At 45.5% G+C, this 72089-nt stretch overlaps 1 protein-coding gene across 1 annotated transcript; it reads right to left on the reverse strand.

Moving 5' to 3' along the window:
• Positions 1-2977: 2977 nt before the first annotated feature.
• Positions 2978-31693, reverse strand: NALF2 (NALCN channel auxiliary factor 2). The gene is made up of 3 exons (XM_060087741.1): positions 29864-31693; positions 6284-6455; positions 2978-5879 (listed from the first exon to the last, which is right to left on the reverse strand). The coding sequence occupies exons 1-3, from the start codon at positions 30719-30721 to the stop codon at positions 5494-5496; spliced, it is 1416 nt and encodes a 471-aa protein (XP_059943724.1). The 5' UTR covers positions 30722-31693; the 3' UTR covers positions 2978-5493.
• Positions 31694-72089: the final 40396 nt, after the last annotated feature.

Below are 72089 nucleotides of genomic sequence, written 5' to 3' on the forward strand. Positions count from 1 at the left end.
ACCCATTATGCTAAGGTCTTTTTCAGCCTCTTGTTAATTGCTAGTATTACACAAAGCAAATATATTTCAGAGTGAAACTGAAGGTCTTGAGAAAGATATAGGGTTTCATGAAGTCAATGAAAGTGACATAGAAGACCATTTCTAACGTCATGTGGAGTCATTCATAAATGGAATTTGTCAGAGAGAGACCAGTTACCACCAGCAGAAGAGAAAATTGACTTGGGTAATGACAGGATCAAGGCTTCAAAGAGAATGATTCAACTCTCAAAGGATTACACGAGGTCCTTGGGATAATTGAAGAAGCTCTCTAATTTTGGAAAAATAAAACAAAACTCTATTTATGATTGCGTGGCAAAAATCAATATTGTGTTGTCATGCACGTCAGTCAGGAAAATTGTTACCCCCCAATGCTTGATTCATTCTTTGTTCGTTCTAAGAATTAGTGCATATTTGCAATTATTTACACATTTTAAATTTAAACAAAAAGTTTTTCTCCTTTCCAATTTTATTTTCCAAGATAAAGTCCCGGTCAAACCCTTTCCTCCTTTCCCTCTATTGTGAAATGTTGGTCCCCACTTCAAATGGACTCATTGTAAGTGGCCTTTTTCTAGTACCACTTATCTGAGAATAACAAGGACTTCACATAGCCCCAGCCATCTCTTCATCCCATGATTGGCAAGCCTGGCTGCACATTAGAATCTCCTGTGGAGTTTGTTAAACAATACTGAAGCTGGGATCCCAACCTGTGCTAATTCAATCCGAATCTCTGCTGGTGGGACTAGAGCGGAAACTCTCCAGGTGATTCTGTTGCACGGCCAGTGGTGTGAGTCACTGCCGCCGCCCCTCCTGCACATGCTGAGGCTGGAAGAGACTGAGGCTGCCTGCAGTTGGACTGCCCTGAAGGGAGAGCACCAGGGCCTAGGCCCAGTGCGTGAAGGGGTCGCTCAAAGGAGCAGCTGCAGGGCAAAATCCAGGAGTCAAAGGGCAACGTGTGGCTGGTAGGGTCACTTCCTTGGCACAGCCATTGTGCCCTTTACTCCGTTAGCACTGTGGGTATATAGCCTCCTCCAGTCCCTTGCCTCTCTTTCCTATGCTCAAGGCCAAGAGAGCCTGGCTCCCTCATGGACATGTGGTGAGACAAAAACTTGAACGTTACAGTAAGCATATGATGGTTGCTGAACACATGACATCATGTTATCGTGTGGATCTATAACGTGTCTGTATTTTACTGCTATTCCCAGCACCCAGCATAGTACTTGACTTATAGTAATTGCTCGATGGGTATGTTTTGAATGAGTGAATAAGCCGAATACAGGCAGGATGTGATAAGTACCATGATTAAGGTACAAAGTGTTACAGAAGTACTGAAGAGGACAAGAGGGTGTTCAGCTTGGGAGAGGGGGAATGTGCAAATCTTCACAGCAGAGGTGGCATTTGAGCTGGACTTTGAAAGGCAGTGATGGACAGAGATGGAGAGAGGACATCCCGGGGAAAAGAAACCATGTGAGCCAAGGGCAGGAGGTGAGAAGGTGCTGAGCTCATTCAGTGAAAGGTGGGATGGGAGTGTGTGACAGCCTCAGACTGGTAGGATGGGATCGGAATCCAAAGAGCCTTGAAAGTCATGCTGAGAAGTTTACACTTGATTCTACAGGCAATGTGGAACCATCTGATGTTTTTGCTCACGGGTGTAATATGTTCCCTTTGGGAAGATTAGATGTGTGCTTTACGGCAGCAGTTCTTTCACAAAATATTTATGGCGTGCCTCCTAAGTGCCGAAGTGTGCAGTGCTGGGGAAGATGGATCGAAATTGGAGTAACTGAACAAGAGATTAGTTGGGAGGTATTGTAGTGGTCCAGGCAAAAGCTGCTGAGGGCCTGAAGCGGCTGAGAGGGAGCGGGTGGAAAGGAGGGGAAGGATTTGACGCATGTTACACAGGGAGAATTGACGGAACTTGGTGACTGTTTTAGGTGGAGGTCAAGGAAAGAGAAGAAAGACCGGGTGACCGATGACAATAATAATGATCACTAGTTGAGCGGCTCCTTCATGCCGGCTGTTGTGCGAAGCGCTTTATGTCCATCATGTAAGTCTCACAATAACCCTTTTGCTAGATGAGGACACTAAGGCTCAAGAAAGTCAAGGAACTCACGCCAAGTCGTGAACTCATACACCCGGGCTCCAGAGACCACGCCCTAAACTCCATGCTCTGCTGCTTTCTGGGGAGTTGAGGGACTTGGGTTTTCTCAGTGAAGGAATTCAGCAGCTCAGTGAGGACACCAGATTCCCTCCCAACTCATGCTCTCCCCTCTCCTGGGTATGTGAGAAGGTGGCAGTGGTAGAGGGCTCTGTCTGTCACCTCTCCTGTGCTCCCCAAGCGCCTTCTGCCTGGGATAGGAAGATGGGCCTGGTGAGGCAGTGTGAGAGATGAGGCTGGGAAACTAGAAGCAAAGGCTGTGACGAAGGTGAAAAACTGCTAATCCCCAGGCCATGTGGGGCCTGCAGACATATTTAGCCCACACAGAGGTATGTGGGATTTTTTTAGACTTGAGCCAACATTTTGAAATTAGAAGCTTCACGTAAAAATCTCGAGTCCTGATGTCCCTCGAAGAATGAGAAGACCTGGCAACGCTGGGCCCACATTCCCACAAGTCAACCCTGGGCTTGAGCTGCCCCTGTAGACACCCACACCCTGCACTTGTCACCACTTCCAGCCTTGGCGTCCATACTTCAGCCCAGCCCAGCCCACTTCCTTCACTCACACTTATCTGCCTGATCCCTGCAGGGGGCTGAGTTTGGACTTCCTTCTCTAGAATGGCCTACTACAGAGTTTCCCCTTTTTTTCTGAGACTTGAGCCAACAAGCCGTGGCACAGGTTCAGCATCCTCTGGTCCCGCCTCCTCCCCAAGCCATAGACTTTTTCCTTGGGCAATTTTTGACGCCACAGAACAAAACCATGAAGGGAAGGTTATCATCAAGTCTTACCATTTATTTCTTTATGGGGTTAAACAAGAGCAGAGAGGCTTCTGCCCCACAATGCAACAAAACAGAAAGCGGTACACATACAGAGACTCTCACCGAAACACAGAGGCAGGGGAAGGGCAACAACTGAACCGTAGCCAGGTGAGGGAGGAAGGGACGGGGACTACTAGGAATCCAGCTTGGAGACTCAGTCAAAGGAACTAGTGCAAGAAAGTCCTACTCATGAAGCACAGTGTAGAAAATGGTGTAAGAAAGCTGCCCAGCTCTGCTGCCTGTGACGAACGGCAGGGGCAGCTGGAGGGGTGGTGGAAGATCTGGGCAGTGGGGTGGATGGGGACAGTCAAATGACTTCGAGGTGGAGTGAGGTGCCCCTTTCCCCTGCCACTGGGCAAGGCCCTGGGCTGGTCTGAGCCAGGGGTCTCCTGGGCACTTGGTGAGGGGGAAGAGGGGATGGGAGTCTCCAAGGGTCCACTCCCTGGGGTCCTAAGGTCCCCCTTTACTTCCCAGTCCCTTTTCCCCTCCTGAGGATGCAGGAGTTACAAGGCAGTACATAGTCTCTCTCACATCTACAGAAGCATCTCTGGAAAGTAGCCAGCACCTCTTCCCCTCCCCAGCTGAAAAGAGCACTCTAGGGATGGGGTATGTGGCTAGGCCTGAAATGCTGAAGGCCGAACATGGAGTGTGTGGGCAGGGCACAGGGCTGGGCAGGGGGAGGGGAACACGCTGTGAGAAATGAGAAAACTGGCAGGGAAGGACTCCCTGGTCTCACAAAGCCTATTTGGGGACCCAGCTGAGGCCCTTGAATGATTCCCTCTCTACGAGTGAGGTTTCCCATTTATCCCCCAGCCAGCTGATTCCAGCTGTTCCCTCCCCCTCCCCCTTTTGGTTTCCCCTAAAGCAGCTCCAGGCCCACCCCTCCCCTTAACTCACTGGCACTGCATCCCAGGACACAGGCCCTTCTGGCACTGAAAGCCGCTTGGCCTGTCCCAGGAACACAGTTGTGGCTTCCTTTCTCGTCTGCTCCTATTGGCTTGTAGATGTCCCAGGCCACGTGGCCTCCCACCCCTAGGAGATCAGCACAAGGCTAATGGCCCCCAAGGGGCTCTCCAGGCCTCTTCTCTCATGCAGCTCTCTAGCCTGACTAAACACTTCAAGTCTCTCAACCAAGGGACCACAGCACATCGTCTGTATTTAGCAGGTCCTCTTGCCAGTTTCTGGACTTTCTCCAGCTAGGGGCAGGGGTGGCTGGATTGGGGGACCTGCTACAGGGTGAGGAGCAGTGTGGTGGTTCCACAATTGGGATAGTAACCCATGGGGTCAGGGATGAGAAGGGATGAATACTCTTTGGTAGGCTGGGGACGGGGACAGGCTGGGGATGGGGGCGGCTCATCTCTGGAAAGCTCTGGGGCAATGCCACCAGGGTTTCCTTCATGGAGGCCTGGGCTAGGACGAGATGGGGGAGTCTGGGGACCCAGGCCAGGCCTGACCCTCTTGGGCTTAAGTCCCTCCTCCCCATGGAGATCAGAAATGGAAACGTCTTTGGCCCCAAGGCCAAGATCTCCAGGGCAAGAGTGGCCCTTGGGAGTATGTGCACCTTCTGTAAGATATGGCCCTTCAGACAGCGGCAGTCTGACCATGTGCCCTCAGCCTTCTGTTTTCAAGGCCCAAGAACCCAGTCCCTGTGCTCCTTCTCCAGAGGGCTCCTTACGCAACCCTTTCTGATTTGGGGACGTGTCCTCGAGCCTGCCTCAACACTGATCACCTGGCTCCCCAAAGCCAGGTGGTGACGGCCCGTTCAGCCATCTCTCTGCCCACCTCTCTCCTCTCCTCTCCCTCTTCCCTATCTCCGCTCTCTCCCGCCACGCATTCTGCACCCCCTTCCTATACCTCATCGGCTAGGGTGCTGGGGCACAGCTTAACTGGGCCCCTGACCTAGCCACAACTGCGTACACCTCATGTCCCAGCTGGGCCCTTCCCTGTGGTGGCCCCACAGGGGACAAGGTGCGCCGGAGCGGGAGGAGGGCTGCTGCGTCGTCTGCCGTTGCCTGCAGGGGTGTGGGCAGGAGGGAATTAAGGATCGTGGCAACAAAAGGAATGCGGAGGGGGCAAAGAGCTTCTCCCCTCTGTGCCCCCCAACATTCCCTGAAGGGCCAAGGCTGGGTAAGCAGCCTCCTTCCTTGGGGTCAGGGCTCTCAGTGGCGGTGGGCATTTCCACCCCCCACTCCCCCCCTTTTTTTTTGGCTAAGCCCCATAGATGGGGGCCTGGGAGGGGGGCACCTGCTGCTCCTGCCTTTTTCTCCCGGCTGGGTTTTGCAGCTCCCTGGGGCCCTCTGGCGGTTCTGTTGGAGCTGCTTTTGGAGTGGGGGTTGGTAGGGGGCGATGTGTGATTGCCCCATTTCCCCCACCCCCCACCTGGTCCTACACCTCCCATGGGAGGGACCCCCTCCCCCTCCCCCTGGGTGGGGGCGCTGGAGCTGATGTGGGTGTGTGGTGGAGGTCTGATCTCCCTCCTTGCTGTCACTCTTCCCGAGTCAGGCCCTCGTCTAGGGCAGGCAGTGCCTCCAGGCCCGGTCCCCCACCACCCTGGCCGCTGGAGAAGGACACCATGGTATGGAGGAGCATGAGAACAAGGACGTAGAGCCGGATCCTGCTGGGACTGAGGCAGGAGCCCCCAGAGACCGGCAGCAGGGAGGGATTGTGGCTGAGGCGGCCTGGGGGGTCGTGGCGGGGGTGGTAGTGGGGGTACTGTTGGTGGTAGTGGTGGAAGTAAGAGTGGTGGAATTGCTGGTGGTGGGTTTTAGGGGCTTCAGACTCCTTGAACTTCTTCTTCTCCGACTCACAGGAGACCCACTGCACGTCACAGCACTTGGTTTCCGGCCGCTTTGGCGAAGTATCCAGCAACCCTGCCAATGGATAAGCAAGGCGGGGTGGGGTGCTAAAGGGGCTGCTGGCTATGCCTTTCTGAGAGAGGTGATTGTCAGAGCTGGAGCTGCTCTGGTACTCCTGCCCAAGACTCTTCCCCCTGCCCCTTAGCACCGTCCCTTTCTGGACACATCTTCCAGGGACCCCAGACAGTTTTTCTGGGATAACTCCCAGGCCAGGTATGTTTTGGATACGGATGGCCATTCTGCTCTCTCCCCCTATTCCACTTTGCGCCATCCCAACCTGGGGCCTCACTACCTACTCCTGCAGCCACTAACCTTCTCCTGACCCAACTTCCCTGTTGTCCTCCCTGCTCCCACAGCCCCGACCTGGTGCCTGCTCTGGGCTCTTGGCCTCCTCCCTCCTCCCAGGGCCCTGCCTTTACCTGTACAGATAAAGCCAGGGAGCCCTCCGTACACCATTTCCTCATTGTCAGGGAGGATAAAAGGGCACCGGGTCTGCACCTCCAGGCAGTATTGCTTGCAGGGCACCCAGCGCTGGCATTCCTGCTGGGTCACGCTGAAGTATTCTGAGCACAGCCAGGCCTTGTAGACAGCCTGCAGGGAGAGGAAAAAGCATCAGCCCAGGCACCAGCCCTTTTCCGCCTCAGAGGAGAGGGATGAGGAGGGGTGTACCTGTACTCTATAGGGGGAGGGTACGGTGTGCTCATCAACCCACGCCCAGGGTCCAGGGGGTGGGGAAGAAGGGTTTGGGTCAAGACCACTACCTCCTACCCTAAAATCTCCCATTTCATAGCCAGAACTCCCAAGTCCCCAATCTGCAGTCATCCAAGACTTTGAATTTGTTCATTGGTAAAATCACAAAATGACTCCTATATCAGAGCTGGAAGAGGCCCATCCAACCATACCATTTTATAGCTGGTCCCAAGAGATGTCCTGACTTGTCTGAGGTCACCTATATTGAGGTAAATTTCACTTCCATTCAATTCAGCAAACATTCCTTTGGCGGATGGTGTTAAGTTTCTAAACTCAAGAAAAGAGATGGAGAGGATAATCTTTGCTTTACCTCATTAGGGTGTTGTGTAGATCAAATAATATGACACATATGAAAATGTTTTGTAAATTCTATAGTGCAATACAAATGTGAGGGGTTATTTTTAATAAAAACAGGAATCTGCCTCACCAAGCACCACATGTGCCTTCAAGCTCTACTTAACCCATGCTCTGTCCTGTTGGCGTCCGCCCTGGAGTGGAGCAGACACCACATTTCATTTGGAAACTTTGCTTGGCCGTTTCACTTCACGGGTGTACATCCTGCCCCTCATCGAGCCCATTTCCACCAGGCACTTGGTCCTGGCTAAGAAAGGTTCCCTGCTCTATACTCTTTGGCTATCATCAAGACCAGAGTTCCTCAACGGCAACACTACTGACATTTTGGACTGGATGATTCTTTGTAGTGGGGGGCTGTCCTGTGCATTATAGAATATTGAGAAGCATTTCTTGCCTCTACCCAGTAGTTGCCAGTCGCATCCTCCCCCTCCTCATTGTGACCACCAAGAAATGTCTCTGGCCATTGTCAAATATCTCCTGGGTGGGGGGCAAAATCATCTCCCACTGAGAACCACTGATCTAACTCCTTGCTACTCAAAGTGTGGACCTGGACCAGCAGCATCACCATCACTTGGAGCTTGTGAAAAGTGCATAATCCCAGGCCCTGCCCCAGACTTGACAAGTCACACCTGCATTTTAACAGGATGCCCAGAGCCCTGCCCACATCCATTCTTCATATTTTCAGGGGCACCTTCCCATAGTTGCTCCTTGTAGTGATGGTTCTCCGACTTCAGTGTGCCTCAGAATCCCCTGGGACACTTGTTAAAAAGGCAGATGGCCCCCTCCAATTCAGCTTCAAGAGGACTGAGGTGGGCTCAGGAATCTGCCTTTGGAACAAGGGTCCAGGTCATTCTGCGGCCAGAGGCCTTTCAACCACACTCTGAGCAACGTGGTCAGAGCTTCTTACACGGACTTTAAACATTTGCACTCAAATACAAGTAACTCCACTGTGAACATGGACTTGGGCAATGGAATCCCACACTGGCCTTTTCCAAAGTGGGGGCAGGGGCGTGGTGATGGGTGGTAGTGGTGGGTGGTAGTGGGTTGTGGTGTAGGTTACCCCCCCGAGGAACACAGATTTGATATCTCACTGGCTTCTCAAATTTAACATGCTCTAAATCTTAAAATTCAGTTCTTGTTTTTCTTAACTCCAAATCTGCCCACACCCCTGAGTCTTGACCACTTCGGTTAACTGTCATGACCATCCACCCGGGTATTCAATCCAGAAACTTAGGTGTCAGCCATCACTCCTCTCTTTGCCAGCATCCCCACACGCAGTCCATCAGCAAGGCATGCCAATTCTCCCTCTACTTCCACGACTCTGTGCAGGCACCGTCATTTGTCACCTGGACAACAGTCTCCTATGTGGCCTCCCCACCTCCACTCTTGCTCTTTCCAATGCACTGTTTACACAGGAGTAAGAGCGATCTCAAAATGACATTCGATCATGTTACTCCCTTGCTTCAGACCCTTCAATGCATTTAGAATAAAACCCAAACTTGCGACCACAGACTTCAAACCCCTGCATAACTTGGCCCCTGTCTGTCTCTCCAACCTCATTTTCTACCTCCCCCATACGGCTCATAATGCTCCACACGCTGAGGTTTTCTTTCTTTTCCTTGAACATGCCCTACTTCTTCCCACCTCGGGGCCTTGGCACACACTGTTCTCTTGGCCTGATATGCTCTTCCCCCTGCCCCCCCCACCACTTTTGGCCTGGCTAGGTCCTTCTCAACTTTGAAGCCTCAGTTCAAAAGTCACCTCTTCAGAGAGGGTCTCCCTGACCACTCGAGTTAGAGAATGCCCCCTCATTCTTCTTTTTCTTAAATGTTTCTTCACCACAAGTATGAGTTTGTCTGCATCCTTGTTTTGTTTTTCTCTGTCAACCTCACTAAAATGTAAGACGTATGAAAGCAGACGTGGGTCGGTCTTATTGACCATATTGAGTACTCAGCACAATATATGTAAAAAAACAAGTCTTGTTGACGGAATGAACCAGATGAGTAAATGAGGACATGTCCCTGCTCTCAAAGAAATTTCAGTTTCACGGATAGACAGATCTCACTTGAAACTATGGCACATTTTCTATACTATAAGAGAAGTTAAACCACTGGCCACTGGAGTGAAGCAAATAGAAAAGCCGGGAAAGATTTCAGCGAGGGTATGAGTTGAGCTGGGGGAGTTCCCTGGTGGTCCAATGGTTAGGAATCCACCTTCCAATGCAGGGGGCGTGGGTTCGATTCTTGGTCGGGGAACTAAGATCCCACATGCTGTGGGGCAACTAAGCCTGAGGGCCGCAACTACCGAGCCCACGTGCTCTGGAGCCCACGCACCACAACTAGAGAGAAGCCTGCATGTTGCAACGAAGAGCCCGCACACCACAATGAAAGATCCCGCGTGCCACAACTAAGATCCGAGACAGCCAAAAATAAATAAATAAATATTAAAAAAAAAAAAAAAGAGTTGAGTTGGGACTCAAAGTAGGATTTTAGATGGGATGGGCAGAGATGAGACAAAAGAGCATTCTGGACTGAGGCAACAGCTTAAGCAAAGGTACAGATGTGAGCACATGCATGGTGTGCTAAAAGAATGGAGAACGGTTTCATATGAATGAAGTGCAAAGGATACCAATCTCCCATGGATGGACATTTAAGTTATTTCCAGGTTTCCACTATCACAAACAATGCTTTGGTGAGTAGGTCTGTACACACCTCTCTTGAACACTTCTGTTGCATGTTATTTATATAAACTCTTAAGAGTGAAATTATTGGGATAAAAGGTATGTGCAATGGAGTGAGAAGGGAGTGGAAGGAGGTGGAAAGGAACAAGTAAAGGTAAGAGGCGGGGGAAGAGGGAGCTAGAGGGGTAGGAGAGGGGCTCAGGGGTTGGAAAGACTGGCAGTGGAGTCCGGGGGCACAAGGGAGGAGGGGAGGAAGAAAGAGAGGGTAAGAAAGAGTAGGGAGTTGGAGGGTGAGAAATGGTGGTTATAGCGGGGGTAGGAAAAAACAGCACTGGGGAGGAAGCAGGGGAATAAGAGATGGAGGGTGTAAGGGAGGTAAAGGGGTACAGTGAGGGTGAGAGAAGATGAAGGGTAAGAAAGAGTAGGGGATAACAGGGTTGGGGACAGGAGACGTGGAAGATGGGCTGTGAAGAGGAGGGGTAAGGAAGACGGAGGAAGAAAGAGGAGGGTTCAAGAGCCAGCAGGGGAATAAAGGGGTGTAAAGAAGATGGGAACAGAGGAAGGCCAAGATAAGAAAGAGGGATAAGACAGCAGAAGGAGGTGGGGGAGACAGAAAGAAAAGTAAGACAGGAAACAAAAGGATATCCCTAACGCTAAGGGCCCCAGTACCTTGGAGACCCCCCCCCCACTCCATCTTGTGGGTCCCAGGGCGCCAAGAGGCGGCTCTGTCCACAGCCTCTGCCCCAACCTCTGCAGCCTGGACCCAGAGTCCACCTCCACCCTCACCCTGAATTGTGTGGAACAGCCCAGTCCTCCACTGCTGGGGTTCAGAGGCCCCTGCGGGATTCTCCCTGGCTCTTTCGGTTCAATATTCCTGCTCCCTGGTGAGGCTACAGTGGAGGGCCAGCTCTCCTCCCAGGCAACTGCAATTAGCCTAATAGCAGGTGCTGGTGGCCGGGCACTCCCCGCCTCTGCTCTGGGAGAGAGAGAGGGAGTTGAGGGAGGCGGGGCTGGGAGAGGGGTGGCCTGACAGTGGGAGGGAGGCCTTTCTCCTTAGCTAGACGACCCTCCCTCAAGCCTCACGCCCCAGAGTCACCATGGCGAGCAGGTTGCCTGAGGAGGACACCAGGCCTGTGGGTGGCAAGACAGGTACAGGCAAGGAACTAGTGAGAGGAATGGAGGAAGAAGAATGACACGGGGCTGAGAGGTAATCCAATTCCTTAGCCCCACATATGGCCAGCTGAGGTCATTGCTGGCCCACGTGCTTTAAAAAGGGGCTGGGGTCCTTCTCAGATGAAAAGTCTGGCTCTCAGGGCTACCACCTGGACAGCAAGCCTGCCTTAGTCTCCGTAGCCCTCTTCCCTAGGCAGGCCTAAGTCACTTGCCCCATCTCATCAGTGTTAGGACTGAGCCAGAGGGGACCGGGTTGCTTGGGCAGTTGCAGGGGACCTGGGCACTCATCCACTAGGATGGGGAAGAGCCAGGAGAGCTGCGTTCGGAGAGCTGTGGGGCTGGCTGGAGGCGGGGCATGCAGGGCAAAGGAAGAAATGTCTCAGAACCAGACAACAGTCAGTTGGGAGACCCTCGGAGGTCTTTTGCTCTAGTTCCTCAATTCTGGCTGCATATTAGAATCACTCAGAGAGTCTTTTTTTTTTCCCCCAGGTATCTTGCTATTTTATTTTTAACTAGTTTTTTTTAAACATCTTTATTGAAGTATAATTGCTTTACAATGGTGTGTTAGTTTCTGCTTTATAACAAAGTGAATCAGTTATACATATACATATGTTCCCATATCTCTTCCCTCTTGTGTCTCCCTCCCTCCCACCCTCCATATCCCGCCCTTCTAGGTGGTCACAAAGCACTGAGCTGATCTCCCTGTGCTATGCGGCTGCTTCCCACTAGCTATCAATTTCACATTTGGTAGTGTATATATGTCCATGCCATTCCCTCACTTTGTCACAGCTTACCCTTCCCCCTCCCCATATTCTCAAGTCCATTCTCTAGTAGGTCTGTGTCTTTATTTCCGTCTTACCCCTAGGTTCTTCATGACCTTTTTTTTTCTTTCTTAAATTCCATATATATGTGTTAGCATACGGTATTTATCTTTCTCTTTCTGACTTACTTCACTCCGTATGACAGACTCTAGGTCCATCCACCTCACTACAAATAACTCAATTTCGTTTCTTTTTATGGCTGAGTAATATTCCATTGTATATATGTGCCACATCTTCTTTATCCATTCATCCGATGATGGACACTTAGGTTGCTTCCATCTCCTGGCTATTGTAAATAGAGCTGCAATGAACATTTTGATACATGACTCTTTTTGAATTATGGTTTTCAGAGAGTCTTTTAAAAATGCTTCTGCTTGGCCCACATTGCACTCCAGACCAAGTCAGTCAGAATCCTTGTGGGTGGGGCCCACACATCTAGAGTTTTTCAAAACACCTCAGTTAATTTTAATATGCAGAGAACTCAGCCCTGCTTCATTTTATAGCTGAGGAAACTGAGGCCCAGAAAAGGAGGGGAAGGACTTCTCTACAGTCACATAAAGTAGTGGCAGAGGGAGGAACCTGAAACCCAGTTTCTCGACTCTAACTCCAGGGTTCTTCCTACTGGACCATCCTACCAGTGACTGCATTCCAAACTCAGGGGGAAGGACACAGAAGCGTGGGGAGGGGAGGAGAGCTGAGGAGAACCAGGCCTGCTCTTGGCTTTCAGCCTCTTCAAACTCCAGCCCTGGCAGGAAAGCCTTCTTCATCATGCCCTGTCCTCTGAGCTTAACCATCCTGGACCCTCAAGGTAGCAGCAGATGATGGGTGGGGTGAAAAGCCTTGACCTGACAGTGCCCTCCTTTCCCTACAGAATCCCCTTCCCCGCCTCCAGCAGGCCACCGCTGGGCTCAATCAAGTTCTGGCTGCTACAGCCAAGTTGCTATGGGAACTGGGAGGGGAAGGAAGCAGGGAGTAACTAGAGGGAACACCAATTAACCCAAAAAGGAAGCTGAGAAGGCTATCCCACCCCTCCTCCCCGCTGGGCTGTTAAACCACTCTTTTTTTGTTTTCGTTTTTTTATAATGTCTTTTTAAAAAAATATTTATTGATTGATTTTGGCTGCATCAGGTCTTAGTTGCGGCACGCGAGATCTTTAGTGGCAGTATGTGGGCTTCTTAGTTGCAGCATGCCTGCGGGATCTAGTTCCCTGACCGGGGATCGAACCCAGGCCTCCTGCACTGGGAGCAGGGAGTCTTACCCACTGGACGACTAGGGAAGTCCCTTAAACCACTCTTGAAATGGGAGCAGGTAAGACGAGGGGGATCCCCACCCATCCTGGGCTCTGCGGCTGCTAGTTTAGGGAGGAGTGGGAGGACTCGGAGAGCCTTACCTTCCTGCTCCCTGGCTTGCAGCCCTGGCCAGCGAGGGTTTAGAAAGAGGAGGCCATCCTGGACTCCTTGGTTAGGGGACGAGGAAACCCTCCAGAGAGGAGAGCTTCAGTTCCTTCCTACCAGGAAGTCGGCAGTTTCCTTCTTGGATTCCAACTTGCTTCCCTCCCTAGGGCCTATTTCCCCATCCAAATCCTCCCTACAGACCTCTTTATCGCTGTTTGTTTTCCTAATGCACTCCTGGGACACTTGGCCAGGAGCTGCAGCTGCAGAGACCGTGGAGGCAGAGCGGCCATCTGGGCTGCGCTTGGGAATGAAACCCACTGTCCACAGTACATAAATAATCACCCTGCCCCTGGAATTCACCTAGGTGGAAACTGAGGCTCAGAAAAGGGATTTGGTTCAGCCAAGTCAGAAACATGCAAGAAATCAACTATAAAGCCAGGATTAGAAGGGAAGTACTCTGGTGACTAATCCCATGTCTCTTTGTGCTGCATCCATCAATACACATAGCATTGTGTGAAGGACCTCCTTGGGCAGGTCTGAAAAGAGCCACACGCTCCTATTCCTGATTCTGGGCTTTCAGAAAGTTGGGTCAGAACAGGGTAAGGTCAAGGTCAATCTCTCCAACCCAGGGGAGGGAGATCTTGGACATAACTCTGGGAGTAGTTCCTTGGGATTGGCAGAGTCAGACTGAGATGAGAGGCATTACAGGGCAAATGCAGGTGGATGACATGGCTTTACTTAAGTGGCTGTAAAAATAAGCAACAGCTTTCCTGCTGCTGAGAATGAGCAGTCATGAGTCAGAGTGGCCTGGCCTGGCCTGGAGGAAAGGCGGGGGAGTTGGCTTGAGAGGTGGATAAGAACCTAGAGCCACTGCAGTTCCAGAGGGTCCAGTCACATCCAAGCCTCTTAGGCCACCTGCTCCAAGGCCAGGGGCAGCCTGGTTAGTGGAGAAGTGGTGTCCCTAGTGCAGGAGCAGTTCTCTGAAGGAGCCGAGATGATCCATATCAATCAGGTGAGCAGAGGAGGCAGGTTCATGACCACTCGAGAGTAGGAAGGACTGTGAGAATCACAACTCCACCTCCCTATCTGCTGTTGGAATTTCCACTCCAACGTCACTGCCACAAGCTATCCAGCTACTGACTGCACACCTCTTGTCACAGGGCGCACGCTCTCTCCTAGGGCAGCCCATATCTTCAGACAAGTCTCGCAGTTAAAGAAGGTTTTTCTCTTTCTGAGCTGAGATAATGCCTCCCTGTGGCATTGCTCATGGCTCCTCCTAGCTCTTCTGGGACCATAAACTTCCTGTCCCCATGCCAGCCCTGCAGTAGGTATTTGTAAACTTCCCTGAATCAGGTCAGGTCTTCCCATTCATTTTTTCCTGCAATGATCAATTTCTGAACATGTTCAAGTGCCTGGCACTGTGCTGGGGAACTACATATGATAGAGATAGGGAAGACAAGATTGATATCTTTAAGGAGCAGGAGAGACAAGCATCAATCATTAGAAGTCACTGTGATAAGCAGTATGTACTTGGTGCAATGAGAGCATAAAGGGAGGAAGGATCAATGGTGTTTTGAGGGCTGAAGACAGGAAAATATCTCCATGTGGGAGAGGCTAGAGTTGGGGCTTGGAAAAAATGGGTAGAAGTTCACTGGGTGGAATAGGGCAGGAATAAGTGCACTTAAAGCAAAGGAATAAGTAGGTATAAAGGCCTGGAGGTGTGAAGCAGTGCCGGCTTCAGGCACTGTCGGTAGTTTAGCATAGTTACGGGGTACAAAGCGGGCCATGATGGGAGATGAGGCTACGGAGGAAGGCCATGCCTATATTATGATATGTTCTGCATGCTGAGGAGGAGCCAGGCTTCATCCTATAGGCAATGGACAGCCTTTAGTGGATTTTAAATAACTGCCTTTTAAAAGATTGCTTATCGCTTCTAAGTCAGTGATAAGTTAGTCTTATCACTGACTAACTTTTCAGACTTATGTTCTGAAGGTGTAGATGATGGAGCATAGGCATCAAGACTGGAGGTGGGGAGACCAGTTAGGAGCCTATTGCAACAATCTGAATGAGAGATGATGGGGATACCAGGTTTCTGGCTTGGGTGGCAGGATGAATAGTAGTTTCATTCATTAAAGAAGGGAAACCAGGAGGAGGAGTAGATTTGGGGGTGAAGAAGATGAATTCAGTTTTTGGTCATGCTGACTTTGAAATATAGGTCAGTATATACTAGGTAGAAATGTCAAGGAGGCAGTTGGACACAATGGTCTGAGCTCAGAAGGAGGGTCTGGGCTAGAAATAAAGGTTTGGGAGTCATCAAGGGTTAAGGAGTTAATCATCAGGAACATAGTAGGACTATACTTTCCCACACCCTTTGAACTTAGGCATAGCCGTAAGACTTACTTTGGCCAATGAAATGTGAGTTGAAGTGACATGGATCCCTTCAGGGGAGAAGCTTTAAGAGCTGGAGTACGATTTGCCTCTGCTGCTGACTGTGGAAGCGGTGTTGAAATGGACCTTTTGCTAGCCTGGGTCTCTTGGTGACTATCATGAACAGATGCTCCCTGCTGACCTATTTTGGACATGTATTATGAGCAAGAAATAACTGTTTGTTGTGTTAAGCCTCTGATATTTGGGAATTGTTTGCTACTACAGCGTAACCTGGCTCACTCTGACTGATAAAGCAATAGTGGAAGCCAAGGAAGTAGAGGATATTGCCTAGGGAAAATTAATGCACAGAGAAAAGGACCAACAGTGGATCCCTGGAAAACACTAACATTTAAGGGGCAGGTAGAAGAAGGGAATCTGATGAAGATGCGGGAGTGGTTTAAGAGCTTGGAGAAGAAACAGAAGAGAGTGGCATTCTATAAATTAGGGGAGGAGAGTTTCAAAGAATAAGAGTGGTCAGCAGATGAGGACATGCTGGCAGTCTCATCATGGTGAGATCAGTTTCAGTGGAGCAGTGGGGGCAGAAACCAAATTGAAGCCAATTTAAAAGGGAAGGTAAGGGAAGAAAAATTGAGAGAGCTATGTGTAGACTACTCTTCCAAGAAGCCAAACTAGTTTTTCAACTATTTTTTGGGATGTTGGTTTCCAGTTCTCTGTTCTACCCTGGTTGTTCCTATTCAGACAAGTTCCTATTTTTCTATGTCCCTTGCAACTGAATGCAATCCCCAGAGTTTATCAACACAGAGTCAAGTAGAAGTATCAACCCTCCTATCCTAGAAGCTCTGTTTCTGTTAATGCAGCCTAAGACCACATTTGCTCTCTGGGAGACTGTATTGTATTCTTTTGGTAATTCAGTGGAGATGGAGAGGGGAATTTCTGCCTGGAGTGTGGGATCAAAGACACAGCCTAGATCAAAGTCCTTGGGAGGAGCTCAAGCCTTCTGGCAAGATATCTGAATGAATTAAACATCTTTGAGACGGTAGGCTCCCTGAGGACAGGGACTGTGTCTTATCTGTGTATTTCCCTCAGGACTTCACATGGAATTAGGTATACAGAAGAGATGCCTGCTAAGTGCTTGAAATCCAAGCACTTGTAAACCAAGCCTTCGGCAACTAGCCCAGACTGGAGTAAGGTGTAGATTTCCAAGAAAAGGGTGAAAGTAATGGGTTATGTAATGTGTTGCATGAATTTTACAGCTTTCATGGAGAAATTGGGGATACATTAGCAAAAAAAAAAAAAAAAACCCAAAAAAAAAAACAGAAAAAAAAAATCAGAAAACTAAGCAAATAGAAAAAAGAGAGGCAATTATTAACTCCAGGAAAACAAGTTGGCCAAGGAAGAAAATGTAATCACAGTATTCTACATGACTCAGCTGTGAACAATATTTATAATCCTTATAATGTAAATATGGGATACTGTTAAAACCAGAAATTGTGATATGACAATATTGGATATATGAGGGGAGTGCACATACGGTGCTGCTGGTAGTAAGAGAGCTAAATCCCACTCTAAAAAAATAAAAAGGCAGTATATATTTAAATCAGAAAAAAAAAATCAAGAAATGACAGTATTGGTATATCATTTAGAGATGTGGAGGTAAATATTAGAAGAAACAGCTAAGAGGTTTAGAAGTATTTGACTCTGAAGAGTGAAGCTTAGGGTTGGAGCAGAGGGCTTCTGTTTTAATTATAAGCAATGAGCTCTATACTTATCATTTAAAAGATATTACATTATATATCATTTAAAAGACAGATGCTACAAGAATATATATATATATATGGAATAGATATACATACGTGTATACATGTATATGTACGTATACGTGTGTATCTTTGTGTGCACAAAGGTATTTCAAACAGAAAAGTCAAGAAATAAGCAGTATTGGCACACCATTAAAAATGTGGCAATAAATATCAGAAGAAAAAGCTAAGAGAGCTTCAAGTGTTTAACTCTGAAGAGTGACTATATATATGTAGCTTATGTCTTTTAAAATTATGAACATGTATTACTTTGATAAAATGAAAATAAATATATAAACTGATATGCAGCCATGAACCTCAAAAACAACAAAACAAAATCCCCAAGACTTGACCTGACCGACCTTGCCAGACTCAGCCACAAAACCCCAGGCCCTACTGCCCAGTCATGGATTGTCTACTCCATCACCACTGTCTGGGGCATGGGCTTAGGTCAGGTCAGCTTAACAGGCCAGCAGAATTAATGAGTGGCCCCACAGCCAAAGAGAACTCATATGAGAGGAGGGGAACTTTGAGGGCCTCTGTGCCCAACAGCTGTGCAGGCCACCCACCATAGAAATGGTGCCAGTGTGACATGACAACCATAGCTTCATTTGAGCTGCACACAAATGTGTTTGGCATAAAATCCCGCTGCCCCCTCCCAGGGGGCACACACTGCTAGTCTGGGCCCAGGCCCAGGCAGAAATCTCAGGCTTCCTGCAGGGATCATTGTGAAACCAGCTCCTTGCCCCTACCTTACTTCTGTCCCCAAACACAGTACCTTGCTAACCAGATGAGAGGCTGGGGAGAGACCTAATAAAAGGTAGTTGTTAGTTGTGCTTGGTCTCTGGGGGTGAGGTAAATCAAGGCTTTGGAGTTCTTCCATCTCTGGCTCTTCCCTCCCCTACCTGAATATATCTCTGTGCTCTCATTCACTAGAATCTCTCCAGTTGCCTTCTGGCTCCTAACCTTCCACCTCCACACTAGACACTTCACCTGCTGCTCCCAAATTACCTTTCCCTTCTCCTAAGGGAAAGTGTTGTCAATCTCAATTGAGTATTAAGCAGTCATTTAGATTAAACACAGCTAATTAAGGTGACAATAATTATAGCTACCATTTTTTAAGTGCTTACCATACGCCAGGCTCTGTTCTAAGCAGCTGACCTTTATTAACTCATTGAATCCTCACAACCACCCCCTGAGATGGAGAAACATTTACAGGTGAGGACAGGAAGGACCAGAGTTAAAATAGCTTGTCCAGGACTTCCCTGGTGGCACAGTGGTTAAGAATTCGCCTGCCAATGCAGGGGACATGGGTTCGAGCCCTGGTCTGGGAAGATCCCACATGCCGTGTAGCAACTAAGTCTGTGTGCCACAACTACTGATCCTGCGCTCTAGAGCCTGTGAGCCACAACTACTAAGCCCACGTGCCACAACAACTGAAGCCTGCGCACTTTAGGGCCCGCATGCTGCAACTACTGAGGCTGCATGCTGCAACTACTGAAGCCCATGTGCCTAGAGCCTGTGCTGCACAACAAGAGAAGCCACCGCAATGAGAAGCCCGTGCACTGCAACAAAGAGTAGCCCCCACTTGCCACAACTGGAGAAAGCCCACGCGCAGCAACAAAAACCCAATGCAGCCAAAAATAAATTAAAAAAAAAAAGCTCGTCCAAGGCCACACAGCCAATAATAATATATGGTGGCTACCATTTCCTGAGCACTTTCCATCTCACAGGCACTGTGCTCTTAAGAGATTAGCATGTTATATGTCATTGAAGCCTAATAATGACCCTATTTCTTAGCTTTGAATTCAAAGAAAATGAGGTTCCAAGAGAGATGAAAGGTCTCAACAACTGTTTTACGGAGAAGACAGATTTCAAGCTGGAATGTGAAGTCAAGTTTACCTGGGCTTCAGTTCCCAAGCTTATACACCATATTGCCCCTAGGATGGTCCCTCCATTTCACTATCACCATTGAAGTAATTAGCTTGTTACTTAAACAAATCTTTTTGATGGAATTTCAAGTCAAGTTGGGGAGAGATTTCTAGGACTGGATGGGAGAGTGATTTTCTAAAATCAGTGTATTCAGCTCATTCCCAATATGAGTAAAGTTTTCTTTGTAAGGGAGTGTCGGGGGAAGAATACTTGGGTACTAGGGGCTACAAATGACCATTTCCATTCGCCCATCAAAGCACTCCCTTTCCTCTTTCCTCTAAATGCATGCATGTGCGCATGCATGGGAGCACAAACACACACACACCCTGGGAGTGTTGAAAAGAGGCAACTGTTCCTGCTCTGATCTTTGGCAACTGGTGATGGGAAGGCAGCTCTCTCCTTGTAGAAAGGTCTTCTTGCCTTTGGACATGAGTTCTCCTGTTCTAGGTCTTGTCACGTAGGGGCTCCTGGAACTGCCTTGCTCTGGAAGACTCCAATACTAGAGTCCATTCCTTCAGAAAGGTTTCAGGGCAGCCACAACACTCTACCTAATTGCTCCTTCTCCCCAGCTTGCTCCATAAACGTTCTTCATCGAAAAGCCTTTGCTCCAGTCAGGTGAAGAGTTAGCCAGAGCTGGGTTCAGATTCTGGCTCTGCCACTAACTGGCTGTATGAACTTGGACAAGTCATCCGTAAGGAGGTAGGGACTCAGTCACTAATTTGCTATGTGACTGTAAGCAAAGTACTCTCCCTGAGTCTCAATTTGGATCCAAGAAGATGGTCCCTAGGGAGACAGCATGCATGGAGAGAAGACAGGGTCAAACATCTTTAACCTCAAACATTCCTGTGGTCAAATCCCAGGTTTGCTCTCACCAGTTTTGAAAACTCAAACAAGTTACTTAAATTCCCTGATCTGTACTTTCCTTATCTGCAAAATGGAGATAATAAAAGCACATATCCTTAACCTTTCTGTAAATGATGTCTGTAAAGCAACTAGCACAAAGCTTTACCTATAGTAAAATTACACTGGTACAGATTGGGTACCCTGGATTTGACCTGGATTCAGATCCCAGCTCCAACTCTTATTAGCTGGATGACCTTGAGCCAGTTACTTAACCTCTCTGAGCCTGTTTTCTCCTAAGTAAAATGGGGATAAATATATATACACTTCACAAGACAGATGTAAGAATTAAGTGCGATAAAGTATATAAAAAGTGCCTGGGATAGTTCCTTTCCTTCCCATGACCTCCTTTCAAGCTCTAAGATGCAAATAATAAATGGAAAAAACCACAACTGCTACAAATGTAATCAGAAAAAAAATCATTAATACATATAAAAGAGTACATTCAAATCAATAATAAAAACACAAGACATGGACAGACAATTCATAAAACAGGCAATAAAAATGACATAAACAAGAAAAACAAAATTTGACCTAAGGAATGCAAATTACAAGCCAATGCTATAACACTTTTCAGCTACAAATTAGTAAAGTTAAAAAAAATATGATAATCAATATTAGACAAGGGTGGTAAATTAGTCTCACATTTTTGGCAAGGGTATAAACTAGAAGCAGCCTTCTGGAAAGAAATTTGGTAAGAAAGAAATTTGTATGTCAAAAGCCTTAGAAAGGTTAATACTCTTTGATTCTGCAAGGCTAGTTCCAAATGTTCGTCCTGAAGAATTAATGTATATGCTTCCATTTGTATGCAAAACAAGGGAAAGAAAAAGTCATTTTGTGTGCAAATGTTGATGTAAGCTCAGAGAGGGATGGAAGGATACACACCAAACTGTTAACATCAGTGACCTCAGGGCAGCGGGACTGGGAGGGGAGGGAACAGGAAGATTACTAAGTGGACTACAGAGGTTTCTTTATAAACCTCTGTATTGTTAGACTTGGTACAATGAAGGTGCATTATTTTGCGATTTAAGAAACTCAGCAAAGTAGAGAAATAAGAAAAAAATGATTGAGATACTATTCATTAAAAAAAGGAATCATAGATCTGACAAAGATTTATGGACAAAGATATCCATCACAGCATTATTTACAATAGTAAAAGTTGAAAGTAAATATCCAACAATAGGGTACTAGGTAACTAAATTGCACTAAATTCATGGGATGGGATATTGCATGCTCATCAAGAATGATGTTTGTGGGAATTCCCTGGCGGTCCAGTGGTTAGAACTCCATGCTTTCACTACCAAGGGCCCAGGTTCAATCCCTGCTAGGGGAACTAATTCTGCAAGCCGTGCAGCACAGCCAAAAAAAAAAAAAAAAGAGGTTTGTGAACATCTAATTACATGGAAAGATATTCAGTATAACTTTAGCAATAAGTTAAAAAGATCAGGATGAAAAACCTGGATGATTTCAACTATGTAAAAATATATAGTCACATCTATTAGGGTGGCTATTATCAAAAAAAAAAAGGAAATGTTGATGAGAATGTGGAGAAATTGGAACCCTGTGCATTGCTCATAAGAATATAAAATGGTGCAGTGCTGTAGAGAACACTATGGAGGTTCCTCAGAAAGTTAAATATAGAATTACCACGTGATCCAGCAAGTCCATATCCGGGTATATAACCAAAAGAATTGAAAGCAGGGATTCAAACAGATACCTGTATACCAATGTTCATAACAATATTATTCACAATGGCCAAAATGTGGAAGGAAATGAAAATATAGGTCCACACAAAAACCTGTCTATGAACGTTCATAGCAGCTTTATTCATAATTGTCCAAAGGTGGAACCAACCCAAGTGTCCATAGAGATGAATGAATTTAAAATATGTGGTACATCCAGACAATGGAATATTATTCAACCATAAAAAAGAATGAAGTACTGATACATGCCACAACATGGATGAACCTTGAACACATTATGTTTAATGAAATAAGCCAGACACGAAAGGACAAAAAGTGTATGATTCCACTTATATGAATTACTCAGAATATTCAAATTCATGGAGATGGGAAATAGAATAGAGGTTACCAGGGGCTGGGGGGAGGGAGGAATGGAGAGTTATTGTTTAATGGATAAAGAGTTTCTGTTTAGGAGAATAAAAACATTTTAGGAATGAATAGTGGAGATGGTTGTACAACATTGCAAATATACTTAATGCCACTGAATTGTACACCTAAAAATAGTTAGAATGGTAAATCTGATGTTATGTATATTTTACCACAATAAAAAATTATGCTACAAAAAGACATATTAGGAGGAAATACACTATAACGTTAAGAGCATCTCTGGGACCTTTTTCCTGTTATATTTCTATTTTCCAAAATTTCTCAGAGACCATTTTGTTGGCAATTGGAAAAAAAGGTATTTTTAAAAGATTCTGAGTCTATAATAGCTCTGAAGGATTAACCTGGTTGGAAGTTTTAGTTGAGTTCAACACTAAGCAGATATTCTCACCTTTCACAGCCAGGTAGCCATGCTATCTGCTGGAAACCAAATACAAAGACAGGAAACAATGGTAAAACCCACCACCACCACTCGTCCTTCTCCGGGCACAGCTTGGTGAGTTGGCACTTCCTTCTACCTCCAAGAGAAGCCTCGCCATCCCAGGCCAGGGCTCACCAAAAGCCTGGCATGGGAACTGGGTGTCCAAAGCCCAGGCCGGGCCTCCACAGGCTCTGGGTGATAAGGTCTCACGGTTTCCCCTCCCAGCTCTCCCAGCAGCTGCTGGGCAGGGCTCAGGCCTGCACTAGGTCTGTCTAGGAGACCTACTCCTCTCCTGCCCCGGTTGATCCTTCCAGCAGACTGGGGCTGAGAATCTAACAGATACCCTCCTTCCAGGCAAGAGGAGCCCAGCTCCTCCCATCTCCTTGGTAGAGCCTGTAGAAAAAGGAGGGAGCAAACACCTCCTTTCCTCACGCCCATCCTCTGTCACAATCTCAAGAGGATACTGGTGATTATCACTGGGGCTCAAGGACAAGAGATTGGGGTATTGAACAAGGAGAATGTTGGTGGGTCCCCACTTTGGATCTGAGCCACTCCAGGGGGTCCCTACAAGTTGCCAGTAGGTGCTGGTGGATTTCCCTTGCAGTTCGTCAGCTTCTCACTCCAGCCTCTCAAGAGCCAGCTGGGCATTGCTTCTGATGGCTGGGGGAGTTTATTAAGATTTTCTTTATACATGTGTGCACTGGGGAAAGAACAGACAGACCTGGGTTTGTGTGGCAGTCCTCCCACCTTTTAGCTATGTGGCCTGGTCACTTTCCTTCACTGAACCTCAGTTGTCACATTTGTAAAAAGGGAATAATGGGAGTACCTGCCTGCTAGGATGACTATCAGGATTAAATGAGTTCATGGACACACATAAAGCCCCTGGCATCTCCCAGGCACTTGAAAGCTGGCAGTTTTCTTTTCCCCTTTGCCTTTGTTCTTTGGCACCAGCCTGCCTTCACCTTCTGGCCCAGAGACTTGTGGCTCAGGTTCCAGCTCCTTTTTCCAGAATCCATTCAAACAGGAGCTTTGGTCCTGGCAGCTCCTGTCACTCCTCGGTAACCCCTTCCTTCACCAGGGCCAGCTGCAACTCACCTGGTGCCCTTGCTCTCTTCTCTAAGCACCTGCCTGGCTCGAGGTATCAAAAATTCAGGCTTTTCTGAACACCCTCATATGCCCAGGGAGAAAAGTCTGGTCCAGCATCCCTGCACACATCCTGGTCTGTGCGCCTGTAACCAAAGGAACACAACATACCTATTCCCCAGAGACCTCCCGGCTCAGCATTGGAGAATGGTGCTCCTGGAGTCCCACATTTGTCTAAACCCCCTCAGAAGCTGCCCCTGGTTTTCCAGCAAACACCTGCAGCTGGAATCCACATGTGGCTGAGACGTGAGCTGGGGATGGGGGAGTAGGGGTGGGGGCAGGTCTGATGCCCAGTCTGCAAGGGCACAGGGCAGGTAAAGAGCCTCACAGGGTGGGAACATAAAACAACTGCCCATAAAAGAACTGCCCTGAGGGAGAAGTTTTTCTAGGGCAAACTCCCACCCTCGAGCCTAAGGTGTCGTCCCACATATGCACCCACACACCGAAGGGTGGGTGTGCCCTTTCCCTGAGACACTGATGCCTGGGGAGGAGACCAACGTGCACCCACATGGCTTAGAGGCACCCTCTCATGCTTGTGATGTGTTCGGAGATCCCTGACTCTCCTTTAATCTCAGCCCCACCCACTGTCTTCCCTTTCCTCACCCTTACCTCCACTGTGTTCAGCAGACTCTTCCAGTCAGACCATGAGAGTGGGTGGGAGGCTGCTGGGCTCCCTTCCTCCACTTAACTCCCCTCCGCCCCCACCTTCAGGAGATACCAGTTTATCCTTCATGGAGGTTCCCGTTGCTATGGTGACTATAGTAGTCAGGCACCAGCCTGTGGGAAGTCGCCATGAAGAAGATTGTGTGTATGTCTATGTGTCTAAGCGTGTGTGCATGCACACACACACACGTCCACACTGAGTGGGGAGGAGAGAAGGCAGGAAGGAGAAAAAGAGCAGAGGGAGAAAGGGGACAGGAGAAGAGGGGACCAGAAGATGAAAGGGGGGCAGGAGGAGGGATGGGGATCAGAGAGGCGAAGTGTGAGAGGGGTGTGAGGGATGCGAGGGGTGAGGGGGCATGCAGGAGACAGGGGCAAGAGGTGCAGTGCCGGGACGGGGGTTAGGGATGAGGCCAGAAGATGGTCAGGACGCGGGGTAAGGGTTGGTGGAGTGTGAGTTAAGAGGTGAGAGATGAGGGGAGTGGAGCTGGGTGGGAGATGGGAGAGGGCTGGCCGTTAGAAGGGAGCAGGGAGGGGCGTGGGGGGAAGGGGAGGGGTGGGAGCAGGTGGGGGTAACTGTGGGGAGAAGTGGGCGTTGGAGGAGTGAGGTGAGGGTGCGGTTTGGGAAGGGTCTAGCAGAAGGTTGGGAAGGTTGTGGGGTCATTGGTACGTGGGGGGTGTTGGCTGTGGGCCAAAATTGGGAGGAATATGGGGATTGGTAGTGGGGTGGGCCAGGGTAGGGGTGAGGGGATCCGGAGAGGTGTGGGCAGCATGGGGCCACTTTCCCACTCTCACGTTTAAGCCCCTATACCCTGTCTGAGCTACAAACATTGCCTTTGCCCTGTCCCCGGCCCTTCTCAGAAGCCCGGTGCTCACGTTCATGGCCAGTGAGCTTCGGTGGATCTGGACACCCCTCCTCAGGGGAGCCTTTGACATGGTCCTGGGAGGCTGCTTCTTGGCTGCCTCCCCCTTCCTCCACCCCCAAATGGGGACAAGGATACTCCCTCTGCCCTCACGAACCCTGGGTCAGGGAGGCTGACTGTGGGGCACTGCTCCGTGCCTGAAAGCTTGGGTGACAACAGGGACCACTTGCCAACCTGGGGCTCCTGCCCTTTGCCCAGTGCCCCGAGCTTCCTGCTCTCAGCACCAGCGTTAGCCTGGGAATCCTGCTTGGCAGGAAAACCGTGGCAGGTGGGAGGAGAGAGGAAGGCAGCGAGGCAGAAACAGCTGCCAGCCGGAGTGGAGGAAGAGGTCCCCAACGGGTAAGGGCAGAGGGCGAGGTGCTGGCTCTGGCAGCCCCCTCCCCTGGGTGTGGGTGTTAGGCCTCCTTCCCTGGCCTTGCCCATCCAGTGCTGCTCACTGGCCTGAACTCTGAGCTGACACAGACCTCAGAGGTCAGCTGGTCCAACCTGCCCTAGACTCCGGAGTCAGAGTCATCTCCACAGCATTTCCCCCAGGGCTCTGTCTGAATCAGGCTAGACCTTTCCCCTGAGAGCAGGAACTCACCTCCTCTCAAGGCACTCTGTTCCCTCTTCGGAAGGAAAAAACTGTTAACTGAACAACTCTGATATGCCAGGCCTAGGTACTGTGCAGACTTCTCATTAATAATGAGCTCATAGGGCTGTTCTGATGAATTACCTCCATTTTACAGATGAGAAAAGTGAGGCTGAGAGAGCTGAAGTCCCTAGCTCAAGGTCACACAGGTAATACACTAAAAAAAGCTGGGCTTGAACCCAGGACTTTCTAACCATGAAGTCCCTCTGGGGTTAAGCAGGACATCCCTCTTCTTTTGCACCCTGACAACTCTGCTGAGGTCTGAAGTTGGAGACCACACCTTCCTGAGTCTCCTCTTCTTCAGGTGAAACAGCTCCTTCAACTCTGTCCAGGAGAACTTGAGTTTTAGCCTCCTCCTAAACTGCTCAGTGTGAGACCCAGAACCAAACACACAATATGCCAGGTGGGTGTGGGCCAGTCCCGAAGAGAACAGAACTATCGCATCCTTCCTTGGCACTAACCTTTACGGTTGTGGCCCTATGGCTAGTGAGAACTGAGAACTGGCCTTCTCTTGGGCTTCTATCCCCTCTTGGATCAGAGCTATGAGAGAAGAGGCCAGGGCTTTGTTCCCATCTCACCACTGCCCCCCCACCCCACCCCTCAATCAGACTATCCTCAATTTAGAGTAGGGAAGGGGCAGAGGTGGAGGAAGAGGCAATCAGAACCAGGCGGGGTCTGGCAGGGCTGGGAGACGGAGAGGGCTGGGGAGTGAGGGGGTGGTCCAGTAACCACAGGCAGGGCCAGAAGGGTCAAGCAGAGCAGGAGGCAAGGGCTGAGGGGATGCGTGCACAGGGAGGTAAGGGAGGGGTGGAGCGGGGCCCCAGGGGTTGGGAGAGGCCAGCGTGGGAACGGGCATTGGCCTCCCTAAGTTATCATCGGCCCTGCTGTGTGAGAGGAAGTCAGTCACACATTAAGGAAATGTCACAGCTGGTACTAAATTGGGAGGTGTCACAGGCAGCAGTGAGGACAGGTATGATGTGTGGGGTCCTGTGTGGCCCGAAACAGGGGCAGATGTTGCAAAGGGAGAGAACAGGGTTTCTGGGGCTGCCCGGGAAAGATCTAACTGAAATACTGGGGACAGGCCCCCGGGGATGGGGGTCACCTGGCCTTGGAGCAAAGGCTCCAGGTTTGGTTTCCAGCAGCACAGGAAGCCTCCTCACCCTAGCCTGGGGCGGTGTGCTCTCCACCCTGGAGAAGCTTGGAGGATGTGGCATCGTCTCCAAGGGATCCCATTTGGGGGAGGGGCTGGACAGCAGGGCTTGAAGCTGGGGGGCAGGCTTGGGGATCTGCAGAAAAGGCCTGGGATAGAGGTGGGGCACTGGGGTGAAGACAGAGGGGCTGCAGGAAGGAGGAGAGCAGGGCTGTCTTTTCCTGTAGGGCCTGTAATACAGCTGGAATCTAGAGGCCTGTGGGTGTAGGCCTCAGTGAAGGGAGAGCACGTTGGAGAGGGTGGGAAAGACAGGAAGAAAGCTGTGGAGCTGACACTGCCCTTCTCCCAGCACAGCAGGCAGCAAGAGAGCAGGCGGAGTTCACTTGAGAGGGAGAGGGAGAGAGAGAGTGAGAGTGTGAAAGCGGCAAGGAGACAAAGGAGAGCAGGGAGGGCCCTGGCCATTGCAAACCTGATGAGAGGCCATGGCCAAAGCGTGAGCTTAGCACCAACGCCATGCGGGTTGGAGTCCTGGCACTCCTGCTCCTTAGCCGAGTGGCCTTCGGGCAAACTGCTTGAGCCCCCTGCACCTCAGTTTCCCCATCTGTAAAATGGGGCTCATGATGCTGGTATTACCAGCCTCCCCAGGCAGTTGTGATCTCATAATACACGTGAAAGAGGCTACAAACCTTAAGCAGGACATCACTGCCAGGTGTTCTATTATTTTTACAAAATACTATCAGCTACCTCTTCCCACTTCAATCTCACAAAAGACTCAGGATGTAGGCAGAGCCAGGCTTATTGTCCTTGTTTTACGAATGAGGAAACAAAAGCTTAGAGAAGTGAAGTGACATGCCCAAGGTCACACTACGAACAAGTGGTAGAGATGATCAGGCCTCCTGAATCCGAGAGATCAGCTGTCTTTCTCCTCCAACAAACTGCTTGGTAAAAATAATCAACATGAGGGATTATTATTTAGTGCCGGATCAGACAGAGCCTGAAGCCAACTATGACCCGGAGAAAACCCCACGGGAAAGTTGTAGCACGGTCTCTTTTTCATCCTGGAGATTGTGGGAAAGAAAAAGTCGGGGCCACGGGGTTGGAGGGAAGGTCACAAAAGACAGACATCCTTTATTCCGTCTGCTAGTGGCCCGTGTCCCTCTGCTTGCACTGACATCAAGGGTGTGTGTCTCTATCTCTATATGACAAAATGTGTCCTTTTTCATGTGACAGTACTTCTGCCTGTGAGTCTCTGACATCCTGGGGAGATGTGCATATGTACGACACCTTGTCTGCTTCTGTGGCACCGTTTGTGGGTGTGACGACCTCTCTCTACCTCTGTGTGACTTTGCCCGGGGTGGTGGTGGTGCTGTTTGGCAGTGTGTGTGTCTATCTGTCTGTACACCTTTAAGAAGTGGAATATCTCATTTGGTAGTGTGAGTGAGGCAGTGAGTCAGCTGAGGCTGAGGGAGGCGGGAGGGAGACTGCTAGGTTACGAGAACAGGAAAAAGGAGAATGAGAAAGTGAAGTCAGGCGCAAGGAGCTACCCCTTTCCTTCCCAACCCCCTGCCCAAATCCCTAAGGAGCCCACCAAGAGCGTGGAACCGAGCAGAAGTCCGCAGGGGTCACGTCAGATGGAAAGGGGCACTTTCTGTCCCTCCCCAAAGCCTCGGAGGGAGACAAGCTAGGCTAGGAGGCAACTGTCTCCCTCTCCAGCTCTCGGCCCCCAGCTTAAGGATGGGTGAGACCAGCACCCCCACCTGGTCTCCTCTTCACTTGACCCTTTGACCTTGCTGTTCTCTTTCCTCTCAGAGGCAGGCCACCTGGCCAGGCTGCACAAACAGAGCAGTAGCACCATGTCCCAAATGTTTACAGCCCCCATACACCCACTGTCCAGAACGACCCTGCTCAGGGTCAAGAAGTTTCTCAACACTCAGCTCTGCCCTAGGCAGGCCCATTCTGCGGGGGCCCCGCCTCTCCTCTGGATGCCCGTTCCCAACAGCCAGTAAGCCAGCTTTCCCTCCACTGCCACCCCAGGGCACTGGGAAAACACTGGGACTTCTGTAGTGCACCAGCCTCCAGGGGTCCTCCCACAGGCTGCTGTGCCCTGCTCCCAGCTCCTTCTCTTGTCAGGGGAGAGGAGCTGGCAGGTACCCTCCTTGGGAGAAAACAGGTACCCTGGGGCTCCACCTGCTTAGACTCTGACCAGCCACCTCAGGTCATATAAGGTCAACCGTGTGCTGTGCCCTACAAACAGGTGCCCCTCCTCTCACCCACTGGCAGGGGCCAAAGGGTCAGGGTTAGGTTGCCAAATATTCTTCCCCCACCTTTGGCCTTCCCCCTGCACCAGCCAGTCCCAGGACTTTCCATTCCAGCCAAGGAAAGGAAAGGGGCACCGCTAGGTGAGGACGGGGGCTGGGGGAGCCAGAACCCTCTTTCCATCCCTTTGCCAACCGGGGGGACCCCGGACCCCTCCCTCCTCATGCGGGGGGCGGGGCGCGAGAAAGCCCCAGTCAGATGGTGCCCAAAGCCAGAATCAATAGAAGTTGGCCAGGTGGTTACCTGACTTGAATCCCTGAGGCCCTGCTTCCCGGGAGGGTCCCAAGGTAGCACTACCCGTGCCCCACTGAGAACGGTGGGGGGTGATGGCGGGGAGGTGAGGTGGGTAGAGGGGGAAACCTCCTTTTTTCTCCCGGTCCCACCGCCACGGCTCCCGCCGCCGAAGCGGCAGCCGTTGTGGCCGCGGACGCCAGTCCCTACCTTACAGCCTTTCGTGCAGGACCGGATTGAGTACTCTTCTGCCTGTAAGTATTTATGCAGCACGAGGTCGAACTCGTCATATTTTTCCTGAGCATGTCGGTCGAGCCGCTGGTACGCCTCGATACAGTTGCTACACACCTCCCAGGCCCCGGAGCCCGGGCTAGCCACCACGGCCAGCAGGTCCCCCAGCAGGGTGTCCAGGCTGCAGTCCAGGCTGTCGGGGCGGTCCATGCCCAGCAGCAAGTCCCAGACCGTGTAGGTGTCGCAAAAGGAAAGAGTGAAGTTCCGAAAGTGGCCTTTGAGCAAGTTTTTTTTGGCGGTGGGGAACTCGGCCGGGGCACGGGAAGGGGAGTCGGGGGGCCGTAGAGGGGGCGCTGGGGTGGTCGGTTCGAAAAGTCTCTGCAAAGATTGCCATTTGGTGCAAGCTGCGTCCAGCCCCGTGGGTTCTGGGACGCCGCCGCAGTCCGGCCAGGGACCGGCGGCGGGGGCGGCTTTGGTCAGGTTGCTGTGTCGCGGGCCGCAGGTGCCTGGGGGCGCGCTGGGCTGGTCGGGCGGCTGCGGCGGCGGCGGCAGCACCGCGCGAGGAGGCACCGGCTGCAGCTCCCGGCCGGCCCCCCAGGGCGGCCGCATGGCGCTGCTCAGCTCCCTGGCCCGGGGCCGGGCCCCCGCGCACAGCCACAGATGGTCAGCGAGCAGCACGGTGAAGAAGAGCAGGGACGCCAGGGACAGTCGCCATCGCTGCGCCCGCTCGGAGTCGGCGCAAGGTTTGTCGCTCGGCCTGGGAGCCCAGCAGCAGCAGCAGCAGATAGTCAGCGCGGCGGCGTCTTTCCCGGGCCACATCCAAGCGCCCCTGAACATATTTCAGGGGGGGTCCGGGCTGGAGGGAAAAGGCGGGCGCGAGGCCGGACGGCCGTCTCGGGCTGGCTGGCGGGCGGGCAAGCCGGCTGCGCGCCGCTCCGCGCTCCTCGGCGCCGTCCAGGCTCTACCTCGGGGGCTGCATGGCGAGGCAGGCCGGCCGGCCCGGGGCCCCGCTCAGGCCGGAGTGGCGGGGCGCTCTCGCGCCGTCCCCGCGCCCCTCCCGCGCTCCCTCGCTCGCCGCCCGGGCGCGGCCGCCCGGCCCGCTAGGCGCTGCCCGGCGTCCCAGCGGGGGGCGGTGCGGGGCACTGGGGCGGTGGCGGCTGCGGCGGCGGCGCCGCACTCCTCATAGTGTCGGGCCGCTTAGCTGCCCCGGGCTCAGCGCCACTTCACTCCGCGCCGGCTGCCGCCCGGCTAGCACTCCGCTCCGGCCGTCTCGGCTCGGCGCAGCTCTGCGCCCCTCAGCGCCGCCGTGCGGGCCCGGCCGCCGCGCTCCGCTCCGCTCCGCTCGCTCGCCCCGCGCCGCGCTGCTCAGCTCCCGCCCGCCCGTCCGCCTGCTCGCCGGCCGCCCGCTCTGTGCCGCTCCCAGCCTCGCTCGCGCCCTCCTAGGCCCGCCGGCCGGCCCGCTGCTCGGCCCTTCGGGCTTCGCTCGCGCTCTGGCCGTTGGCCGGGGCCGGTCCCGGGCCAGCTCCGCTCCGGCTCCGCGCCCGCCGCTCCCGGAGTTCCGGCTCGGGCGGGCCACCTGGCTCCCGGCGGCGCCACAGGCGCCGGACGCCGACGCGGGGCTTTACTTAGTGCGCCTCTCGCTTCCGCCTCGCGTTCGCACCGCTGTGGCGGCCGCCGAGCGGCACGGCCCCTTGGCTCCCGCTGGCCATGCCCCCTCAGTCTGTCGCCATCTTCCGCTGTGCAGAGAACACCTTGAGAGCCCGTGTGCGAGTGTGTTTGGGGGGGAGTGGGGGCGGAGAAAGAGCCACGAAGAGGAGGAGGGAGCGGGACTGGGGCCCCGACTGCGCCTGCGCCTCAGGACTCCCCCCCACCCCACCCCCCCAGCCGGCCGCAGCCTGTGCTGTTTGGGGATGTTTCCAGTCCACCCCCAACTCCATTCACTTCAGCGCCTCCGTTCATCCGCCCGCTCCCCGCGTGCACTCGCCGCACGCTGAGTCCCAGGCCCGGCACTCCCCCTCCCCCGCTGACCCGGGCGCTCGCCTCCCTCCCTGAAGCAGCCGGTCGCTCCCCCTGAGGGCTAGGGGACTTCTGAGGGTGATTGTTAGAGGCAGAAGGAGGCACCTCCGTAGCGTCTCGCTGCCACCCTGGGTCGCCGCCCCCGTCCCCGTGACTAGGCGACGCTGGAGCCGGCTGCGGATCGGACCAGTCCCGTGTCCCTAACTCCGCTGTCGCCCTCACTGTCCTGCCCCAGGCTAAGGCGGCCCCTGGTGCTGAAGGACAGCTCCCGGCTTAGCTGCTGCAGAGGACAGAGCTTAGCGAGCGTCCTGGAGGGGGCAAGACAGTGGGCTAAGATGGGTAGTAGCGATGGGGTGTCGTTTCTGCCCTTAGTAAGATTTCCAGCAGCCTCTCCCCCGTCCTAGCTTCCTGGCTCCCCCTACAGGCTGCTGAGAATAGCTGAGCGAGAGTGAGGGAAGCTGCGCTGCCAGGATGGAACCATGTGCTTGGGGCCCTCACAGAGTCACATGGCACTAGGAACTCAGACGTACAAACGTCCTGCCGCACCACTAACCTTGTTTGGATTCCACCAAATCTCAGACTGATCCGATCGCTTGTTTCCTTTTCTCATTCCCTCCCACCCCAATAACTCCCACCTCTAATTTTTGTTAATATTAAGAATACCAATAATAAAGTAGCCTCTGTTGAGCATTTACTAGGTGCTAGATACCGCTCTAGGCACTTTACATTCATTATTTCATTAAATCTTCACAACAGTCTAATTACGTAGGCACTGCTGTTGTCTTCATTTACATATGAGGAAGCTGAGGTTTAGGGTGGTTAGGTTGCCTAAAGTCAGACAGCTAGTAACCAATGAGGCCAAGAGAGAAAAGCAGGCAGTCTGGCTCTAGAGCTTTCCACACTGCAGTCAAGCCCTGGGAAGATGAATGGGTGGAAGATAGTCCTGCCTTCTAGGAAATTGTAGTCTTCATGAGGAATATACAGATGAGGCACATATGTTGGCTACTGGGAGAACACGTGGACTGGAGACTTGGGTTCAGGTAGTAGTTCTACCACTGCACATGCTTTGTGCCCTTGAGAGAGTCCTTTCTCTCTCTGAGTCTTGGTTTTCCCCTGAGTAACACGAGGGGATGCCCAGGGCTGTATGAGATGGGTGGGCATTGTTAGCATTACTCAGAGGTGGGCTGGGGTGGATGCATGAAAGCTCTCTGGAAGAAGGAGAATTTGAGCTGGTTCCTAAAGAAGTAGCAGAATTTGAGTGGGTGGGTGGGTGGGAAGGGCATTTCAGGCAATAGGAACGCAGGTGAAAAGTTTCAGGGATGAGGAGGAGCTTTGTATGGTTGCAAAGCCACGAGTGTGACAGTTTGGCTGTATTGGTGGTGAGAATTTGTGGGGAAGAGTAGAGGGATTTGAGACAAGGGACAAAACTGTCAGGCATTTGGGAGGCTTATTCATTATATTCCAAGCACTATGCTGGGGACTAGGTAGGAGCCTGAGGTGGATCAGACATGGCGCTGCCCTCCAGATGCTCACAGTTGAATTAGGGAGGCAGATATTTTAGAGAAGGAATTGTAACCCAGTATAGTAAGGATGATATGCAAGGGAGGAGAGGTCTCCCTCCGTAGAGAGAGGGACTGATCAACTCTGCCAGCGTCCCTCAGAGATGATTTTGCACATAGCCAACTGAGTTGGGGGCGTTCATTCATTCATTTATTTAGCAAACATCTACTGAGGATCTGTTATGTTCCAGACACTGTACTAGGCATCAGAGATATAGACATGAGTGAAATACATGTCTTGGGCTGCGGGAGTTTAGTCGAAGTCTTAAGGAATGAGTAAGAATTGGCTAGACAGATGGGAGAGAAGGTGGTGTGTGAAGGATGTCCCAGGCAGAGGGAATGTCATGTGTAAAGTCCCAGGAGCAAAGCCAAGAATGGCATGCTCAGAAACCTGCAAAGTAGTTCATTGTGACTACGTGTGAAATGGGAGCACTGCCCAAACTGAGGCTGACGATTTGGCAGGAGCCAAATCATGAAGGGCCCTGGGTGCCATGCTAAGTAGTTTGGACTTTATCCCAAGGGTACTAAGAGCCACGGGAGAGGTTGAAAGGTTTTCAGCAGGAGGTGACACAATCAGATTTGTATTTTTAGAAGATTGATTTGGCTTCCGGGATGGAGATTGTGTTGGGTGGGGCAGGGGGTGGGTCCGGGGGACTCGAGGCAGGGAAACTGGTTAGGAGACTGGTTAGTAGTCCACGTAAGAGTTGTTGAGGGCTGAACAAGGCCAGCAGCAGCAGGGGAGGAGAGAAGAAATGCACATGGGAGGGAAATAACGGGTAGAACTGAAAGAACCTAGGACGGGCCTAGATGTAAAGAATCAAGTAGAGACAGGGCCTGAAGAAGGAGGATGAAACTAAAGGGTTCAAATTAGTGACATGGGCATGACTGCCCCTGTGCACCTAGGAACCGTCTTTCCAGAGCCATTCTTTGTTTAGTCCTTGGAGGGTTCAGTGTTCTGTTTAACAAAGAAGGCTAATCACCTCCAGATACCTAGTTCACAGCTGATTGGCAGGACCACAATGATTGACACCCTTGAGTGCCAATGAAAGAGCAGCCTGCCAGGCCTAGGCTATCAGCTCTGAGCACCTCTGGAGCTTTCTGTGAGAAGTCACTCAGGCAAGACTCCCTCCCTTCTCTCCAGCACAGGCAGGGTGAAAAAGTGTCTCACAAAGGTCCATTTATCACAGGAGCACAATATAACAATAACTTACCCACACAGTACCCGCTGCACACAAAGGAGAAGTGGTAGCACACCAGGGGTCAGAGGAAGTTCTCCTTCTCCCGCTCTAGATGACACAAGAAATTGGGATGGGGGAAGGGAAGGCACTGGCCTCTAATTGGGCCCCTGGAACAGAATAGCCAGGTGGGGAGGGGGCTGCTGCTCCCCAGAGCTGGTGGGCCCTGGCCAGCCTTCTTCCCAGCCCTTTCTCTCTACCTGCTCCCAGGTCAGCAGGGGCTAAAGCCAGAGGGTAAAGGTGGGTCACTTCTGAGGGGACCCAGACTGCCCAAGAAGAGTGAGAGAGTGCTCTCAAACCAGGCAGCGGGGAAGACAAGTTGGAGTAGAGGGAGGGAAAGGGTTTTTCCACAGTGAAATTCCGACAATTAGGCAGAAGTAAAAGTGGGATCCATTTAAAGAGACCAATGTGGTGACACAGGGAGCTTTCTGTTAAGCTCAGATCTTAAAAGGTCATGGGCAAAAGATGGAAATGAGAGCCTGTAATTAAGGGTAAATTTACATACCCGTAAGAAGAGTGTTAGGATGGCTAAAGCACAGCTTGAGCTGAAGCTTGTCATGTCTTGCTTGATCCCACCCTCTGTCCCTTTCCTCCCTCCATAGTTGGAGTAATTTTCCTCCCACCTGCAGGCTATACCTGTCCTAAGGTGGGAAAGGTTGAAGTCACCCCACCCTGCACACTAGAACTCAGGATCAAGTAGTCCCTTTGCCACAGGTCTGAGTCTGATCTCAAGTTTCCACTGAGGCGGTCTCCTTGTTCAGTTCTGATCCCTGGCCTTGTCTCATGTTCTGTGCCTGAGTCCCCCAGTCAGAGACCTGGCCTGACCACCAGTCGCCTGTCAAGGCCTAGGCCCAGTCATGCTCTTTTAGTACACCATCTAGGGAGAGAGTCCTGACCCCAAGCCCCGACCCAGTGGCTGAGGCCTGATGTCTTACTGATGGACTCCTCTGATCCTGCTGCCCACTTGTATTTATAAATGTTTAGATGCCTCTAGTCATGTTTGCCCTCCATTTGGATCCTCAGTTTTCCAATATTATAACCCTATGTCAGTTAGGTGTGCTTTGGGCTGCAAATAATAGACAACTCTACAACCACAGCTTAAATAGATAGATGTTTCTTTGTCTTATGCAACAAAGGGCCAGGGATGGAAGAGCAGTTCAACAATGCCATCAAGACCCTGGCTTATCATCTCCACCATCCTTAGGCTCAGCTTTCATCTATTTGCTTTTTGTGTCATGTTCACAAGACGGCTGCTGCAGCTCTGGGCCTCCTGTCTGTATTATAGACAGAAAGAAGGGGAAACAGCCACAGGGCAAGATGGCTAAGGACAATGGACCTTCTAGAGAGTCTTTGCCTTTTTAGTCAGAATGGAACACTTTCCCCAGTGATATCTACCTGCATCTCTTTGACTAGAACTGGGTCATATGGACACTCCTAGCTACAGAGGAAGCTAGGAAATCCAATACTTTTAGCTGGCACATTGCTGCTCCGAGCAAAGTTGGGATTCTGTAAGTGAGCAAGAAAGAGAAATCCTTACTAAGCAGGCAACTGGAAGCATCTGCCGTGAACCCCAACCACCAGCTGGTTGCCTGGACTACATTTCCTTTATTACTAAACCCTGCAGATACTGGGCTTTGACTGCTGGACTTGACTTCCTCACAGCAACTACAGCTGGTTTGTTCCACTAGCACAGGATAGAAGAGACCTGCCTGGTTTAACAACAGCACGTGTGAAAAAGACCTTGATTTGATTGTAAAGTCAATGAGAGCCAACAGAGTGATGATGCTGCCAAAAGAGGTAATTCGATTTTAGGCTGCATTAATAGAAGTATAGAACCAGAACAAGAGAAAAGATGGTTTTGCCCTTCTCTACACTTGTCACGTCCCACCTGGAGCACTGTGCTCCATCCTGGACATCCCATTTAAATAAGGATACAATGACAAAGTGCAAGGTGTCAAAAGGTGAGTCCCTAGGCTGGTGCATCAGCAGCCACATCATGTGAGGAACACTTGAAAGACCTGGGCTTATTTGGTCTAGAGGTAAACAGGCCCAGAGAAGGAAGGGTCAGAAGTAATTATTCAAGTTAGGGTTCAGAGCCAGGGATATTACAGCAAGCAGGGTAGTATCAAGTGATTAAGTGGGAGAGAGACTCAATAACAATAAAAAGAAACATTTATATAGTGCTTGGTATGTACCAGGTACTGTTCTAAGCATTTAAATATATTAAGTCACTTAATCCTCTAGGACAACGAGATAGGAACTGTTATTGTCTCCATTTTTCCAGATGAAGACAGACAGGTTAAGTCACTTGCCTAAGGTCACACAGCAAGTGGCTGAGGTGGAATTTGAACACAGGTGTTCATGCTCACCTTACCTCCTCTTGGAAGAGGGTTGGCGATTCTGGGTAATTGCCTAGATTTGAACACCAGAGAGCATTTGCAGCTTGCTTGATTGTTCAGCTGTGGTGAGTAAGTTGGCACAGATGGGGCAGAGAGATATAGGCCCCCATTTTAAGACCTCTAACTCAGGGGATTCCTCTTAGATACTTTGATACCTTCTCAGCCCAAACCAAGAGAAGTAAATGTCCACATCTTAGCCCACCTTGGGCTTTCCCTCTCGCTTCCAATTTCTAGTGTGAGGAATCCAACCTCAATCCTAGGTAATTGACAGTGACCTCACCATAAACTCTTCCACTCTAGGCTGAAAAGGTAGAGATGGTCAGCCACCTCTGGGGTCACCACTACCCTAGGGCCTGCAGCTCTTGCAGCTGCTACCAACCCAGGCCAAGAGAGCTGGTTTTCTGGCCACCAGGCCCAGAGTCTGATAACTCCTCAAAGATACTCGGACTAAATCCACCCTGACCCACATTTCCCAGAGTCATCAGTTCACTCCCACAGTGTAAGCCTCACCTCCACCCTCCCACTGATTTTCACATCACTATCAGAGTAGTGATAGTACTACTATCCAATCCATCCTTCCAGTTTTTCTCCACCTTCCCGAGTCTTCCACCAGAGCCCTCTTGACCAGTTGCTCCCTAATCAGCATTCTCAACTTCTTTTACCTAACAGAAACCTAGTTCTACCCAGAGGGCTCTGTTTCCCCTGCTGCCTTCTTATGTGAAGGCTGCTTGTTGTCTTGTCCAGTATTTTAGGGTCAGGAGGTAGGGTAGGTGTCTTTCTTGCTCCCCACTACTACTTCTAGACCATTTGTTTTCCTCCCTCTTGCAAAAACTACAGCTCTTTTGAGGCTCACATGTTGATATATCACTCAGTCCTCTTCATTGCTGTCACGTACAGACCTCCTGGTCATATCCTCCATAGTGAATTGAAGTCCTAACCCCCATTACCTGTGAAGGTGACCTTATTTGGAAATAGGACCTTTGTAAATGTAATAAAGTTAAGAGAAGGTCATACTGGATTAGGGTAGGTCCCTGACTGGTGTCCTGATAAGACAAGGGAAATTTGGACACAGAGACAGGCACAGAGGGAAGATGGAAGGCCATGTGGTGACAGAGGCAGATAGTGGAGTGATGGGTCTACAGGGCAAGTCAAAGGATGCCAAGGATTGTTGACAATCACCAGAAACTAGGAGAGGTGCATGGGATAGATCCCCCTTAGGGCCCCTAGAAGGAATCAAGTCTTCCAAAACCTTGATTTAGCACTTCTGGCCTCCAGAACTATTAGAGAATAAATTTCTGTTGTTTTAAGCAAACCATTTTGTGGTAATTTGTTAGAGCCGCCCTAGGAAATGAATATATGCTCTTTCTCAATGAAGACTTTGGTTTCTGCCTCACTGGCTTTCATTCTCCCCACTGCAACTCCTGCCATCATCCTAAGAGACTTCAGTGTCCATGTCAATGATTCAGCCATTACTTGGACCTCCTGCTTCCTAAACACCCTCATCTCTTTCACTCCACCTGAGCCACCTACCTCCATTGTCACAAACTGGATCTGCTCCACTATAAATCAGCAATCTCAATTGAGCCCTCAATACTGTTTCATAATCCTACTAGGTACTAAATTGTGTTAGTATCTCTCACTCTCCAGAATGACAATTTCAAATCTTCTCCGCTCTTTTCTTAAACCTCCAACCCCCGTGTCTCCTCTCTCTCTCTCCCATAGCAGATGACTATGAGAGATAACCTCATAATTTACTTTATCAAAAGATTGAAGCATCAGGCTTCAATCTCTACTTCAACCTCTACTTCCCACATTACCTCATCAACATCCTCTGTAGGACTTTCCTCCTGTAATGGTGGGAGAGGTGTCTCTTTTTCTCAGAGGGTCATTCCTTCCACTGGTGTTTGTAGCCTATCCCCTCCCTCCTTCTCACACTATTAACAATACCTTTTCTCTCCTATGTGTTCAACCTCTTTCTCTCAACTGCACCCTTATCAGTAGCAGGTAAAACAGTCTCTACCATCTTAAAAATAATGTCACCCTCAACTCCACACCCTCCTGCAATTATTAGTCATTCTTCTCCCCTGCCAAAATAAACTCAAAAGAGTTGTCTACATTAACTCCTCAGTCTACTCCAAACATGCTTCCTCCCCATCACTACCCTGAAAGTGCTTTCACTCAGGTCACCAATGACCTTCATGCCATTAAATTCAAAGAATTCTTTCAATCATTATCTTACTTGACATCTCAGTGGCATTTGACATTATTGACTGCTTCCTCTTTATTGAGACACTTTCTTCCGTTAGCCTCTTTGTTCTTCTCCTACCTCTCTGAGAATGCCTTATTGGTTTCCTTTGGGGGCTCATTTTTCTCTAACTGGCTTTTCAATGTGGGAGTTCCTCAAATCTGCATTATCTTCTCCCCTTATACTCTTTCACTAGGAAATCTTGTCTATGATCATGTTATGTATCCCATATTTATATCTCTACTGAGATGACTGAAACACAACTCAAGTTCAATACACCCAGGAACAAACCTAGGATCGCCTCCTTGAGATCTGGTTCTTTACCAGTGTCCCCGTTTTTGCAGTGAATGGAATCTCCAACTACCCAGTTATGCAATTCAGAAACCTAGGAGTTATTCTCAGCAACCCCTCTCCCTCATATCCAGTCCATCACTAAGTTCTGTTTTACCCCTTAAAAGTTTCTTAGTCCATCCACATCTTTCCAATGACACTGCCAGCCACCACCCTTGTCTACTTTGCTGTCATCTCTCATTTTATCTATTACAATAGACTGTTCTCCACATATCCATGCTGCCGTCTCTACAACCCAGAGTGATGTTTTCAAAAGTTAAATCTGATTGTGTTATCATCTTGTATAACAATCCTCCAATAATTTCCTATGACTCCTAAAAGAATAAAGAACTATTAATATGGCCTATGAGATCCTGTAAGATCTTGTCAAACTTACATCTCTAGCCTCAGCTCACATCACTTTCTCCCTTATGCTCTATGCTCCAGCCATGCTGGCCTTCTTTTAGTTCCAAATATACCATTCATTGTTGGCCACAGGGCCTTTGCACATGCTTTTTCCACTTACTGGAACACTCTCTCCACTTCCCACCTCCATCTGTTTTGCTTGGCTAATCCTACTTAATACCCAGATCTTAGTTCTAGCATTACTTCCTCAAGGAAGGTTTCCTAGACCAGTCCATCTAGGATAGGTCAGGTTCCTTTGTTATACCTCTCAAAGAAATGTCTTCCTTTCTTCACAGTACTTATCTCAGTTGGGCTTCACCCTTATCTGTGTGATTCCTTGGTTTATTACTGTCTCAGCCACTACACTCCAAACTTCATCAGAGCAGGAGTCATGTCTGTTTTTGTTTCTCCTTGTTTATCTAGCAGCAAGTATAGTGCTTAACATATAGATGGTCAGTATTTGTTGAATGAATGAATGAATGAATGAGTAAGCAAGTGGATTAATAGACACTTCAAGTGAGACCATCCCCTCCCCATTACAGGGATGTGGCTTTGCTCTAACAGATCTGCTAGCATGACTGTGTTTTAATACCAAACATGAACCACACAATGTAGAAACAGAGGGTCTTTCCCTCGTAGTTGCCTCTGGAGGTACTAAATTCTCCTCAGTGAAGGTATCTAAGCAGAAGTTGAATGACTTTCTTGTAGTTAAATACCTATAAGAAGGCTAGATGACAAAAATTTTGCCATCCAAGGTTTTATGATTCTAGGGTTTGGTACACAGAAAGGGTAGTTTGAACAAAGAGGATTCAGACACCCTCTGGGATAGAAAAAGGAAAAGACATGGAAGAAACCACTTTAGGATCCTAGCCCCATTGACATCACATTCATTTCCTTCCCTCTCCAAAGAAGTACTCTTCTAGTCCATATTTGGGAGGACCAGCAATTTTTCTACATTGAGGATTGCTATGGGTGGTGGTTAGAGATTCTTTAACTTCCAAGGCTCTCCCAGTTCTGTCATTTGCTGGCAACCTTGCTTCCAATTTTCAACTTTCCTGCTTAAATTTAAAGCTATTTCCTCATGCTTCTCATAGTAAGGATGGAAGTACACTGCCCCAGCTATATACAAAGAGTTCTTAATAAAGATTATTGTTTTGGGCTGGATATAAGTCCCCACATTTCACAGTACAGAGAATTGAGGTGCCATCTGTTATACTGTATGTGGGCTACTCTTGTTATTCGGATGTTAAGGGCCTTGTAAGGTGGAGCTGCTGTTAGACTGTAGGGGTCAAAGCCATGCCTCTCAGTGTAGGGGACTGGCTCTCACCTAAACTGTGGGTTAATAAATGGTATCAATCATAATCTTGAGGATCACCTGAGAAAGAAGTATATTTGTCAGAGAGGGAACCAGGGCTGAGGAGGAGGTCTTCTAGGACGTCTGGGAATTAGGTTTCTGTAATATTGGCTGGGAGGGAACCTAGCCCTCAAATACTTCCTCGCTGAAGTTGCAGGTGAGAGGTGACCACCCTGTGAACACAGGCCAGGGACAGAGAGGGAGGGGGCCAGGCCTCTGACCCTTTGGAGCCCAGATGTAGTACAGACAGTGTGTCAGTCCCAGAGAAGGGTTAGCCATGGTTGGCTCAGAGATGTTGCCGTGGAAGCTGAGCTGTTTGGGTTTCTGTCATTGCCCCATGCTTCCCCCAGAGTCCTTCAGGAAGCTCTTTGTGCAAATGCTTCCTGCTACCTCTGCCATGCCCAGGAAAAACCAAAGATTGGCTTCGTTGCCCTCATAGGCCAGTGTTAAAAAGAGAGTGGCACATGCCTGGAGCTGGATATGTGGCAGTAGGGTCAATGAGAAAGAGGCAGAGCCCTACCATGGGGCCCACTATAAGGGTCCTGGGAGTGAGAACTTCCCTCCTGCATACCTTCCTTCCCAAGGTCTTCTTTGCTCCAGTCTGAGAGACTCCATGTTCTGTTTTGCTAAAGGAGTGACAGTGGTAAGGTCAGAGTGAGACCTAGGGCCCTAAGGGGAAAGGGGAGATTTAATAGACCAGCGCTGGGAGGCAACCACAGCCTCTTCCCCATGGAGATTCTCTTTTCAGTGCAATGGGTTTCCCATAATGAGGGAAGTGGTTTCTTTATTCACTGGGTAGTTTCTCAGGGGTCGACAAGAGACCTATCTATAGAGACAGAAGTAGATTTTCCAGTTGGCATTGGGCAGATGGGATCCGTCCAGCACTGCTCTTTAGATCCTCTCTGGAGCCAGCCCCCTAGCCTGGGCAAGGCCTTGATCAAAAGGCTCCTGGTCTGGGAGCTGGTGTAGATTGCTTGTGAAGGCCAGAAAGCCCCTCTTTGCAGCTTCCTGCCTCATCAAGCCATAGGGAGCTGCCTAGTGAAGGTGGTGAAAGGCAGGCCCAGGGGGCAAGGAAGGGCCTCCATCCTCCACAACTCAATACCAAGTTACTGTCTGCCTCACCTTCTGCCACCAGCAGAGCTGAATATAGAAGGGAACTGAGTGGAGGTCGTAAAGCAGCAGAACTGGGCTGAGCAGTAGAGTCCAAGTTACCCTGGATGCTGGTCCATCCGTGATCTGGAACTCTGATGGAAGGAAGACCTGGGTTTCCTAGACTTGGGCTTCTCCCTCAGTCCCTCCCACAACCTGCTCCTGTACCGCTTCTGGCTAGGGGCCCACACCCTGGCATATGCTGCACTTTGGCTCTGTAGCTGTCCTGTCCCCTGGAGGGTCTGTGATTCCCCTCCTTAGTTTTGGGGCATGGTACGGTGATCTAAAAGTTACCTCTTTCAGCTGGACTTGTGGTCTCTAGTCTATGGCTCCCACCCTCTTTGGGAAGCAGCACTTTGGTAGTAAAAACAGTACAGACACTGGAGTCAGGCAGGCCTGGTTTTACCTCCCAGCCCAGCACAAGCCATCAGAGCCTATCAATTTCCCTATCAGCAAAATGGGAAAAATAGCTACTTCATAAGGTTGTTGTGTAGACAAAATGTCATGATGGATCTAAAGTGTCTGCTACATGGCCCTTAGTATGTATTAGTCCACCCTGAACTGTTCCTTGTAGGACAAGGTAGGCGTTCCCTTTTCGTCTCTCATGGTGTCTTTATTCTGTTGCTTGAGACACATTCCCTAGCAGGTTATTAAGTCTGGTTCTCAACTAACAAGAAATTCTCAGAGGGAACAATTTCTGTGTATAGCAGAGGCTTGTGGGCTGGGTGCTTGTCTTCATGCCCCTCAGGGCAAACATCCTCTGAGATCCAGAGAAAGGGAGTCTCTGTGCCCTTGCTGCTCAGGTATGAGTGGGACAAATGTGTGTGAGGGAGTGTTAGGGGGAAGTGATTCCCACCCTCAGGATAAAGAATGCAGAGGGAGAAAGCCCCACAGACCTTCTAGTGGCTATCTCAGAAAGGAGTCAGGAGATAGAGCCCAACATCTTCATTCTCAATCTCCTCAATCTGGGAACTTTGGAAGATGGAAGCTTCGCCATTTTATGTTCATTCCTCTGTAACAATTCACCAAACCTAGTATGTGCAACGTGTTGCTTTTGTTACTTCTGTTTTGCCTTGGTGGTAGTTGACAGAGCTCTCTACCTGAGGGTTATCTTTGTGTTTATTTTTTGGGGGAGTGCCAGGATGACTTTATCTCACTCTTTAGCCAGCCCAAAGGAGAGTTGTGCCCCACCTAAAGGGATGAGTGCCAATGGCAGCTTTACAGAGGAAAGGAAAGGAGGCTGAACGCCTAGGTATTCAGGAAGGAAGCCAGTGGATCTCTTGGAGTTGGTATGAACTTCACACATGGTCTGGGAGCTTAGGAGGAAAAGCAGGTGAGGCTTCTGCAAGGTATCCCTCAGGGAAGCTCAGCGCTTTCACAGGTTGATCTAAACTCACATCTGGGCCTGTTTGTTGTATCAGCTATGTGGCCTCTTGAGTGGATGCCCTTTGAGGTTCTGATATGTCAGTTATCAGTCTCTCTCTTCCTGTTCTGAAGTCTGAGCTCACCTCTAGACTCTTCCAATAAGGACCTATTTTTCAAGGAGTGCTTCTGGCTTTCAGCTCATTTATGGGATGTGGATGGCCAATGTCTTCTGAGTTTAGTAACTAATTAAGACTCACCCTCTTCCCCAAGAAATCACTGATGATTCACCCTTTTGGTGTACCCAAGGGGAGGGTGAAACTCTTCTCAGAGTCCCTAAGTTGCCTTCTTATAGTATCTGGGTACCTTAAATTTATGGACCATAAAAGTAAAAAGGTGGCTTTTCCAAGCCAGAGAAACCAACATGGTAGACATGGAGAAAAGCCATTGCTACAGTGATCTGGGGGTGAAGTTGAGGCCGCTGTTCTGAGCAGGAGTTCTTCTAGGCTGGCACAGCTCAGCCTAGAATATCACAAGTGGGAGAATGTTTCTATGTGAGAGTCAGTTAGGGAGGGAAAGATTTCTGTGCACAGACGTAGTAAGGACACTGAACTAAATTATATGCAAAGAACTGTCCTCCTCCTTTACTATGCTTTGAACTTCTCTATTGTGGTATTTTGGGTCCCCAAGCCTGTTCTAGTGTTCTGGAGCCTTTCATCTTCTCTGACTTCTCTGGCTGCTCTTTGGACCGCCTCCACCCTCTACATTGGGTTTCATATGATTTGGGCTTCAGGGAGGTGATGCTGCCTAGGACTGAGCTGCCTCAGATTGAGCTGACCCAGCATGACTCCGTGCACAGGAGCAAACAGATTCTAACCCAGGAGTTCTGAGTCTAGGCTAAGGGTTCTGTAAATTGGCCTCTGCTGCCCACCTCCCCCCAGGGTAACTGAGGTTACTTTTCCTCACCTGAGGTGACTTGTGAAAAAAGGCTGTCCGACCTCCAAATTACTGGCCACTTTCCCCAGCCCCTTATAGTTACCTCGACCCTCTCTGCAGTGCTGCCATGAACATAGCTCTCTCTCGGGACAGGGGAAAGACACAACTTGGTCAAGTCCTGAGACTGGTAAGGTTCAGGCCATCACTGAGAGGGGCTGCTGCCCACTTTGGCCTGTATCCAGACCCTCCCCCTCCGCCCCACATCAGGGCTCTTTCAAGGATGTGGGAAGTGGATGGAGAAAGAAGGTGTTCAAGACACTGGGAATGGGATACTTTCTCTCAGAGCATGCTCAGTCTCAAAGTCACCAGTCTGAAGGCCCCTAAGATCCCTGAGCACCCATCTCAAAGTCTAAGAGCATGAGCCTTCCCAAGTATGCCTTGAAGTTAACTCAGGAGCCATGACTTAGCTTCTATCGTTCTTTGCCAGGTAGCTCTGGCAGGTCAGACATGGCCCAGAGCCCAGCTGGCCCACCTTTCACCCTCTGGGCTCCGCACACCTTTGGACATTAGGGCGTGGATGGAAGAGGAAGCAGGCTCTTGATCTGATGCAAAAGATGTAAGCTTCTCTGTGGACCTCAGGGAAACGTCCCATTGCTCTCAGAGGGAGTACTACTCTACCTACTGAGCCAGAAAATGAGTTCAAGGCCAAACCTGACCACCCAGAGAAGTTTGGAGGGTTTATGCCTCTCTGATTATGAGCTGGCAGAGTAAGGATACCACTGGCATCCCACCTCCCAGCTTAAGAATTAGGTGGGGAGAGGGCTCCTAGAAATAGATCTAGCAACTTTCATCCTGGGCTTTAAGGCCATCCCTCAGCATGCTGGGAAACCACTGCTCATCTTCACTTCTGGCTCCTTCCTTCAGGTATTCCTTATATAAATCCTTCCTGTATCCAAGACCCCTACCCCATCCCAGAGGCAGAGCTTGACCTATCTAGGGGCAAAGTTAGAAATCTGAAGTCATAATAATAAAGACCTCTAGATGCTTTATATGTATTATTTCATTAATCCTCATAAAAACCTTGTGAAAGAGGGATCATAATTCTTTTTTACAGATGCATAAACCAAGGCTCAGAGAGGTGAGATTGCCAGAGTCTCACACACAGGTCGTGGAGGACCATCTGGCTTTTAAGCCAGGATTCTTATAGAATATCACTCGGCCACCTTTTGTTATTTTAGATCCCCTCCTCTTCCTTACTCTTTATATCCTACTAAATGCCAAATTTATAGATTCGACTTTATAAATAGCTTCTATATCTGCTCCCTTCCCTCTTCCTTTCTCTCTCTCCTCTCTTCCTTTCTCGTCTCCTATATTCTCTCTTGTAACTGAAATAAAATTTGCATACGGTAAAATGCACATATCGCAAATGTTTTAACTCAGTGAGTTTTTATGAATGTGTACATTGTATTTTTACCACTTTGAATCAAAATATAAAACATTTTTATCACACTTGAAAGTTCTCTCATTTGCACTTTCAGTTAATCCTTGGCCCCCATAGGCAACCATGGATATATTTTCTGTTAGTATTCTAGAATTTCATATAACGGAATAACACAGTATACACTTTTTAGGATTCTACTTATTTTGATCATATAATGTTTTTATATTCTACACGTTGTCTGTATCAGATATTGATACTTTATCTCCCCCCTTTTTTGGGTAACAGCTTTATTGAGATATAATTCACATACTATACAGTTTACCCATAGAAGTGTTCACTGGTTTTTAGTATATTTTTAGTATATTCACAGTCATGCAACCATCACCACATCAATTTTAGAACATTTTCATTAATCTTAAAAGAAACCCCAAACCCCTTTGCCATCACCCTTCAGTTCCCCCCACCCCTGCCCCCAGCCCTAAACAACCATTAATCTATTCTGTGCCTCTATAGATTTGCCTGTTATGAACGTTTCATACAAATGGAATAATATGTTTTTATTGTGACTAACATCTTTCACTTAGCATAATGTTTTCAAGGTTCATTCATGTTTAGCATGTATCAGTAAGTACTTCATTTCTTTTTATGGCCAAATAATATTTCATTGTATGGATATACAACATTTTGTTCATCCTTTCTTCAACTGATGGACATTGGGTTTGTTCCCAACCTTTGGCTAACATGAATAATGCTGCTATGAATATGCATGTACAAGTCTTTGTATGGACATGTTTTCATTTTTCTTGTTTCCTATGGTTACCCCATGTTTACATTTAGAGTAACTGCCAAACTGGGAATGTCTTAATTTTTCCTTCATTTTTGAAAAATAGTTTTGCCATATATGTTTCTTGGTTGATAATTTTTGTTTCTTTCAGCACTTTGGATATGTCATCCCCGCTGCCTTATAGTCTTCATTGTTGTTGATGAGTTAGCTGCTAATCTTATTAGGGCCCCTAGCATGTGATGATTTGTTTTTCTCTTGCTGCTTTCAAGATTTTCTCCTTGTCTTTGTCATTCAACATTTTGACTATGATGTATCTGGGTGTGGCTCTCTTTGTCTTTATTTACTTGGAGTTTATCAAGCTTTTCAGTGTGTGAGTTAATGTTTTTCATCAAATTTGGGAAGTTTTCAGTCATTACCTCTTTGAGTATTTTTCTGTGCTTTTCTCTCTGTCCTTTCCTTCTGGTACTCCCATTACCTGTATGCTGCTGTATTTAATGATGTCTCACACTTCTCTGAGGCTCTGTTAATTTTTTCTTCTTCCTTTTTTCTCTCTGTTTTTCAGATTGTATAATCTCTAATGATTTATCTTCAAATTCACAGATTTTTTCTACCAGCTCTAATTACTCTTAAACCCCTCTAGTGAATTTTAAAGTTCCAGTTATTATATTTTTAGCTCCAGGATTTCCATTTGGTTCTCTTAAAAAATAACTCCTGGGGCTTCCCTGGTGGCGCAGTGGTTGGGAGTGCGCCTGCCGATGCAGGGGACGTGGGTTTGTGCCCCGGTCTGGGAGGATCCCACATGCCACGGAGTGGCTGGGCCCGCGAGCCATGGCCACTGAGCCTGCGCGTCCGGAGCCTGTGCTCTGCAATGGGAGAGGCCGCAACGGTGAGAGGCCTGAGGCCTGCGTACCGCAAAAAAAAAAAAAAACAAAAAAAAACCTCCTATCTCTTTATTGATATTTTCTATTTGATGAGACGTTGCCATCATAGCTTACTTTACTATTTAAATTTTAGTTTCCTTTAGTTCTTTTTTTTGTGTGTGTGGTATGCGGGCCTCTCACCGTTGGGGCTTCTCCCATTGCAGAGCACAGGCTCCGGACACGCAGGCTCAGCGGCCATGGCTTGCAGGCCCAGCCGCTCCGCGGCATGTGGGGTCCTCCCAGACCGGGGCACAAACCCGCATCCCCTGCATCGGCAGGCGGACTCTCAACCACTGCGCCACCAGGGAAGCCCTCCTTTAGTTCTTTGAACATATCTATAATAGCTCTTTTAAAATCTGTCTGCTAAGTCTGACATCTGGGCTTCTCTACAGGCAGTTTGTATTGCCTACTTTATTTCCTGTTTATGGGTCACACTTTCCTGTTGTTTGCACATCTTGTAATTCTTTTGAAAACTGAATATTTTAGGTAATATATTGTAGCAACCCTGGATACTGATTCCCCTGGTCCCTTGGGAGCTCGTTTTTATTGTTCTTTGCTTGTTTTCTTGGTTATGGTTTAGTGACTTGGCTGGAATATTTCAGTGATATCTGTTTCACCCACAGTATGCTGCCTATTCTGTCACTCCTCAGAGGCACAGCCTTGGGCAAGTGCATAGTCTACTTGAATGCCTGGGCTGGTCTTCCTCTGCCGGTATCCCACCCAGTTGTTAGCCTCAACTAATTGCAAGCTGATTTGTCTGTTGTTTGTGATGATGGCCTGGGGGTATGAATCACTCTATGGTCTAATCTGATTAAAGTAGATTCCCTTTGTGGAAGCAGAGTGTTGACCAATGTTTGGGGCTGCTCAGATCCCACATAGGCTCTGTGTCTTTCTCTTAAACTTCTAGGTGGTATGCCATTTTGCTTGTTGCTTTGAGTATTCTGGAGCTACTAACTTCCTTTTAATTGTTCACCATCAAGGTCTCCATTGTTTTGAACAACACTCTCAGGCACGAACTTCCCCACACTCTATTCCAAATAATGTCAGTTCCTTTGAAGAGGGCTACGGAGCTCTCTGTTTAAAAAAATCTTTTTCTTTCAGTTTTAGTGAGATATAATTGACATGCAGCACTATATAAGTTTAAGGTATACAACATACGATTTGATTTACATGCATCATCTAATTATTACCACAATAAGTTTAGTGAACATTCATCACCTCATATAGATACCTCATATAGATCTATAGATATATAGATGTTTTCCTTGTGATTAGAACTGTTAGGATTAACTCTCTTAACAACTTTCAACTATAATATACAGCAGTGCTAATTATATTTATCATATTGTACACTACGCCCCTAGTACTTATTTATCCTATAACTAGGAGTTTGCACCTTTGGACCGCCTTCATCCAATTTCCTGTCTCCCCACTCCCTGCTTCTGGTAACCACAAATCTGATCTCTTTTTCTATGAGTTTGTTTGTTTTTGAAGTATAATTGACCTACAACATTGTTTGTTCCTGTTATGCAACATAGTTATTTGATATTTCTGTACATTTCAAAATGATCCCCATGATAAATCTAGTTACCATATATCATTATACAAAGATATTACATATTTATTGACTATATTCCCACACTATATATTTCATACCTGTGACTCATTTATTTTGCATTTGGAAGTTTGTACCTCTTAATCTCCCTCATTTTTTTCTCTCCTCTTCTCACTGCCCTCCCCTCTAGCAACCATCTGTTTGTTCTCTGAATCTATGACTCTGTCTCTGTTATGTTTGTTCATTTGTTTTGTTTTTTAGATTCCACATATAAGTGAAATCATACAGTATTTGTCTTTGTCTGATTTATTTAACTTAGCATAATACCCTTTAGGTCCATCCATGTTGTTGCAAATGGCAAGATTTCATTTTTTTGTGACTGAGTAATATTCCATTGTGTGTATATCTACCTATCTATTTATCTATCTCACATCTTTATCCATTCATCTATTGATGGGCACTTAGGTCACTTCCCATATCTTGGTTATTATAAATAATGCTGCAATGAACATAGGGGTGCGTATATCTTTTCTAATTAGTAGTTTCATTTTCTTCAGATAAATACCCAGGAATGGAATTGCTGGATTGTATGGTAGTTCTATTTTTAATTTTTTGAGGAACCTTCATACTATTTTCCATGGTGGCTGCACCAATTTACATTCTCACCAACAGTATACGAAGGTTCCCTTTTCTCCACATTCTTGCCAATGTTTGTTATTTGTTGTCTTTTTGATGACAGCCATTCTGACAGGTATGACATGATATCTCATTGTGGTTTTGATTTGCACTTCCCTCATGATTAGTGATGTTGAGCATCTTTTCATGTGCCTGTTGGCTAGCTATATGAATTCTTTGGGTTTTTTTCCTTTGTATTTTTTAAAAAATGTATTTATTTTTTTTTAAATATATTTATTTTATTTTTTTGGCTGTGTCGGGTCTTAGTTGCGGAACATGGGATCTTCGTTGTGGCATGTGGGATCTTTCATTGTGGTGCATGGGCAAGCTTCCCTCTAGTTGTGGCATGCAGGCTTAGTTGCCCTACGGCATGTGGGATCTTTGTTCCCCAGCAAGGGATCAAACCCACGTCCTCTGCATCGGAAGGCGGATTCTTAACCACCGGACCACCAGGGAAGTCCCCCTATGAATTCTTTGGAAAAATATCTATTCAGGTCTTCTGTCCATTTTTTAATCAGGTTGTTTGCTTCTTAGATGCTGAGTTGTTGTATGAGTTCTTTGTATATTTTGGATATTAACCCCTTATCAGATTTATCATTTGAAATGATTTTTTCCCATTCAGTAGGTGGCCTTTTCATTTTGTTGATAGTTTTCTTCACTGTGCAAAAGCTTTTAAGTTTGATATAGTCCCATTTGTTTATTTTTGCTTTTGTTTCCCTTCCCTGAAGAGACATATGCCCTAAAATATTACTAAGACCAGTGTCAAAGGGCATACTGCCTATGTTTTCTTCTAGAAGTTTTATGGTTTCAGGTGTTACAGTTAAGTCCTTAATCCATTTTGAGTTTATTTTTGTGCATAGTGTGAGAGAGTAGTCCAGTTTGATTCTTTTGCATTTAGCTGTCCAGTTTTCCCAACACCATTTATTGAAGAGGCTGTCTTTTCCCCATTGTATATTCTTGACTGCTTTGTTGTAGATTAATTGCCCATGTAAGTGTGAGTTCTCTGTTCTTATGGTCCGTCTCTCTCTTGGGCAGAAACTCTGTGCCCTTATACAGGATTTGGGGGTGTGGGCAGTAGCCTGATTCTTCTGCTACTATGACACTACTACTCTGAGCAGGGCTCACAGCTGAGACAGTAGTCCCTTTTGAACTTGCCCCTTTACCCTGTAAACAAGCTGGAACAAGGGCATTTGAGACCGAACTTTCTCAGCCTGTCATGCCTGGAGTCAAGCTTCTGCCTTATCAGTGGAGATTGGGTTGGGGAAAGGAGACTGGTTCTCTTGGCAGTGTTTGCCCAAAGTAGAGCTTCTGAAATATGAATCTTGGAGGAATGAGGGATGCTGTTGGATTGCCCCTCCAAAGATGAAACCATAGTGCCAGACTGGGAGCTAGATGAAGAGAGAGGCTTGTCTTCTTGGACACACATGACTAGTGCAGGAGCTGGGGTGTTGATAAGGAAGTGTGTCATGACTCAAAGGCCACAGACTCTGTCACACTTTTTTTCGAATAGATGTTTCTCCATTTGGTGTATACCTTTAGAACAGTTTCCAGAGACTTTAAATGGTTGTTTTAAAAATAATTTTCATCATTGAGACTGTTGTTTCTCTGGGAAGAGGGCTTGCAGCATTCCTCACACTGCAATTCTGGAAGCTGATATCCTTTATTCCTTTTTATTGCTGAATAATATTCCATAATATTATCATGTACCCTCTACCCAGTTTCCCCCAAGGGTGACAGCTTGCTAAACTATAGTGCAACATCATAACCATGGTATTAACATTGTTATGACCCACCAATTTTATTCAGCTTTCCTCAGTTTTGCTTGTATTCATGTGTGTGTGTGTCTGTCTGTCTCTCTGTCTGTATGTGTATGTGTTTAATTCTGTGCCATTTTATCACACGTGTAGGCTCATGTATCCACCTCCAAAGTTAAGACATGGAACAGTTCCTTTACCACGAGGATCTCTTATGTTTCCCTTTTATAAACATACCCACCACCCTTCTACCTCCATGCTTCTCCCTAATTCCTGGTGACCACTAATCTGTATTTTAACTCAATAATTTCATCATTTCAAAAGTGCTATATAGATGAAATCCTACAGTAAGTAAACTTGCAGGGTTAACTTTCTTTTCACTCAACATAATTCCTGCAGATTTATCTAAGTAGTTGTTTTTATCAATGGTTTGTTTCTTTTTATTGTTCCACAATATGGGTGTTCCACAGTCTGTTTACCCATTCACCTGATGAAGGATATCTAGATTGTTTCTAGTTTTTGGCTACTATGATATTATGAACATTTGTGTACAGGTTTTTGTGTAAACATAAGTTTTCATTTCTCTTGGATTAATACCCAAGAGTGCAATTGCTGGGTCATGTGGTCATTGTATGCTTAATTTAAAAAAGAAACTACCAGTCTGCTTTCCAGGGTGGTTTTACTATTTTACATTTCCATCAGCAAGATATGAGTGATCCAGTTTCTCTGCATCCTTGCTAGCATTTGGTGTTGTCACTATTTTTTATTTTAGCCATTCTGATAGGTATGTTGTAATAACTCACTATGGTTTTAATTACCATTTCCCTAATGATGTGCTTATTTGCCCTTGAATACAAGCTTTAGTAAAATGTCTATTCATATTTGTTGCACATGTTCTAACTGGATGGTTTGCTTTTTTTTTTTTTTTTTTTTTTTTTGCGGCACATGGGCCTCTCACTGTTGTGGCCCCTCCCATTGCGGAGCACAGGCTCCAGACGCGCAGGCCCAGCAGCCATGGCTCATGGGCCCAGCCACTCCGCGGCATGTGGGATCTTCCCGGACTGGGGCATGAACCCGTGTCCCCTGCATCGGCAGGCAGACTCTCAACCACTGCGCCACCAGGGAAGCCCGGTTTGCTTTATTAATTATCGAGTTTTGAGGATTCTTTATACATTCTAGATCGGAATCCTTTGTTGGATATGTGCTTTGCAAATAACATTCCCAGTCTTTGATTTTTCATCCTCTTAAAAGTCTTATGCAGAGCAATAGTTTTTAATTTTGATGAAATTCAACTTATCATTTTTTCCTTTTATAGACTGGGCTTTTGGTGTTTATTCGTGATGTGCCTTGGTTTGGATTTCTTTGGGTTTATCCTTTGTGGTGTTCACTCAGCTCCTTGCATGGGTAAGTTTATGTATTTCACCAATTTTAGGAAGTTTCAAACATTACTTTCTAAAATACTCTTTCAGTTGCATTCTCATTCTCTTCTCATTTTGGGACTGTGATGAAAAGAATGTTGGATTTTTGTTATTGTTTCTCAGGTATCTGAGATTCTCTTCATTTTGTTTTTAATCCTTTTTGTCTCTGTTGTTCAGATATGGTAAATTCTACTGACCAGTCCTCAAATTTACTGATTTTATCCTCTGTCATCTTCACTCTACTATTGAGCCTATGAGGCAAGTTTTAAATTTCTGTATTGTATGTTCCAGTTCTATAATTTCCAGTTTTTTGTAACTTCCAGTTATTTTCTGGGATTTTCTATTTTTTTACTTGTTTCCAGTGAATGTGTAACTGCTTGTTGAAGCATTTTTATGATGGCTGTTTTATGATCCTTGACAGATAGTTCCAACATCTGATTCATCTTGGTGTTGGTGTTATTTGATTGTTTTTTTTCTCTTCACATTGTGATTTTTCTGGCTCTGATTCTTTTTATGAAGAGCCAGATGATTTTTTATTGTATCTTGGACATTTTGGCTATTATGTTGAAAGACTCTGGGTCCTATTTAAATCTTTTATTTTAGCAGGCAGTTCATCCTGTTTAGGTATAGCACACTGGTACTGGCCTGCTTTTGTAGGCTCTGGTTCCAATGATAATTTAATTTTCATAGCCTTTGCTATTCTCTCTTCATCTGCTTGGTTCATCTGGTGCTGCTTGGGTTCCCATTGTTCTCTGATGGGGTGGAAGCTCTTTTCCCAGTTCAGGCTGCCTAGTGCATGTATTATAGGTGGGGACAGGGATTCTCTACTCACAGGGAAGAAGAATGCTTCCTGGTCCAAGCCACTTGTGGTCCCTCTCGCCACTGGCCTTGCTTCTCACCTATTTTGGAGGGAAGTCTCTGGCTCTGTGGGAGAAGGGGATTGCTTTCTGGTCAGGTGCTTCTTGTGGCAGGATTGCCCCCCATCTGTGGGAGACTGAGTGGTTTCAGGCACAGACAGCTTGTTGCAATGGAATTTTCCTTGTTGGTACCCTTGGGCTGCCATGTTTCATGTCCCTGGTTGGAGCAGAGGAGTCTCAGGCCCATGGGTACAAATAAGTTTCCAGGTCTAGGTCATTTGTTATGGTGGGGTACCCCTTGCTGATGCTGTCTGGCCACATATTGTCTCTCTGTGGGGGAGGAGATTCTTGGACCTGGTGTGGAAGGAGAAGCTTGCTCTGGCCACTTATTGGCAGAGTTGATCCCCATTAATCCCCCTTGCCAGTGCTGCTAAGATCACTTGGGGTTGTTACTGGGGCTCTCGTTTCATCTGGGAAAGAAATGAACCTACCTGGCTTCCTTGTGTTGCTAGGTTGGGGGTCAGTTATGATAGGCCTGGGTCAACGTCTGTTGGATAGGAGATCGTTAGCTGCCCTGCTGATGTGCCTTTCTTCAAGTCCTTGGCTCTCTAAACAGTTCACTGTCCTCTTTCCACCTTTCATAGTTCTCTTTTTATTGCCTCATGTGTTGTTTCTAGGATTTCTAATTGCAGTAAAGAGAACAGGGATGAATTAGTCTACATCATCACATCTGCTGTCATGGAAATCTAGGTAACTTTTAAAGAAAACCAAATACATTTTTCATTCTGAAAAATGTAATTGTTAATTTAAAATATTCAATGGATAGGTTAAGTAGCAGATTAGACAAATAAAGAGACCGTTAGTGATCAGAAAAGTAGATCTGAAGAAATTGTTCAGAATGCAGCAGAGAGAGAAAATGATAGGAATTATAAGTGAGAAATTAAAAGATATAGATGATAGACTGAGAAAATCTAACATAAATCTAATTGCATTTCTAGATGGAGAGAATGCAGAAAATGAGAGAGAAACAAATTTCAAAGAAAAATTGCTAATTTCCCTTTATTGATGAAAGACATGGATACTTAGATTTGGTAATTACAACAAATCCCAGGCAGAACAAATACAAAGAAAGCTATGTAGAGACACACTGTGGTAAAAAGATAGAGAACGTCTGAAAAGGGACCAAACAGAAATAAGGAATTATTTCTAAAGGAATGACTATTAAACTGAGAGCAAATTTCTCAAAAGCAACAAAGTCAGAAGATAGAGGGATAATACTTTCAAAGTGTCAAGGGAAAATATCTGTCAATCTAGAATATTCATCCTTGAAAAGCTAATATTGATAAATAAGTGCTAAATAAAGACTTTTTCAGATATGTAAAATCAGATGCTCACTAAAGGATCTTCTCAAACAAATTTCCAGTAAAAAGAATGAGATGAAAAAAAGAATAATGAGCAAAGAAACGTAGATAAATATAAACAACTATTACCTATGTGAAACAATATAGTGACTGAGTTGGGGAGTTTTAAAAAGGGTGGGATTAAATTACTGGACAACAATAAGCTGAGGGGGTGATCAACATTAAAGCATTAGAAGATCCTTGTATCATTTGGGAGAAAGGTAGAGATACTGATTGAATTTAGACTTGTTTCATTTAAGTATGAATACTGAAATTTAAGTGTAACTACTAAAAGAATAGAAATGGAGCATACAACATACCATCCAGTAGAGGGAAAAATTGAACAAGAAAACCTCAATTACTTGTAAATAAGACAGAAAAGGAGAAAAAAGAAGCATAAAAAATCAGAGTAGATATAACACATTAAATTAGATGGTATGAATAAATAAAAAGTATGTCAGTGATCAAAACAAATGTAATTAGCTGAAATCCACCAAAGTACTGAAATTTCAAATTGATAATTATTTTTTTTTTCAAAATCCAGTTGTATATTGTTACAAAGACATACCTAAAACATAAAGACCATATACTCTGGTCACAGTGCAATTAAGTTAGAAGTTAATAGCGAAAAAGTAACTTTAAAAAATATAGAGATTTTTTTAAACATTTTTATTGGAGTATAGTTGCTTTACAATGGTGTGTTAGTTTCTGCTTTATAACAAAGTGAATCAGTTATACATATACATATGTCCCCATATCTCTTCCCTCTTGCATCTCCCTCCTTCCCACCTTCCCTATCCCACCCTTCTAGGTGGTCACAAAGCACTGAGTTGATCTTCCTGTGCTATGCAGCTGCTTCCCACTAGCTATCTATTTTACATTTGGTAGTGTGTATATTTCCATGCCACTCTCTCACTTCATCCCAGCTTACCCTTCCCCCTCCCTGTATCCTCAAGTCCATTCTCTACATCTACAGCTTTATTGTTGTCCTGACCCTAGGTTCTTCAGAACCATTAATATATATATATATATATATATATATATATATATACATTAAAAAAAAGATGTTTGATTAACTCATGGATCAAAGAAGGAGCCATAATGTAAATTAGAAAATATTTATAACTGAATGGTAATAAAAATACCTCACATCAAAATCTGCAGAATTCAGCAAAGGAATAGTGTACTTAGAGACAGATTTATAGCCTAAAGTACCTTTAAACAGAAATGAGAAAGAAAGAGCATTTATACATTAAGTGCCCAACTTAGGAAATTAGAAAGGAAAAAAATGAAATAAAGCCAAAGAAAGTAGAAGGAAGGAAATAACAAAGATAAGAGCAGGAATTAATAAAATTGAAAATGAAGGTATAATAGAGAGGATTTAACTACCAAATTGATAATTGAAAAGATTAGTTCTTTGGAAATAGATAAACCTTTGACAATGCCAGTAAATTAATAACAAAATAAGGGGGGAAAAATGAAAGAAGGAGGACTTCCCTGGTGGTCCAGGGATTGAGAGTTTGCCTTGCAATACAAAGGATGCCTGGTTGGGGAACTAAGATCCCACATGCTGCAGGGCAACTAAGTCAATGCCCCACAACTACAGAGCCCATGTGCTCTGGAACATGAGCGCCACAACTAGAGAGAAGCCCACACACCACAACAAAAGATCCTGTGTGCCGAAACAAAGACCTGACACAGCCAAAAATTAAATAAATAAATAAATATTTAAAAAAATGAACGAAGATTCACAACTAGACATACAGAAAACATTAAAAATAATTTTATTACCATGATCTATTTTATTACAGTAATCTGAAATCTTAAACAAAATGGACAATATCCTGGGCAAATATAACTTAACAAAAATGACTGCAGAAGAAATAGAAAACCTGAATAGACCTATAAGCCTTAAAGCAATGAGTCAAAGGTAGAATTCTACCATACTCCTCACTCCAAATCTCACAACCCAGATGATTTCACAGGTGAGTTCTCTCCACATTCAAGAAGTAGATGAATCCAATCTCACACAAAACTTGTTCAGGGAATAGAAAAATAAGAAAAATTCTCCCCCAGTTCATTTTATGGGGCTTTATAACCTTGGTAACAAAATTGACAAGAACATTAAAAAATGGAAAAATAATAGGTCAGTCTCTCATATGATCATAACAAAAATCCTATACAAAATATTAGTATCTCTGTGGAGAAAATGTTAAAACTTTGTTGAAAAATATTAAAGAGATCTAAATGAATAGAGAGGTATGCCATATTCATGGATAGAAACACACAATATTGTAAATGTCCGTGATCTCCCAAATTAATCTATAAATTCAATACAATTCCAGTCAGAATCTCAACCAGGTTTTTCTTGGTATAACTGAAAAAGCTGATTATAAATGTTATATCAAAAAGCAAAAGGCCAAGATTAGCAATAATCCTTTATGATAGGTAGATTTTGTGCCTATTTCATATATGAGAAAGCTGAGGCACAGAATGGTTAAGTAATTTGGTCAGGGTCACATAGCCAGTAAGCAGCAGGACCAGAACTCAAACCCAGGAAATTTGGCTCCAGATTCCACACTTTTAAAATCCACACTAGGGAATTCCCTGGCGGTCCAGTGGTTAGGACTCTGTACTTTCATCACTGAGGGTGCAAGTTCAAGCCCTGATTGGGGAACTAAGATACTGCAAGCCATGCAGCCAATAAACAAACAAACAAACAAATAAATAAATAAATTTTTAAAAAGAAAAAAAATCCAAACTAGATAATTTTGAAGAACAATTTGGGGGGGTTCACTCTGCCTCATATTAAGACTGACATAGAGCTATAGTGATTTAGAGAGTGGTATTGGTACAAGAGAAGACAAATAGGCCAATGGAACAGAATAGAGAATCTAGAAATAGATACAAAAGACCAGTCCTAACAAGGAAGCTATAATTAAAATTCATTCATTCAACAGATGTTTATGAAGCATCAACTATGTGTCAGGCACTAGAAATATAGCAATGAATAAGAGAGAAGTTTCTTCTCTCATGGAGTTTACATTTTAGTGGAGGAAGACAGAAAATAAGTATGTAAAGCTATAGAATATCCTAAGTAGTTTGCCATAGTGAAGTGGGTGCTATTGTGGCAGCAGGAAACAGTGAAATCAGCAGAAGCCCATGAGCCCTGTGGAACATATTGCTGTAGGTAATGTTGAGGCAGTGGGAGGAGTGGTTAATAATTTCAGAGATCTGGCATGGGGCCAGTAGTAGCTTCTCTATTTTAGATTAGGATTGGCTGGGCAGGTGGGGCAGGAGGAGAGCCAGGCCAGGTTCCCTAAATGTTCAGCACCCCCATCGTGATGAGCAGTGTTTGGCAACAGAGATGCTTCCTTCAGGGTGTCATCGGCAGCCTGGACCTTTCCCAAGGCATTGACCGAGTGGTGACAGGTAGTGCAGGGAAGTGACAGAAATGGCATTCTCATTATTGAGGCCATGGGATTCTGGGTGAAGCATAATGGTCATACAGGACATTTGGGTCAGCCTTTGAATGAAGGCACTAGGATATCATGTGGTACAAGCAGGGGAGTGTCCTGTTAGATTTAGATATGAAGCCACCAAACATCCCTGTGGATTATATTCAGAATTTCTACTGTCCACAGAAATGAACTTCTGGAATAGCATTGTGGCAGGAATTTCTTTTTTTTTTAAGACTTGGAGATAATTTTTAAAAATTGAGGTATAGTTGATTTACAGTGTTGTGTTAGTTTCAGGTGTACAGCACAGTGATTCAGTTATATATATATATATATTTTTTTTTTTTTCAGATTCTTTTCCATTATAGGCTATTACAAGATATTGAATATAGTTCCCTGTGCTATACAGTAGGTCTTTCTTTGTTGTTTATCTATTTTATATATAGTAGTATGTATCTGTTAATCCCAATTCCCAATTTATCCCTCCCACCTTTCCCCTTCATAACCATAAATTTGTTTTCTATGTCTGTGAGTCTGTTTTGTAAATACGTTTATTTGTATAATTTTTTTACATCCAACATATAAGTGATATCATATATTTGTCCTTCTCTGTCTGACTTACTTCACTTAGTATGATAATCTCAAGGTCCATCCATGTTGCTGCAAATGACACTCTTTCATTTTTATGGCTCAGTTATATTCTATTGTGTATATGTACCACATCTTCTTTATCCATTCCTCTGTCGATGGACATCTAGGTTGCTTCCATGTCCTGGCTATTGTGAATAGTGTGGCAGGAATTTCAACCATACTGACCTCTTTGTTTTTTCAAACATACTTTATCATTTTTACCTCAAGGCCTTTGTGCTTGCTGTAATAATCTTCTTTCATACATTTGCGGTATTTCAACTCAAATATCACCTCTTTAAGATAGGCCTTCTCTGACTACCCTATGTAAAGTGAACCCTCAGTCACTCTCTATCACATCCCATTGCTTAATAATCTTCTTAACACTTACCACTATCTAAAGTTATCTTGTGTATTTGTTTACTAGTTTACTTTTCTATTTTCTACTCATATGTAGCCTCTGTGAAGACAGAAACCATTTCTTTTTGGATCACTGCTTTATCCCCATATAGTAAATGCTCAATAAATATATGTTGAGGAAAGAAGGAAATATATCTGCCAGGGGAGCAAAAGATAACTTGTCCTAGTGGAACAAGAATTTGAAGCCCTCTCAGTTGATCCTTTGGATAGATTTCAGCCTAATGTCCGTTCTTGATTGTTGCCACTAGCTGGAACCAGAAAACAAGGCCTCAAAGCTTTCTGATCATAGAATTTACCAAGGTGAAGCTGTAACATTGCCTTCACAACCCTGGTTTCTGAGAGAGGGCATTTCTCCCCATCCCCCTCATCTCCACCACCTCCACTCACTACTTGTGGTTCTGGTTGTCTGGCTGCCTAGGAAGACATCATACTTCTGGCATGAACTGAATTTCTCTTTTTCCTTAGGTGTTTTCAATTGCCATGATTTAAAAACTATGTAATGTGATTAACACTTTTAATGATTTCTCTTGATGGGATGATTGTTTATTATGTAAAATTGGGCAAAGGGGCAACTGAGTTCCATTAGTCCTTTTTTTACATTGAATATTTCATTAAATACATTTTATTTCTTCCTCTTTCTTTCTTTTCTTTTCTTTCCTTTTCTTCTTTGTTTGTTAGTTTCTTTCTTTCTTTCTTTCTTTTTTTCTCAGTATTGTGTTTGTAGTAACAAAGTGGTAAGATTATATGTAAAATCTAAACTATGTGCTCTGGAAACATTTTTTTTCACATGCATTTGGCTTAAAAGGGTCAGTGTATGAACACTTTCTGAATACAATACAGCCAAAATTTTCGTAAATCCATTTATTTTCCATTTTCATATTTGTGCTATATAGCCAAATAACATTTAAGATAAAATTGATTGACTCAATATAAACTGTTACAGTGCATACTGATTGTATGTAAAAACCTTATATATGACAAGCTAAAAAAAAACAGTGATGTTCTATGGTGTGAATGGTAGAGGATTGAGAAAGGGGATGCTCAAGGTAATTTTTGTAATAGGTAGTGTTGACTATTCCAAGTTGAATACTTTGTATTAAATCATCTAAATGTTGAACAATCCTATGAAGTATGTACTATTGTTATCATTGTCATTTTACATGTGGGGGAATGGTAGCATAGACATATCAAGTTACTTGTCCAATGTCACACAGTTGGGAAATGGTGGAGCTAGAATTTGATCCCAGGCAGTCTGACCCTAGAGACCTTTCTCTAAGCCACTGCACTGGTAGTCTTCATTGTTAATAGTTCTCCTTCCCACTTGGGATAATTGCACTCAGCTGGAGACAGATGCTCAGGGGAGAAAGTAATGAGAACTTGGATCCTCTAGGGACAAAGAAGACTCCAACCCTTGGAAGTCTCTGTTTCAATGAATGTGTGTGGGAGGTGTATGTATTAATGCATATATACATATTTATGCAAACTCATTTATTTATTTATTTATTTATTTATTTATTTATTTATTTGTGGTATGTGGGCCTCTCACTGTTGTGGCCTCTCCCATCACGGAGCACAGGCTGTGGACACGCAGGCTCAGTAGCCATGGCCCATGGGCCCAGCTGCTCTGCGGCATGTGGGATCTTCCTGGACCAGGGCACGAACCCATGTCCCCTGTATCGGCAGGGTGACTCTAAACCACTGAACCACCAGGGAAGCCTGCAAACTCATTTGTTAATCCCTGCCTCAATAGCTACTTATACATCAATAATATAGATTAGAAAATGTAATGGTGAAAAAATTCAATTGCCAATAGCAATAGCAAGCATAGAATGCCTAGGAATATAAATTTTGCAAAAGTTTAAGACGTATATGTAAAGTACAAATGCCTAGGAATATAAATTTAACAAAAAAGTGCAAGACCCATATGAAGAAAAGTATAAAATTCTATGTAGAAATATAAAAGACTTTGATAATAGTGAAACATACCTTGTTCTTAGATAAGAAGACTCAATATTGTAAAAGTTGTCCATTCTCTCATGATTAAACTATATATACTCTCAAAGAAAATTCCAAAAGTTTTGAGGGTTGTTTTTATTTTTTTGAAATTTAAAAAATTATTCTGAAGTTTATCTGGAAGAATAAATATTAAGGAGTAGCAAGGAAATTCTCATAAATAAAACTAAGAGAGGATTTATGCTACCAGATATTAAAATTTATTACAAAGTTACAATAATTAAGATACTGTAGCATTATCCTAGGAATAGAGAGATACATCACTGGAATCAAAATAGAAAATCCAGGGAGGAGCTTCAGGATGGCAGAAGAGTAAGAGGTGGAGATCACCTTGCTCCCAACAAATACATCAGAAATACATCTACATGTGGAACAACTCCAACAGAACACATACTGAATGCAAGCAGAAGACCCCAGACCTTCCAAAAGCTGTGTGCATGACAGGCTCTTGGTGCTCCAGCCAGGCATCAGGGCTGTGCCTCTGAGGTGGGAGAGCCAAGTTCAGGACATTGGTCCACAAGAGACCTCCAAGCTCCACGTAATATCAAAGGGAAAAAATCTCCCAGAGACCTCCATCTCAACGCCAAGACCCAGCTCCACTCAATGACCAGCAAGCTACAGTGCCAGACACCCTATGCCAAACAACTAGCAAGGCAGGAACACAACCCCACCCATTAGCAGAGAGGCTGCCTAAAATCATAAGGCCACAGACACCCTAAAACACACCACCAGATGTGGACCTGCCCACCAGAAAGACAAGATCCAGCCTCATGCACCAGACCACAGGCACTAGTCCCCTCCATCAGGAAGCCTACACAACCCAGTGAACCAACCTTAGCCACTGGGAGCAGACTCCAAAAACAACGGGAACTACGAACCTGCAGCCTGAGAAAAGGAGACCACAAACACAGTAAGTTAAGCAATATAAGAAGAAAGAAACACACAGCAGATGAAGGAGCAAGGTAAAAACCCACCAGACCTAACAAATGAAGAGGAAAGAGGCAGTCTACATGAAAAAGAATTCAGAATAATGATAGTAAAGATGACCCAAAATCTTGGAAATAGAATGGAGAAAATACAAGAAACTTTTAACAAGGACCTAGAAGAACTAAAGAGCAAACAAACAGTGATGAACAACACAATATATGAAATTAAAAATTCTCTAGAAAGGATCAACAGCAGAATAACTGAGGCAGAAGAACGGATAAGTGACCTGGAAGATAAAATAGTGGAAATAACTACTGCAGAGCAGAATAAAGAAAAAAGAATGAAAAGAATAGAGGACAGTCTCAGAGACCTCTGGGACAATATCAAACGCACCAACATTTGAATTATAGGGATCCCAGAAGAAGAAGAGAAAAGAAAGGGACTGAGAAAATATTTGAAGAGATTATAGTTGAAAACTTCCCTAATATGGGAAAATAAATAACCAAGTCCAGGAAGTGCAGAGAGTCCCATACAGGATAAATCCAAGGAGAAACATGCCAAGACACATATTAGTCAAACTATCAAAAATTAAATACAAAAAAAATTAAGCAGCAAGGGAAAAACAAAAAATAACATACAAGGGAATCCCTATAAGGTTAACAGCTGAACTTTCAGCAGAAACTCTGCAAGCCAGAAGGGAGTGGCAGGATATATTTAAAGTGATGAAGGGGAAAAACCTACAATCAAGATTACTCTACCCAGCAAGGATCTCCTTCAGATTTGATGGAGAAATTAAAATCTTTACAGACAAGCAAAAGCTAAGAGAATTCAGCACCACCAAACCAGCATTACAACAAATGCTAAAGGAACTTCTCTAGGCAGGAAACACAAGAGAAGGAAAAGACCTACAATAACAAACCCAAAACAATTAAGAAAACAGTAATAGGAACATACATATCGATAATTACCTTAAATGTAAATGGGTTAAATACCCCAACCAAAAGACATAGACTGGCAGAATGGATACAAAAACAAGGCCCATATATATTCTGTGTACAAGAGACCCACTTCAGACCTAGGGACACATACAGACTGAAAATGAGAATGGGAAAAGATATTCCATGCAAATGGAAATCAAAAGAAAGCTGGAGTAACAAATCTCATAGCAGACAAAATAGACTTTAAAAGAAAGACTATTACAAGAGGCAAAGTCACTACATAATGATCAAGGGATCAATCCAAGAAGAAGATATAACAATTGTAAAGTTTATTCACCCAACATAGGAGCAGCTCAATACATAAGGCAAATGCTAACAGCCATAAAAGGGGAAATCGACAGTAACACAATCATAGTAGGGGACGTTAACACTCCACTTTCACCAATGGACAAATCATCCAAAATGAAAATAAATAAGGAAACACAAGCTTTAAATGATATATTAAACAAGATGGACTTAATTGATATTTATAGGACATTCCATCCAAAAAAACAGAATACACTTTCTCCTCAAGTGCTCATGGAACATTCTCCAAGATAGATCATACCTTGGGTCACAAATCAAGCCTTGGTAAATTTAAGAAAATTGAAATCATATCAAGTATCTTTTCCAACCACAATACTATGAGACTAGATATCAGTTACAGGAAAAAATCTTTACAAAATACAAACACATGGAGGGTAAACAGTACACTACTTAATAACCAAGAGATCACTGAAGAAATCAAAGAGGAAATCAAATGATACCTAGAAAGAAATGACAATGAAAACACGACAACTCAAAACCTATGGGATGCAGCAAAAGCAAGTCTAAGAGGGAAGTTTATAGCAATACAATTCTACCTTAAGAAGCAATAAACATCTCAAATAAACAACCTAATATTACAGCTAAAGCAGTTAGAGAAAGAAGAACAAAAAACCCCTCAAAGTTCACAGAAGGAAAGAAATCATAAAGATCAGATCAGAAATAAATGAAGAAGAAATGAAGGAAAGGATAGCAAAGATCAATAAAACTGAAAGATGGTTTTTGAGAAGATAAACAAAATTGATAAACCATTAGCCAGACTCATCAGGAAAAAAAGGGAGAAAACTCAAATCAATAGAATTAGAAATGAAAAAGGAGAAGTAACAGCTGAAACTGCAGAAATACAAAGAATCATGAGAGGTAACTACAAGCAACAATATGCCAATAAAATGGACAACCTGGAAGAAATGAACAAATTCTTAGAAATGCACAACCTCCCAAGACTGAACCAGGAAGAAATAGTAAATATGAACAGACCAATCACAAGCACTGAAATTGAAACTGTGATTAAAAATCGTCCATCAAAAAAAGCTCAGGACCCGATGGCTTCACAGGCAAATTCTGTAAAACATTTAGAGAAGAGCTAACACCGATCCTTCTCAAACTCTTCCAAAATATAGCAGAGGGAGGAACACTCCTAAACTCATTCTACGTGGCCACTATCACCTTGATACCAAAACAAGACAAGGATGTCACAAAGAAAGAAAACTACAGGCCAATATCACTGAGCATAGATGCAAAAATCCTCAACAAAATACTAGCAAACAGAATCCAACAGCACATTAAAAGGATCATACACCATGATCAAGTGGGGTTTATCCCAGGAATGCAAGGCTACTTCAGTATACGAAAATTAATCAATGTGATACACCATATTAACAAATTAAAGGAGAAAAACCATATGATCATCTCAATAGATGCAGAGAAAGCTTTAGACAAAACTCAACACCCAATTATGATAAAATCCCTCCAGAAAGTAGGCATAGAGGGAACCTCCCTCAACATAATAAAGGCCATATATGACAAACCCACAGCCAACATCATTCTCAATGGTGAAAAACTGAAATCATTTCCAGTAAGATCAGGAACAAGACCAGGTTGTCCATCCTCACCACTATTATTCAACACAATTTTGGAAGTTTTAGCCACAGCAATCAGAGAAGAAAAAGAAATAAAAGGAATCCAAATCGGAAAAGAAGAAGTAAAGCTGTCACTGTTTGCAGATGACATGATACTATACATTGAGAATCCTAAAGATGCTACCAGAAAACTACTAGAGCTAATCAATGAATTTGGTGAAGTAGCAGGATACAATATTAATGTACAGAAACCTCTGGCATTCCTACACACTAATGATGAAAAGTCTGAAAGAGGAATTAAGGAAACACTCCCATTTACATTGCAACAAAAAGAATAAAATATCTAGGAATAAACCTACCTAAGGAGACAAAAGACCTGTATGCAGAAAATTATAAGACACTGATGAAAGGAATTAAAGTTGATACAAATAGATGGAGAGATATACCATGTTCTTGGATTGGAAGAATCAACATTGTGAAAATGATGCTACTACTCACACCAATGTACAGTTTCAGTGCAATCCTTATCAAACTACCAGTGGCATTTTTCACAGAACTGGAACGAAAAACTTCACAATTTGTATGGAAACACAAAAGACCCCGAATAGCCAAAGCAATCTTGAGGAAGAAAAACGGAGCTGGAGGAACCAGGCTCCATGACTTCAGACTATACTACAAAACTACAGTAATCAAGACAGTATTGTACTGGCACAAAAACAGTAATATAGATCAATGGAACAGGATAGAAAGCCGAGAGACAAACCCATGCACATATGGTCACCTTATCTTTGGAAAAGGAGGCAAGAGTATTCAGTGGAGAAAAGACAGCCTCTTCAATAAGTGGTGCTGGGAAAACTGGACAGGTGCACATAGAAGAATGAAATTAGAACACTCCCTAACACCATACAGAACAGTAAACTCAAAATGGATTAAAGACCTAAATGTAAGGCCAGACACCATCAAACTCTTAGAGGAAAACATAGGCAGAACACTCTATGACATAAATCACAGCAAGATCCTTTTAGACCCACCTCCTAGAGAAATGGAATAAAAAACAAAAATAAACAAATGGGACCTAATGAAACTTAAAAGGTTTTGCACAGCAAAGAAACCATAAACAAGACAAAAAGTCAACCCTCAGAATGGGAGAAAATATTTGCAAATGAAGCAACTGACAAAGAATTAATCTCCAAAACACACAAGCAACTCATGCAGCACAATATCAAAAAAAACAAACAAACAACCCAATCCAAAAATGGGCAGAAGACCTAAATAGACATTTCTCCAAAGAAGATATACAGAGTGCCACAAACACATGAAAGGATGCTCAACATCATTAATCATTAGAGAAATGCAAATCAAAACTACAATGAGATATCATCTCACACCAGTCAGAATGGTCATCATCAAAAAATCTACAAACAGTAAATGCTGGAGAGGGTGTGGAGAAAAGGGAAAACTCTTGCACTGTTGGTGGGAATGTAAATTGATACAGCCACTAAAGAGAACATTATGGAGGTTCCTTAAAAAACTAAAAATAGAACTACCATATGACCCAGCAATCCCACTACTGAGCATATACCCTGAGAAAACCATAATTCAAAAAGAGTCATGTACCACAATGTTCATTGCACTTCTATTTACAATAGCCAGGACATGGAAGCAACCTAAGTGTCCATCAACAGATGAATGGATAAAGGAGATGTGGCACATATATACAATGGAATATTACTCAGCCATAAAAAGGAACTAAATTATTTGTAGTGAGGTGGATGGACCTAGAGTCTGTCTTACAGAATGAAGTACGTCAGAAATAGAAAAATAAATTCCATGTGCTAACACATATATATGCAGTCTAAAAAACAAAAAAAGGTCATGAAGAAGCTAGGGGCAGGACGGGAATAAAGACGCAGACCTACTAGAGAATGAACTTGAGGATACGGGGAGGGGGAAGTGTAAGATGGGACAAAGTGAGAGAGTGGCATGGACATATATACACTACCAAATGTAAAATAGATAACTAGTGGGAAGCAGCTGCATAGCACAGGGAGATCAGCTCTGTGCTTTGTGACCACCTAGCGGGGTGGGATAGGGAGGGTTGGAGAGAGGGAGACGCAAGAGGGTAGAGATATGGGGATATATGTATATATATAACTGATTCACTTTGTTTTAAATCAGAAACTAACACACCATTGTAAAGCAATTATACTCCAATAAAGATGTTAAATTAAAAAAAAAAAGATTTTCCACCTCACTCATAGAGAAATGCAAATTAAAATTCATAGTGAGAAATTTATCCATATTGATTAATTAATTGAATCAAATGCACCCCACCAATGCAAAACATTACTGATAAGGAAAAGTATATGCAGGGGTGTAAAGAGGGTGTGGGTATATGGAACTCACTGTACTATTTGCTCAATTATTCTTTACATCTAAAACTGTAATAATATAATAAAGTCTGTTAATTATTATTATTATTATTATTATTATTATTATTATTATTTTTTGCGGTATGCGGGCCTCTCACTGTTGTGGCCTCTCCCGTTGCGGAGCACAGGCTCCGGATGCGCAGGCCCAGCGGCCATGGCTCACGGGCCCAGCTGCTCCGCGGCATATGGGATCCTCCCAGACCGGGGCACGAACCCGTATCCCCTGCATCGGCAGGCGGACTCTCAACCACTGCGCCACCAGGGAGGCCCTGTTAATTATTTTTAATCATAAAAAAAACAAAATAAAAAATCCAGAAACAGCCAAATGTGGAAGTTATTGTGTTATAAAAGTCACAGCAGTTTACTAGGGAAAAGAAATATTCAATAAACACTATTGGGACTACTAGCTAATTATTTAGAAAATAGAGCTGGATTAGTTACTAACTCTTTATACCATACAAATTTGGGGTATAAAAACATAAAATTTGATAAAAAATGAAACCATAAACCCAGTAGAAGGAAACATGAGGGAACATTTCTATAATCTCAAGGTAGCAGAAGCCTTTTCAAGCATGATATGAAATGAACAAACCATAAAGGGAAGATTGACAGATTTGACTACATAAAAATGAAAAATTTCCATGCAGCAGGAAGTGCCATAAACAAGACTGAAAGACAATGACCAATTGGAAAAGAGCACATGTGACAGACAAAGGTTAATTTCCTTCATCTAACAACCTATTAACAACCTATTAAAGATATAAATATTCCAGTAGAAAAATGGGCAAAGGACACAAACAGGAAAATCATGCAAGAAAAATATCCATGGGCAGAAAACCTGTGAAAAGCTGTTTAACATCACCTTTAATCAAAAGAATGTAAATAAGAACCACAGTAAGATGGACTATGTCACCTTTTGGTTTATCAAATATTTAAAAACAGACTTCATTTTTTCAGAAAAATTTCAAATCTATAGAATAATTGAGAAGATATTACAGAGATTCCTATAAATTCTGCACCTGGTTTTCCTTATCATTAACATATTACATAAGTATGGAACTTTTTAAAGAAATTAATGAACCAATACATTAACCAAAGTCCAAAGTTTCTTCAGAGTTCCTTAGTTTTTACCTAATGTCCTTTTTCTGTTTCAGGGTCCCAGCTGGGATCCCACATTACAAGTAGTTGTCACGTCTCCTTAGGCTTCTCTTGGCTGTGGTAGGTTTTCAGACTTTCCTTGAGAACTCTCGAGTACTGGTCAGGTATTCTGTAGGACGTCCCACTATTGGAATTTGTCTCATGTTTTCTCTTAGACAGGAGAGAAGATAAAACTGGAGTTATGGATTATTGGGAGGAAGAGCACACTTTAAGTGCCATTTTCATCACATCATATCAAGGATACATACTATCAGCATGATTTTTATCTGTTGATGTTGACCTTCCTGAGGTGGTGTTTATCAGGTGGTGTTTATCTCCACTGTAAACTTACTCTTTTGCTCTCCTTTCTCTACTGCAGTGGTCCCCAGGGACCGGTTTCAGGGAAGACAATTTTTCCACAGACCGGAGTGGTGGGGATGGTTTGGGATGATTCAAGCACATTATATTTATTGTGCACTTTATTTCTAGTTATATTACATTGTAATATATAATGAAATAATTATACAACTCACCATAATGCAGAATCAGTGGGAGCCCTGAGCTTGTTTTCCTGCAACTAGATGGTCCCATCTGGGGGTGCTGGGAGACAGTGACACCCGAAGTGTGTTGCTTATGTCCAGTCTACTCTGTAATCTCGTTTCGGTTGCTGTCACTGCAGAAAGCCCTGCTTCACAAAGATAAGATATTGGAAATGGAAGCAGACTTTTCAGTGCTTTTGTGGCAATCTCAGGATATTCTGCCTTGACTTTAATCCAGAACGTATGGAGATTTGAAGTTGTCTCAAACACACTTTAAAGGCCACCATCATTTGTGATCTTAAGCAGTTGATCCTCTTCTAGCACGGGCAAAGTCGATTCACCTGGCTTATTCACAAATGGGTTGTGGATTCATTCCTTCCCAGTTCGGGGGTCTTTTGTGGTTGGGAAGTAATGCTCAAACTCTTTTTTTGTTTTACTTAAAAAAATTATTTGTTTATTTATTGGCTGTGTTGGGTCTTCGTTGCTGCCCGGGCTTTCTCTAGTTGTGGCTAGCGGGGGCTACTCTTCATTGTGGTGCGCAGGCTTCTCATAAAGGTGGCTTCTCTTGTTGTGGAACACGGACTCTAGGTGCCCAGGCTTCAGTACGTCTGGCACACAGGCTCAGTAGTTGTGGTGCACGGGCTTAGCTGCTCTGTGGCATTTGGGATCTTCCTGGACCAGGGATCGAACTCGTGTCCCCTGCATTGGCAGGCAGATTCCTAACCACTGCACTACCAGGGAAGTCCCCTCAAACTCTTTTGAAAGCTGAGATAGGTGATCATTTACCAGCTGGGAGAAAGAAGGCCCTGGCTCAGTCTCTTTCAAAATCTCTGCGAATGTTTGAAACATGTCAAAAATCCCAACGTTCACTCATCGCCCCCGTAATTCCAGTTTGGCTTTGAATGCAGCCACTTTATCTGCTGACTTGAACAGTTATCGTTCTCCTCTGAAGTGACAGATTGAGTTCGTTGAGCAGGTTGAATATGTCACACAAGTATGCAAGTTTTGTGACCCATTCTGTGTCACTGAGATGTGCTGCCAGTGGTGACTGGTTTCTAAAAGAAATCTCTGGAGCAGCTCTCGTAACTCAGAAACTCTGGCCAGTGATCTACCTTTAGAAAGCCATCTCACTTCTGTGTGTAAGAGAAGACGTGTGTGCTCTGCATCCGTCTCCTCACAGAGATGTGCAAACAGACGTGAGTTAAAGGCACGTACCTTAATGTGGTTGATAATTTTAATCACATCCTGCAAAACGTTGCTAAGTGCAGGTGACATTTTTCGGCTAGCCAGCATTTCTCTATGGATGACACAGTGCGTAGACTTACATTCAGAAGCGACCTCTTTGACCTGAGTAGTGAAACCAGAAAGCCGTCCAGTCATGGCAGCAGCTCTGTCCGTGCATATATCAACACAAAATGACCAATTCAGTTTTCCTGATATGCAATCATTCAAAGACTTGAATAGCTCTGCAGCTGTGGTGTTGGTTGGCAACAAAAGTGCACATAGCATATCCTCATGCACATCCTTTTGAAAAATGTATCACACAAAAACAAGCATTGTTGCCTTGTTGTCAACATCAGTAGACTCGTCAACCTCGATTGTGTACCAGTAGACTCATTAATCCTCTCTAACAATTGTGCCTCAATATCCTCTGCTATTTCATCAATTCGTCTAGTTATGGTGCTAGCTGAAAGAGGAACACATGCCACCTTCTTTTTTTAATGTTTATTTATTTAATTTATTTTTAACAGATACAAACTATTTACTATACATAAAATAGATAAGCAACAAAGATTTACTGTATAGCACAGGTAATTGTACTCAATATCCTGTAATAAACTACAATGGAATATAATCTGCAAAAAAACTGAATCACTGTGCAGTACACCTGAAACTAACACAACATTGTAAATCAACTATACTTTAATAATAAAATAAACTTCTATCAAAAAAAGAGAAAATAGCTGGATTCTCATA

This window comes from Mesoplodon densirostris, chromosome X (assembly GCF_025265405.1).
Source record: "Mesoplodon densirostris isolate mMesDen1 chromosome X, mMesDen1 primary haplotype, whole genome shotgun sequence".
Taxonomy (NCBI): domain Eukaryota; kingdom Metazoa; phylum Chordata; class Mammalia; order Artiodactyla; family Ziphiidae; genus Mesoplodon; species Mesoplodon densirostris.

Coding starts and splice junctions, on each gene's coding strand:
- NALF2 (XM_060087741.1), bottom strand. CDS start 30,721: ATGTTCAGGGGCGCTTGGATGTGGCCCGGGAAAGACGCCGCCGCGCTG. Junction 6,456..29,863: donor CCTGCACGAAAGGCTGTAAG/GTAGGGACTGGC, acceptor CTCTCCCTGCAG/GCTGTCTACAAGGCCTGGCT. Junction 5,880..6,283: donor CCCTGGCTTTATCTGTACAG/GTAAAGGCAGGG, acceptor ATCCATTGGCAG/GGTTGCTGGATACTTCGCCA.